Below are 72089 nucleotides of genomic sequence, written 5' to 3'. Positions count from 1 at the left end.
ATTCATGAAGCAAACAATTATCCGAATTCGGCATTTTTGTTCGATAAAATACAGGTTAAACTCAAACAACAGTATAATTAGTCATCCAGGGTTGATAAGGAAATAAAACAACAGAAAAAAATGTTCATATATCGATAAAACAATGCAAGAAAACGAACAGTTTTCACACGATATTCCTGTCTCTCATACAGCGGCGTTGACCCCGTGACGTCACAGTTCATCTCGCGCCAAATCGGCTTGATTCAAAACTCGTTCAGGTGTGAAATCGGGTTTTCCCCAAATATCTCGAAAACTACTAACGCGATCGCTGTAAAATTTTCAGGATGATGTTTTTACACATAGATCTCCATTATATCAAAAATTGACCGGCACTGCAGGTACCCTTTAATGCATGAAAAATGTTTGTAATAAAGAATAAAGGAAACTTCAATCAATAAAACATAAAATACATTTATTCTTTTAAAGAATTTCAAGGTATCCGTACTATTTTTCACAGATAGTACTGCCTTACTTCGCATGCACATCGAACACGTGTGTCGTTGATGCAAAATGCAGTTCGTCTGCATCTTTTTTTGAAACCCCCGGCTGCACTACATCCAACAGAGTAAATAATTGAAAGTAATTCCAAGAAAGTAATAATGTAACATCGTTTTCATCGGTTTTACAAAAACGCTCCGTTTATAAAATCCGAGCGATCACTGACATTGCTCGATTTGCCACCGCGTGTGGTTTGCGCATGTGCGATGTAACATACCCAGAAAACGGTCTACAATTATCGAGGATTTTTGAATTATCAGTCTGTCTTGTTTCGTCGTTCTTTGGATACTCCTTGCCAGTGCAGTGGTTGTCATATTATTTTACTTTAAAGCACGTTTCTACACGTCTTTTCGTTCAATGTAACGTGTCCGGGTGTATGAAATACGTTCAAGGGGCATGGTCACGATATTGGTCAAATTCTTTTTTCTGTTTTTATTATTTACAATGCTTGAGGAATGCATTTCCAATGACGAAATTGGAGAGTCAGTAGTGTAGTTATAAGCAAGATGCATGGTTCACAATACAAGGCTCGAGCCCTGTATTTTGTTAGTTCAATATACCGTTAAAAGTTCTTTCTCAAGCTGATTTTTCCATCTTCTTATTCATTTTTAACATGAGTAAAAAGATCTTAACGTTTACCACATTCCTTTTTGGTCTAAAACTGGAGTTTTCACTTCAACATTCAAAATGTAAACAAAAGCTTTGTTTACATAGCAAAGAATTGTAAGCTCTGTAACTCGCTTATTACTCAACAAATGACTTTAATTTTGGTTGCTTATTAAAAATGCCTTACTAAAGCACCGTAAACATTAAAATCGAAAAAATAATTTTTGACCAAAATCGTGACCATGCCCCTTTAATGCATTAAAGCATGAATTGTGCTATCGGCCTTGGGTGTGTGGCGATGAGCAGAACAATAGAAATTGACATTTAATATGGCGGTAGTTACAGATAAAGGGTAAATAATACGTACTTATGAATTCATGTCAGCTTTGAGAAGTACTTTGTCAACAGTTTGTCTTACTGATACCTGTAAAGGTCTCAGAATACGAGAGAGAGAGAGAGAGAGAGAGAACGACTTCTCTACAAAGGTGTTGATTAAGTCAAGTCAAAAACAGTATATTAACAGCTGATCACCTCGCAATTTAACCGCAATACTGCGAAACACGACTGTTTCAATTCATTGAAAAATCATTAATTCTTTTTAATTAAAAAACCCAGACGGAGCTTTTGCCTATATTAGACCTTCCACCCACTGAAACAGGAGACCATAAACCATATCAACGCAGCACGCAGTCATCTTTGTTTGTCTCTCTCCAATGTGCCTTACATAATAATGAACTTCGTCTTTCTTCAAACGGTCTTCATCTTACTAAAGCCACAAAACTCGGTGATAAACACCTTTGTTCAAATTGTAATTGTTAGAAGGATTTATCTTGAAAGGAGAATGTTAGATTATTTCAGACTTTATTTGAAAAGAATCTCAAATGACCTGGTAATTTGTGATTATTATAAAATTATTATGTATTCCGGTTTTTTTTCTTCAAAGATATCCAAATGATATTTATTTATATTTTTTTTATCGATATTCCCTTAATCATATATGACATCATAACTTATTTTGCTATTACTGTTTAATGATTGGCAAGTATTAGTCTTCCAAAAACATTAATTAAGATTAATAAATCCTAGACTACCTCCTTATTATTTCTTTCCTTTAGAGTTTCACTAGGAAAAAATCCAGATATTTTTTAAATGGACCGATCTATTCTTTTAGCTACTTTATTTTGGCACGGTTGACCAAATTCTGGTCTTTTGATAATAAATAAAGACAAGACAGGTCCCTAAAATCTCGACTAAAATCAAAACAAAATTCAAACTAAAAGCGTTATGGATATGATTGTTTTAACTTAGACATATCACCAAATAACGAGGATGGGTGAAAAGTTCTATATAACAAATATCTATTCTAAAGATCTACAATGCTACAATGAATTGTGAAATGTATTTTACTTTTTAATTTATTAAACTTTCTTTAAACGTTGTCCCTTTTGAACTTGCCCCACTTTTATTACTAGACAGTTTGTTAACGCAAGTCTTCTCAAGACAGCGCTGATTTTTTTCTAAACTCTATTGTTAATAAGCAAATATGTTGATGCGCCTTATACAAAGTTTAAATAATTTTAGCCGCACTTTCACTGTCGTTGGAGATAAATTGTATGCATAATTATATCCATAACTATCTTCTTGTTAAATAATGAATTTTTTGCGCATGGGGCTAGGGGGTTTTAATGGGGAAGGGGGAAGGCTGAAAAACAGCTTTTTAGTGAACATTGTTTTAAGTTAACTTGTGACACTCCTGTAAGACACATTGGTAACCTAATGCCATTGGTCTTAAATGGTCTGTAAAAATCTTGTATCTGTAATTTCAAAACTAAGAGGTAAATTGTCGTTTGTTTTCTATTATAAGAAATCTACTTTAATTTCCTGTGAATTGTAGTCTTTTGTGAATTTTGAATGAAACAAACTGAATATACAAAAGATTGACCAATAAAGGCCTTCATGCCTCTTTTTACAAAAAATTTACAAGTTTTTGCCCGTTGAGCTAGCGTATATATAATCCGAAACTTTTCTGACTCTTGCCGCCTCTACCCAAATTTATGAACTGGTTTTTGCAAAAGTCAAACAAAAACTAAAGCGGGTTAACTTGTCAGAGAAGTATCAGCTTAGGGTTAAGTATTAAAATTAAGGCCTAAAATACAACCAGGCAACACTTTGACAGGTTTCCAAGAACTATGGTAAAAGTCAAGGCCTGTGGGCCGAAAACAATTGTTTCAATGCATATTTTTATTTAATATCGATTTTCTAGATGCAATGCCGATTTCGTTTAATTATTTGTTGACTTGGATGCACACCTTGCATTAATCTTATAAGATGCAGCACTGTCAAATTATGTGAAAACAAAGAGAATGAGAACTTTGTCATGTAAAAATGACGATAATAAACTGTCAACCATCTCAAAAATCCATAAAACGAAATACAAATTCAAAGCAGACTCAGCAACACGGACTTCTTAAAAGATAGAGGTAGGATCAGGTGCCATGGAGGAGTGAGCATCCTCTGCTGACCGATCACACCCGCCTTGTGCTCTTTGTCGTAATCAGGGAAAAAATGGAAAAGTCCGTAGAAAATAAGGTGATTTATTATGGCCTAACAATTAGTAAGAAAAACGTCAGTCAGCATGCGACCCAGTGGAAGATTGTACATGCCGACAAGGTCGTTGTATCGACCGTAGAACTTACGAAAAGATGACTTCAAACGAGAATGTTGATAGTCCTGTTTTATCAACTTGTTTGTCAGTGGCATGCCGCGCCTTAGAAACTGCTCATACGAAGAGCACGCCCTTGCGTATCGAATGAACTGAGAGACAAAAGAAAAGAGCGCCTTCATATGCAGGTGATGAAGGTATATTGCTACACTGTACATAAGTAAGAAAAGTTGACTTTGGCAAAATTGTGGTCATCGCGTTTATCATAAAGTTTTGTTTTTAGATTACCATCAATGTCCATTTCCAGTAAAATATCCAAATATGAAACAGATGACGCAGACTCAGTGGTATCTTCTATTTCAAGTTCTCTGGGATATATCGAGTCGACGTTAGTATGGAAATAACAATTGTTAATTGATCATACTTCGTCAATATACTTGAATGTTGAGTTGAAGGCCACAGCGAGTGATTTTATTTTTTCCACGTACAAGTTTTTGAATAAATTCTGCTTCAGAAGAATACAAAAATAGGTCTGTTAACAATGGGGCACCATTGGTACCCATGGGGATTCCAACAGATTGTTTGAAGACTTGATTTCCAAAAACTACATAGATGTTGTCTATCAGAAACACAAGAATCTTTTTAATGTCAACTTTAGAGTACTTGTGTGTGCAATCAGAATGGTTTTTACGAAATATTTTTGTAGATTTCCAATGATAAGGTATGCATTTTACGACTGCTATATATCTCATATAATTCTTTCAACTTTCATTATATCAGTGACTATAGTGAATATATCAGTGAATATGTGTTAATAATGCTTTTGGGGTTTTAAAAAAAATGCACTAAAATTTCTTATAAAAACTTTGTAAACAAAAATTTCATTTTTCATTACATATAAATACACGACTTTAAAACCATACGTATTTTTAAAACGTATATACATGATATAAAGATTATATTTAGATATTGACAACGTCGTAATTTTTGTAGGTTGAATTACAAAATCTCCTTTAATCTGATAAGATCATAAACATCAGTTAGCTGATGCTTTAAAAAATAAAAAGATTTTTTTTGAAGATGCACGATACGTCTGATAAAATGTCTCACGGCGGTCTTCTAGACGTCTTCAATTAATTAGTGAACACTTGGCTACGAGGTAAACGTCGCTAAAACCTAATGGGGACCCGATACTTTAGAAGAGTAGGTTTACGTCAATTGACGTTATCGGAATCTTTTTTATGTATTAGGGCATTAAGAGTTTTTTCATCTGGACGGACCGAACTGTTTTGAAACTTTAGATTTTCTTTAATGTTTTTTCTAAGAAGGGTGGGCGACCTTTTATTAGAGAAAATACATTTCAGTTATCTTTAAAGATTTCTTCATGTCTTCTGTAATGGTCATTTTAAGAGCATGTCTACGAGAAAACCATGCAAAAGGTGGTGGGAGCAAGGTTCTCTGATCAACATCATATTTTGTGTGTAACAGTGTGCATCTATATGAAATAATTTGCCACAAAAATTTTTTCAATGTGGTCAGTCTAAACTTGGTTCTGCAGCACTGTTACTAAAAATAGCATTTGGACCCTTTTAAGAATAACATTTTGCATAATTCACCAAATTATTGTTAAGAATTCTGAGTTTAGTTTAAATATAAATTCAAAAAGTCGTTTAGATTTAACACTAACAAGATACACTTGTGCAAATCATTTTGTGAGAATTCCCAAATATTCTTTTTGTTAAGTGCAGAGAGGTCACGAATCTGACATGTTTCCAACTTTTTGTAAAATTGTAAAAATATACATTTTTTAAATGCTTAAAAGTCAGAAAGTCGCACTTTAAATTCACTAAATCTGTTTCTAGTTATAAAAGGACATTTATCTTTACAATATATCAAAAATCTGCCTTTGGACTCTCAATAACATTGCAAATATATTGTCTTAAAGTTGGACATTTTTCTACTTTTAAAATGCTTCAGAATTTGTAGTTTAGCGTTAGCTTTACATTGTCACATGTATAATATGGGGGAAAACCCGACATATTCGCGAGCCAAACAATATTTTACTGAACTGAAGGTTGCTTCAACACATATCAGGGTTTTTTTTAATCAATCCTATTAAAACACAAGAAATCACGGGAAAATGGGAATTTGAATATACATGTACAGGTAGGCTGAAGTGGACTTAACTATTTTTTAAAAATCTTATATATCTCACTATTAATGAAAGAAAAAGTAAGCTATCTTACATACCCCCCCCCCACCTCATTATTTGCCAGTGCTACACATTAAGACAGGCAAAGTACCCATTAGACACACGAATGAATAATTACACGGGCAAAACTATAAAATTCAAAGTACTGAAGTACCTAAAGCCGGGCTGTTTTGGTGTGTAATTTTACACATTGTTAATTACAGATTGACAATCTCTCTCTCTCTCTCTCTCTCTCTCTCTCTCTCTCTCTCTCTCTCTGTGCTAATTCGATAAACATAGTGATATATGCATTGATCTTTTCATTTTTTTATACCTGAACAAGTGATCTTTTAATTCAGGAAGAAGGACCAAATTTCAAAGCCCCCCCCCCCCCCCAAAAAAAAAAAAACCAAACCAAAAAAAAAAACAAAAAAAACAACCCCCCCCCCCCCCCCCAAAAAAAAAAAACAAGCAAACAAACAAAAACAGAACAAAACAAACCAAAAAGATCACCTCCATGGAAAATAAATGATTAAACATATATTTGTTGAATTTAACAGACGATTTTTTAAAATGTGGACGTGGTGTGGATCCCATTGCCAATGAATGTCCATTACATTAAATGATCATAGAATAAGGTAGGTTTGGTAATTATTTTTGTCCGGCAGTATAAAGGATTGAACTTTCATTGTTTGAGGGGTGGAGGGACCCAATATCAAGCATAAAAATTGTTAATAAAAATATAATACATCATAAATTACGCTTAAGATTTGTTAATATCAGCATTATATCAGCGGAATATAATATAGAGACACATTTTATTAGCATATCATGTTTTCAACTTTTTAAATCACAAGACAATAAGAGATTGTAAAAATTGTGACTGCTTCATAATTCTGGGACCAGGTCTTTTTATAATGGGTTATGATAAAATAACATCCCAAATAACAATCCCACAAAAACAAGTTGTGATATCTTTATTAATATTTGGGACAACTTTTTAATAGTTTTTGTTTATATTCATATGCGGTTTTCGCAGGTTGAGATCCCCGGGAGAAAGGGTAAACTAACACCTCCTTTTTTTCTTTACGACTATATCTTAATTTTAAGAAAAGGTACAAACTTTAATTTTTTCCAAGAGGAGATAAACTGCTAATATAGAGGTAGGGACTAGAGCTCTTTATTTATTTTAGATGTACTTACTGTGTTACATTCTCAAGAACTAAAAAAAAACCCTGGCCCCCTCTCCGTTATTTCATGATTCCACGAATGTAACAACTTAGAAAATAGTCTTATTCATAAAAAAAAAATATGTAAGAAGAAGGATTGAAGAAATGAACTAAAGCTTACATTATAAATTCTTCCATCGGGCGGATCAAAACTTGCAATGATACTGCGTATAGGTATAATTATATTTAATAAAATTGATTTAATTATGTTTTTTAAAATTTAAATGCGAATAACATTAAAAAGGTGTGCAATTACTCACTTTTTCAATTATCTGTTTGCTTAAGAAATTCAAACATTCAAAAGTAATGCTTTAGGAGTCTAACCTTAATATCAGGTTGGTTTATAGATGGCCAGTGAAATATACACGTACAGAAATGTGATGTCTACTGCAACAGCCTCCGATGACAACGATTAAAAATTGCACGAGGCATTCCTAGTGAATTCTGAATGATTTCAACATAGACAGAATAATCTTACCGTGACCAGGCTATACTCAGGTCATCTGTCATTTTAACGATATATCATTCTATCTAATTTCAACATACCCCATTATAAATTAAATCTTTGTAAGAAATCAGTTCTCATTTTTGTGGATTTTTCGAGTAAAATATGATAATCTGTGAATGAGATTATCTTGGAAAATTTCCCATTCAACCCTGTTAATTGCACTTCTATCACAGGTTTGTATATTTTGATTAAAAATCGTCCAAATGTGCTGCTTAAATATATTGGGACATAAAATAGCAGTTTAACTTGTTACAAGTCTCCATCAAACTTAAATATGTGATATAGTGAATAACACTAACAAGATGGGGTAATTATTGTGCAATTAAAATCATTCAATATCATAATATATATTAACAACACTCACAGCATCTCTCAATACTTTGCCTGAACTTGAACTTGTATAGCTTTGTCAATATTCTGACTAGTTTACCTTCTCTACAGAAGAGCGCAACAGGGGAGACAATTCTAACAGAATATTGACTTCAGTGGGTTAAAATCGCTTGTAAAATAAAATTTTTAAAACCAACAAATTTTCATTTTATTTGAAAATGGGCTGTTTTTGTTAATTTATTACTTTTTAGTCCTTGAGAGTCCAAAGATGGATTTTAAATATTCGTAACAATGCGTCAGACAGTTTCTTATAAACTCAAAATTTCAAAAAATAATGCGCCACTTTCTGAGAAATTCTATCTGAAAAATTGACAAAAATGTATAATTATCATTTCTTGGCATCCTGCCAACAATATCACCCTTGGGACTTCATGGTGTAAATAGAAATATGAAAAAGAAAATATGCAACGATTAAAGGTTTGAACTTCCTCTTTAAGAATATAGTCTTATTTTTTTCAAACATTGTGTATACATTTTGTAATTAATTACTTTGACAACTTACCTGGATTTTAGAGGCTTATTAACCAGATGCAAAACTGGCCGTTACTATGAATAGAAACATCCAGTACAAAAACAAACATCATATATCTGACTCTAGATGGGTATCCTTAAAATATCTATGTATCATTCTTGAGACTTGCTGCCACAGCTTTTTTCCATATTTGCATGGTTTTCTCCTAGACATGCTCTTAATGAAATCTATAGATTTATGATTTAAATTTGATATGATTACTTGCAAAGTATAAAATGACAACGAAATCAAAAGAAGATACAAATGAAAACGCTCCAGTCATTTATAAGTAGTTTGAACTTTCTTTTGATCATTTGATTACTTGAATTAATATTCTTCAATCGGATTAAATTTCCGAACGTTAACACTTTATCCATCAATCGTTTTTTGTGGATTATTTTTTTTTTTGTTTTTTTTTGGGGGGGGGGGGGGGTCTTTTTAACCACATTTTTATATTAATAAAGAGATATTATTATTATTAATATTTCCTGAGTTACAACTGAAGAGTAGTTATATAATAGTAACTTTAGTGTAGGAGGTGTGCGTATTAAAAGTTTAGGCATTTATACATCAGGGTATGGGACAGAATAATCTCTTTGTTGGACAGGTGGGTTTTCTCCGGGCACTCCAACTTCCTCTTGGGCTAACATCCGTGCCATTTAGAGGTATCAATATAGTTTGTTAATTATTGTGAAATAAAGAAAAGACAGTGGTTTTTTTAATTGTTAAAGTAAACAAAACGGTGCATGCAGTACAGAAAAGTATGGATTCTTGTGATCTGAAAGCAGTCACTTTCAATATTTTACTTTGTCATTCAAACTTTATTTTAATAAAAAAAAAATGATGTAAACTGTTGAAAGCCACGCATCCTTGTTTTAAGTTTGTCGTGTATAGTTTAAATAATTTAACTTTCTTACTTTCTATCGTTTTAAACATTTAATTTTTGGCACAATAATCGCGTTTTTCATTCAAACATCCATTAAAGTGGTAATTTCTTTGATTTACTGCATGATAAGTATAAATCAGTGATGTGCTTTACCAAACTACAGCTTGATGAAAAAAATTCTAATGGCTGTACAATAGAGAGGTGTGTCTTATTATCCCAAGCGGAATGGAATAATCCATTCCCTGACTATATAAAGACTATTCAATAGCTCTCAATAGAAATCAAAACCATCATGGTTTGTTCGTCGTGCAGATCACTCCTTTTTATCATTTAATGACATACGCAGCAGGCGGATAGTAAATTAACGTTGTATTTTTATGATTTTTTATAAACTAAAACCCGCTTATATTTAATCAAATGAAAATGACGAGCCATCAAATAGACTTTGTTTAATTAAAACAAGCAACAATTTAAGTCTGTTGTGAGATATTAACTCTATTTCTAATTAAAACCTGGAAAACTGGAATGTGCCTTCACTATTTTGAGTTTCTTGGACATGGATACTGAATGGAAGATTGGAGAAAGCAACATGTTCAACAATTCAAACTTTACTGATGAACCAGTTGTGTTTGAAAGTATTGTCCCTCCGAGTCTTCAGTATGGGTTTGGGGTCTTTGGCAACTTGATCGCTATCATCCTCCTCTTTCGGTCGTCTGGCCAACACAAATGGAAGCCGTTTTATAGACTAGTCGGAGGTTTAGCTATAACCGACTTCTGTGGAATAGCTTTGGTATATCCCGCAGTAATGATTCGATATATTTCTGGATTTACGTTTGATTTTCCCAAAGAACTATGTGGATTTGTTTCGTTTTGTTTCTCCTTTTCTTTCTTGTCTTCTGCTTTAATCGTCAGTGCTATGTCGTTTGACCGATTCCTGGCGGTCACATGTCCCATCTTATACAGAGAATCTCAGGTTAAGAGGACTAATGTAATTCTGATTGTCATTTGGATTTTTTCAACCTGTATATCATCGCTTAACCTCGTAGGCATTGGCTCTGTAAAAAACTTTTATCCTGGCTCTTGGTGTTTTCTAGACTTTGCAAACAAAGGAAAACTGGAGAGAATTAATACGTACATATATTCTATTACGGGATTTTTCATCTTATCAACCACAGTTTTCCTAAACATAGCTGTTGTCTACTCCGTAAATAGAAAACCAAAGTTTTTAACATCAGACAAAAGGAAAAAAAGAAATGACATCTTTATTATTGTGTTTCTCTTCTCCATAGTGACAGTGTTTTCAATATGTTGGGTTCCATTGATGGTAAGGCCGTGTGTTAAAATATATTTTTTAATGCAAGAATTTATTTAAAAAAGGGGGGGGTCAAAACTATAATTTATTTATATAAATAAAGTTGTTTAAATTATCACATGTATAGTATTGCCGTTTGAAAATAAACTACATAATTAAGCTTAATGCACGTTTGAAGTTAGAGAAATCGTATTTATTCAAGACTGACTTGATGTAGAAGTCTTTTGTATTAAAAAGAAAAAAATCATTATTTTGACGTGACACCATCTATTCCGGTTTGATTTACATAATACAATGTACACAGTGCTGTGAATAAAACGCTAATTTGTGCCTTTCTATTACTCAAGTTATTGACAGAACGAAATTGATAATGTTTAGGTTCACACGTCAATCTAAAGAATAAATACATGTATGCATAAATATATGTATTTTTATTAAATAAATGACAGCTGTTAATCTCCTATCATTAAAGCTGAAATTACCCTCGTGTAAATTTTTATTCCAAGTCAACTTCTTCGCTAACAAAATAAGTATGTCATAATTGTAATCGAGATGTTTGAATAATTTCTATAAAGTCGGAAGTACCATGTCAAAATAACGACGGCAGACATTTTTTACGATACGTGGCATCTACGTGGAGATTCCTCCGATACCAACCTCCGCTTTTAAGATTTCATCGATTCAATTCAATTCAATTTATTTCCCTCAAACCGTCAACGGTACATGAGGTACATATATATAAATATTTACAAATGTAGGTATAGAGTCAGAGGTACATGTACAGTACAAATTAGAGAAACAATATGAGAAAAAAGTCCAAATGTTCAAAGAGGACAGACTGATTCAAAAAATTTAAGTTTTAAAGTAGACGATAATTCACAAAATTTAAAAGTGTTTGGTCTTTCACAAAATCTAGGTTCCAAGTATTTTTGTCTAATACATGAAAGAGCATTAAAGAGGAATGCCTAACCATCTACCTGCAGCTTCTACAGGGAGTCGTTGATTCGACATTCGAAATTTAACAAGTATTTTTCGAAGTTTTAGTGGTAATTTTTCATATCCAAAAGTTAATTTGAAAGTTTTATATATATGACCTTTTGAAAAATTTGCAATACCAGCCGACAATTTCTGGACAAACTGGTCTTTAAGCTATTTCTTGACAGCATTTGTGATCCAATTAACATTTACAATACATTGTTCATTCAAAATGTTTGAAAACCTACACTTATCAAAAATTGAATGTATACAATCAATACATGGGTTCTTAAAAATTTCATTATTACATTGAATCAACAAGTATTTATAAGGTATATAAACAATTTTATTTTCTGGCCCGGTGAACAATTTTGCCCAGTATGAAACCATCCTAGTATAGATATTAACAGACAACGGAAACCTTCCGATTTCTCCGTAAACCATGTATGATGGGGTACAACTTTTTAAATTCACTATATGTTTCAAAAATTTCAAATGAATACATTCTGTATTTTTATGTTTTCAAAGCCCCATACTTCACATCCGTATAAAAATACCGGTATTACTACTTTATCAAAAAGGTCTAACTGACAATCGACAGGTAAATTGAATTGCCTTATTTTCCTGATGACCCCATTAAGGGGTCGAACATGCTTCCTTTGAGGTTGGTTTGTAATTAAATGGAAAGTCAAAGGTAAAAGAATATCTCAAATCGACTTTCAAATTTCCAAGAACTTGTTATTTAGAGCGAATATCATGATTTGTTGATATACTGATGCTATGTTGATAAAACGAACCTGAATAGATGGTGTGATGTCATAGATTAAAGTTCAATGGCAGCTCCCATAGCGGCGGGAAATTTTTATTAAGCGATCTAGTTTCTTGATTTATTCATTGTTCCGGGTTTTTTTTAATGAAAATAAATACGATTTACAATTATAGTAGATGAAAAGTAATTGATTTATAGTACAACAAATTTTTAGTTTCCTTCCCCTTTAAAAAGTTATAGAAAATTAACAACTCGCGTGTTAAAGGTTTATGTAAGTTTGGTTAAATTAATAGATTTTATGCCCTTAAAAGAAAATGGATGGGGCATATAGTGGTACCCTTTTCCGCCATTTACTTTACATTCATTAACCTGGCAATAGTTGCACACATTCAACTAAAATTTACTATGGATACATCGTAGAGATACGCAGGTCAAGTTCGAATTTGTCTAAGTTTGATGATATTTTAGTTACATATACATGTATGATTCTTGGACTTCCAAATATAATAAAGGGGTTGTTTATATATTAAGTTGAAATTGCATTTACAGGTTTAATCAGAAATTACAAATATAAGAAATTTTCAGTTTTTGCTCTCGAACTCTTGAAAGGATGGATATATAAAGTTTAATTTGCATATACAGGTACATGTATTTTACTAGAAAACAGACCAGGTTCGATTTTGTTCCAGGTTCAATGATTTTTGGGAGTTGATTTGAATCAACTCTCCTATGCAGTTACTTTGGCAAACCGAAAGTAAAACAGTGTTTGGGTCTAAGCACAAATCATCACCGCTGACAATAATAGATAAATTCGGTATACTGTATGCTGTACCATTGTTTTTCAAGGAAACGTATTTATAAATACCTTGAAAATAGTCAGATTTTATATAGTACGAACAATTTAATTGTTTTGTTTTTTTGTAATTGTACGTATTCCTACGCCAGAGTTCAATATAGTCTCCTTCAACCAGACGCTCGGCTATATCCGTAAATCTCCGACAAGCAAAGAGTCTCTCTTGGTAGTCGGAGATTAACGGAGACAGCCGAGCGTCTGATTTAACGATACTAGAGTTCAATATTGCTTGGATCCCGACGTGTACAATTTTACAAACATTTCGATGACTGATACACAGTTTGATGGAATTAATTCTATCTTTGAATATTACACAACATGATTCTCGAAATTTATTGTCAAAAAAGTTCGAGAATTTATATTATAAATATGTGCGTAATTCAAATACAGATTATAAACTACTTGCCAGGCAAAATAACATATCGTTGATTTTAAAATTGATAATAATCAATAAAATCAACTCCCGACAGTACTTCAGTACTTTGATTTTGCCTGTTATGTAAAACCTTAATATGACACTTAAATTTTATTTTTCTACTTTTGTTGTTATCGGTGTTTTATTTCACGTTCACAAGCGTCTCAAATCAAAGACTCGTGTCGTGATGTTCGATCCAATCGAGATCCAAACGGTGTTCCATATGGAAAATCTTATCTATTCTTAAGAAAGTTTTACGATCCGTTTTGATTTGTCAATCGTAGTGTTTGTGACAGATTGCATGACATCTGCAAGAGCTAATGCTGTATTTCCACTGTTGCACGTTCTGTTATGAGTATCACGCTTGAAAATTCGTATCGATGGTGGATCTCCTCTCAAATTTTGTAGCAATCTCATTCCCCATTTAAATATGATAACATAAGAACTGGAAATACTTTTCCAGAGCAGAGCCAAGCTAATATGCGATATTTTAAAACTCTTACTAGTACTATTAAGTTCACCACAGAATAATCAGACACCAATCATGGTTTTATTATAGATTGTTTTTAATGAATTCATAATGAAAGGGTATCACTTAAAAGCGTAAAATAGGTATAGAAAATGACCATTTCCATATTGTATAGGCTTTCTTTTACTTCCTTATAATTGCTTTGTCTTTTGAAGGTCCGTATGCTAATTAACGCCAGCGCAAGTGACCCCAAAAATGGACCAGATGAACTCCTAGCAGTGCGCATGACCATAAGCAACGCTATTGTAGACCCTTGGATATATATCATTCTCAGAAAAGAAAATCTAGTGAAAATGTCCAAGTTGTTTCAAAGAGTTCGAAACAGTGACCACCTACCAACTATATTTATCACCAGAGAATCAAAAGCTACAAGAGCATGCGGAGTTTCGAATCCATCCACACCCCCGACATGTTCTACACAGTTATAACATTACTAAATATGTAGAAATTACCTACATCTTGTTTAGCATGATGATGTTTTAACGATGAAATTGATTAATGACGCATTTTGTTCATGTGGACCTCTTTTTCGTGGAAAAGAAACCTTTTTTTAGATTCATATCTGCATCGTATTTATTATATTGCATCATGTGACAACGTTGTAAGACTTAGAAAACCGTGTATATTATTTAAAGAATTTAGCATTACCATTCTGATGCACAAACTCTCTAGTCCGCTTTTGTACATGAATAGAAATCCCAACCAAATCTTTGCGGTTATCTCAAAATATTTCCCGGAAAGTGAGACAAAATTAGTTTTGTTAAATGAACTTTTAAAATAGAATCTTTGATATATCAATCTAAAAGACATTGTTAAGCTGGAAATCTTTCATAACGGAGCTCACTAAGGGTTGCATAATGAAAAGTTGTATCGTTTTTAATAGAAAACTCGTGGGTTCAATTGATTTTCATTCAATCATGAAAAAATATCTAAAACCAGACTGAGATTCTAAGTTCATTAAGCCACATTCGCTATGTTCACGTTTGATATGGTATTTCTTATTACAAATATGAAAAAGTAATTATACATCGTTTTAATGTTTTTTATTCGTCCATATATCCGATATTCTTTTTTATGTCCATGAATTAATAATAAAATTCATATAAACGTGAGTTTATGTTATTTATTTTTATACAACGATGAGTCACAATTTTTTTTAATGATTACTGTCTAAATAATAAGGATGATTAATTTGTCCTTTTATATGGCAATCCTATAACTGTTAGAAAGTAAGATAAAACGAATATTGCAAAGACAACATTTTTCAAAGCTTTGTAAAGCTTTTCGATACCTACATGGCTTACTAAGTTTTTATGCCCCCTCCCCCCCCCCCCTTTCGGTCGGTCGGTCCACCAACTGTTTCCGTTTATTATCTTTGCAGAGGCTGAACATATTTCTACCTGGGGATCAATAACTAATATTGAAGTTAAAATTAATAACTATAATTGATTTAAATTAAACGTTTATACTCCACATCAACCCCCCCCCCCCCCCCCCCCCCCCAAATCAAACGTGGTTCTAAAGATTCAGTCTTCTTACATTCTTATATGTGTACAGTAGAAAAATTTAAATCATTTCTTGATTGCTCTTTTTCTTCCAATGCACATTAACATTTTGGAAATTGCTAAATTTAATTTTTAAGATAAACAAAATGTTATATGCATGTGTATTCGCCTATTTTGGAGCAATTGTGAAGTCTCCTAAACAAAGCAGGGTCATCATTAGGCTAGGAATCACCCACTTGGGTCAAACACTACTGGCGTGCGACCAGTTCTCGCCAAGTACCATTTCTCGCCAATGCATTGTTACGGCGTTTTTTCGCATATAATTATGTGGTGATAAAATGACGTAACAATGCACTGCCGAGAAATGGTACTTGGCGAGAACTGGTCGCACATATGAATTGTATTGTATTGTTTATTAGTCAACAGCTGTACAGCTCATAGACATATACAATTAATATACACATGTTATAATACATATACTGGTCACTTGAAAAAGGCAAGTTTATACATGAAGTTTTCTGATTACAAAAGCATTTTTAATATATTTACCTAAATTGCACAAATCCTTTACATTTTGTGTTTACAATAATAGAATTAATTTAAAGACAGAGGGTTTAATATAATGAAACTTCTTAAGGAATTTTTCTCGTAAGTTACAGTAATAGGGACATTTCAATATAAAATGATCTTCATCTTCTATATCTAAAGTACATAGAGGACATAAACGTCTTTGTAATGGAACATTGTTATATCTGCCAGTTTCGATGGTAAGACAATGGGATGATAATCTTAATTTACATATAAGTTTCTTATATTGTAAAGGAATTCTATTTGTTAGATATGACAAGGTACAATGATCAACTAAATATCTATAGATTGTACATTTGGAAGAGGCATTTATGTCAGATAGTAGAGACTGTTTAAAATTATCAAAAATACGTTGCTTGGCGATCGTTAAATTAATTTCTGGCTTTTCAAAAAATTGGTTTTCCCTTAAGTTCATTAGCCCAATACTTGTTAACATGTTCTTGATCTCTGCAGCCCAGTTTTTACATTTGTTTTTACCTAAAGTTTCATTATACATATTAACATAGCATGAATTCAAAATGAAATTTTTTGATGATAAAAGTTTCATCCAGTATCTTAAAATACGTATTTTTCTGATACACTGCAGAGGCATTCTGCCCAATTCACAATAAATAACTGCATTAGATGTGCCCCTTTTAACATTAAGTATGTTTTTACAATAATTAAGATGAATTTTTTCTATATCTGGGGCAGAATGAAAGCCCCAGACTTCACAACCGTAGTAAGCAATGCTTCCTACATAAGTGTCAAAAAGGGACAAAAGCGTAGTAAAATTAAGACTCATATTACAACATTTCCTTTTCAGTGCAAAAAGCGCCTTCATACATTGTAATTACAATTGTTTTTTGCGTAACATGAAATTTGCCATTGTAATTCAACAAAAGTCCTAGATAACAAAAACTGTTCACTACTTCAATTTGTTCACACTTATAAAACCACACATCTTCTGTTCGCAAAATTCCCCCATTTCTGAATTAGATAGAATACTTTATTATTTCCAGTTCTAGAATTTCAGGATGTCTCCAAGGGGTCCTAACCTACTGTAAAACGATAAATATGGCGCACTACAAATTTTAGCGCCTTTGGTGCAACTGCCTCTGAGCGCTAAAATTAATAGTGCGCCAACAATTTTCCATATGTATTAAATTTCTTCAAGTTGCAAAACAATAACGTCAGTCCGTTTTAAAGGCTATATAGAAGTGTTCATTTAAATATCAGATGCTGTCGGTTCTGTTTGTTTAAACAATTACACAGGTAAACAGTATGGGTTATCGGGTATAAGTGCCTAAACATGGATTAATTAATTCAGTTTTAATTGCTTTTTAATATCTCTCATTAGCACCTCTCCCCATGCCACTTCCATTTAGCGCCTTGAGGTGAAAATGTGATTAAGCGTGGCGATCGTTAACGCTGACAATACATGATTGATCATAATTTTTTTGATCTTTGATTAGTGGATATAAAGATAACAAGCTATTTTTTTTGTTTTTTTAATGTAAAATTACTGTGAAAAAGATTCTCTCATGGTGATCGAAACTCATAGCAAATGTAGCATTCGATTTCACTTTTAGTTTCGGGACTCTTCTAGTGTTATCCAAGTCGACACGTTAAATTCAAAGTCCGATAACTCAAATTTGTTTACCAACAAAAGTTACACGTCATCGCCAATAAATGAAGTTTTCATATCTATCTACTGACGATTAACACAAAAAAAAGTGTATTGTTCTCAACGACAGTTTACCGTTCATGCGAGAAAGAAATCAAAGTCGTTGTGTTCATGTGCTTGAGTGAACACACAACTAAATTTTGGGCGTGATCGTTTATTCTAGATGCATGCGCTAAAATATAATTGCGCTAATGTACTGGCACTTGCGTTTGCGGTAAAATACGTATGCGCCAAATTTTCTCGTTTTACGGTATATCATAATACCATTTGATGCCCAATGGCACAATTCAAAGAGCAAGAATAAATAGGATTTAGGGATGGGGATCTCAAAAGTTATCAAAAAATATAGTGTATCATCATTTCCTATTTCAAAAGGGAGGTGGTTTAAAGACAACACCTGGGGGGTGGGGGTCATGTACTTTACACCATTTGATGCATCATAATGACATTAGAAGATATTTTGCATTTTCCTGTTTCATGGGGTCAGAACAATCCCATAGGGGCATTGTATTTGATGCATTATAATAAATTAAGACAGGAAGACCCCTTTCTACCTATTATATCTATACTTAATATGTTTTACGGTGTGACCGTTGGGGCGAGCGCAGAAGGAGTCACACATCTGTCATTGTTAAATGCAACCCGTGGACTTAACCAAACCAAAAAACTTTGGCTTTGTCTTGAAAACTTTTACCACCGCAAGGAACCGGAAGATATCAAACTTTTATTCCAATGGTCCCTTCCTAGGTTTATACACTTAAACAAAAAATACCACTGAGCATTAATAAAATGTTAAACAGACTTATTAAAATATTTTGATAAACACAAAGCCGGTTTTTTTTAAATTTTTCATCTCTTCTTTACCTTTTAATAATGATCATTAAAATCAATAAATTGTTTGTCTGTGTTATTTCTCATTTTGTTCCTTGTTGTTACCGGTGTTTTAGTTTTCCTCTGTGACATTAATTTTGTTTTTAATCTTTTTAATTTTTGTACGCTATACGTTGTAGACATGTTCCCTCCCCCTTTTTTTAGTGTGTGATATCCAATATTATTGAAAGGTTTGACCACATATGCAACTACATGTATAACAAATACATGTAGATATTTTAACAGTTTAATTTTTTTCTTTTATTTATTCATTACAAAATGACGTGGCTACACGTAGATTTAATAATAATTAGACTTTTCTTTTTTAATAAGTTTTTGTCACCTACCTAACGTTTACAATGATTGGATCAATATGACAATAAATTTAGCATGGAACTTGCATGTGTATTTACTGAGCAAAAAAAATCATTAAAACAAAACTAATCAGCCAAAGAGTCACCGTTAATAGTGAGCGCAGTATCAGTATTAACGGTGACTCCCTACTGTGTACTTCCTACACGTTACATTCAGTACAGATGCTTGATCCACCTCTAAATGTATCGCGGGAATATAATACGCCAGATCACTGAGACGTCATAATTAACTTTTTGCGCCCGACATTTTTCGTAAATTGTCGGACAAATTCGGGGAAGGAAATGACGTCATAGGTACAGTTTTTTACGTAAGCACATGTGTTGTTTTACTTTAATGTTTTGAAAAGGATTCATTATTGTTAAATGAAAATGATGTATGCGATTTACAGGTAAGAATTTTCCTTAGAAACGATTCCTGTTCCGCCAAGTTGCTATGCACCGCAAAGGATCACTGGGATAGTAGAATGTTTTCACGCGGGTCCACAAAATTTTCTTTGAACAATGTGCAGATTTCAACTCGAATTTCCTCCGTTCGTACACGTTGTCTATGGAGCTCGCTACGCGAGCGGCGCTTCGCGCCGCCTCGCTGCGCTCACTATTAATTAAGGTATTTTGCAAATAAACTACAAAATGCCTGTACCAGAGTACTTGATTACACGTTTGGTATTTTAACACATTTGTGATGATGTCCGTAAGGTAATATGTTTTACGGTGCTACCGTTCTGGCGAGCGCAGCAAGAATTATACACATACCTTGCATCATTGTCAACTTATAGTTTTATTTAGGTATCAACGAACGTCAAAGAATTTTTGAGAGAGTATATTGCTCTACAATAAGTATGCCAAAGGTACTAAATTTAATGGTTATGATACATACAGCGCAACCCACTTCCCAGAGAGAGAGAGAGAGAGAGAGAGAGAGAGAGAGAGAGAGAGAGAGAGAGAGAGAGAGAGAGCCCGGTACCTAGCTGTTTGTAGGTGTGTAATTTCCCACTTTTAAGTTTAATGGTCTGACTATATCCCATATCTACATGATTTTTTTAACTGTTTATTTTTTTTATTTTATTCCTTTTTGATTTATTTCAAAATGTCCTATTGTTTATTTCCTCCCTACTCATTCATGCAAAATGGATCGATATGACAGTAAAGTATGGCTCTTGCTAATATATATACATAAAATCTCTATATTAAAAAAAATTAAAAACAAATCATACGTCAATGAGGCAGGTATCGCAGTCTGTACTGAAATAGCTATAGTCTGTCCCAAGATATTTATGCAACACATTTGGACGATTTTTAATAAAAACACACTTACCAATGAAAGAAGTGCAATTGAAATAGTTGAAAGGGATATTTTCCAAGATAATTTCATTGACACATTATCATCTTTCACTCGGAAAAATTCACAGGAACGAAAACAGATTCCTTACGGAGATTTATAATGGGGAATGTTTACATTTTTCTCCATTCGGAATACACTCGGAATACATCGCGCAATTTTTCAACGTTATCATCCGGGCTTGCTGCAATACAAAATCTCCGTAGACAATTCATTTTTTAGCATTGTATTGAAACCTGATAAGCTAACAGGGGCGTTTCGACTGAGAAATCTTGGAAATTTTTCATACTTTTGAATGAACATCGTTTGAACCCTGAGGTATTTATAAATATCAAGCAATTAAGCCAAATGTGAATCCAAAATATCTTGGGACAGAGTATAGTACACGCATTACAGATGTTTGATCCACCTCTAAATTTATCGCGGGAAATATAGCGCGAGTGCACTGTGACGTCATCCATGACTTTGTTCGTCTTTGTTTACGTTTCTCGACTCATTACGGAGGTATGGAAGCATGTAACAAATCTTTTGAGTCTCGCCAAAGCATATGCGGTACTCAAAACGTGTCTTCAAACTTTAAGTCACTGTAAATTACGAGTTAAAAGTCGGCCATTTTTGGCATAGCACCACGGGTGAAAACATTAGAGAGCATTATGGGACGTAGACAAAAAATTTTGTTTGATGAACTGTAGATTTAGCTCGTTCTTTTTCCCGCGCACACTGGTTCTTAGAGCTCGCTTCGCTTGCCGGCGCTGCGCGCCGGCGAGCTGCGCTCGCTATAACTGAATTTTATCTGATAAGTTATTATTGTGAAATTAATCAAAATCAAAAACCTACCTTCATTTTCGATAAACAAACCAGAAATAGCAAAAATGAGTAAGGAGGTTGACACGCTTTGGCGGATCAAAGTCTCGATCAAACTAAATACTTGCAATGAAGTAATATTGGATGATTACGTAAAGAGTGAATATATTTACTGTGAGCCTATAAATTTAGAGAATACATAGAAGTTAACATTTGACGAATGTTGAATATATAAAATGAGTCAATAAAATGAGTCAATTCGTTTCTTTAGTGGGTGATTTTAGTTTTGAAACTCATTCGCTTGCGAAGCATGACCTCTGGTGAGAGAATGGGATAGAACCTTCCAGAACGGGGTAACCAAGAACGCGGATTGACTAATTAACGAAAAGTGTAGGACAAGTTCACCATGCATCCCGGGCAGATACCTTGGATCGATGAATACAAAAAGTTAATAAAATGGAACAATTATTGCGACTTTAGTTTTAATGGAGGGAACATTCTAGAGCGGGGTGCAAAAAAACGGGTTGATTAATTGACATCATGGCGGAAAGTGTAGGGCGAGTGAACCACCGGGCAGATACTTTGAATCTGACAACTTTGGTTTAAAATAATTATATGTATGCAAATGGATACATGTAATAATGCATAACCTAGCGTGTTTTAATTTCATTTTCATACCACGACAGATTGGTTGTAAACCTCAGACATTGATTTGTAAACAATGAACAGATTATTGTATTTTACGTCTATATGGATATCTGATGATGTCATGTTGTAAATTTTGAATTTACTGGGTGGGTGTATTGTCATGTTGTAAATTTTGTATTTACATCCACCCAGTAAATTCAAAATTTACAACAAGACAGATGTATGCATAAAACGGGTACGTTTAATTAGGATGCCCCTCTTCCCCCTCCAGATTGTTTTTATCTAAAATTCTTATTTGGAACATTAATAGAAATTATATTGAAAATTGGCCCAAAGAACCAAATTTAGCGAGAGATACACAAAATACTCATTCACTGGTTTGAAATAATAACATAAGGAAAAATTTGACATAGTATATATAAAAATGAGCAAAAAATAAGATTCAACATTTACATTACATAATACATTAACATGTATTATGCTTACCTATATAAATGGTCAACATCATAATGATAATCCAGTTAGAGCACAATATGAATCCCTTTAGCTGATCATCACAAAATAAACGTTTATGCATGTTAACTATTCCTTATTTTCTGCATATAGAAAACACATACCGGTATGTACACCACGTGAAACGCATCTAACCAAAGAGCTGGGTAAAACTAGTACCCGATAATTTGTAACATGCATGTATTTTTTTACTTTTCAAAACCCCCTGCGCTATTTTATTAGGTAAATAACTATGTAAAGCACAAATTACAGCTTTAAGGTGGTACAGGACACCTGCATTTTGTGATGTATACTCCATTTGAAATAAACAAAGTATAAATACAATATTTTCCCCCAAAATAATGTTATCTAGCAGTGAAGCGCAATGGGTTGAAACGTTTACATGTATGTGAGGGCATTGGGATACGAGGTGTATTTTTGGTAATTTTACTATTGATATAAATGAATTTTGATGGGGGGGGGGAGAGGGGGGTCTGGACCCCTTACTCCAACTCCTTCTCTAAATCCATACGCACGATGATGTACATGTAGGCACACAGAAGCAAATCTAAAGCTGACAACCGCCGAGGGGAGGGGGCATAATTTGTAATAATCATTATACCTTCTATGACATGAAATGTTAAGATTATTGATTAACTTAAAATTCACATGCAAACAGTTCAACCCCAAATTGTACATTAAGTGCCGCTCATGTGTATTTTCATATGGTAAGGGATCACATTCTTTCTGAAAATTATAATTTTTAAATATATTACCAGAACTTGTTTGTATCCTTCATTTTTACATAAATTGGTACAAAACAGTGTTATTTAGGGGCAAACACTTGGTGCGGGTATTACTGTCTAATGACAGCATCTAGTTTTGATTTGAGTTTTAAAAATATTGATTTCCAACCGCGTGTTAATTTCATTAAGTTTTGTACGATGAGTTCTAATTTCTTCGAAATTTAAATTTAAAATTACAGTGAAGTCGCCAATTCCGGGTCGTCTCCAACTCCGGGTCACTCGTGTGTATTTCATGTCACCTTGTTACATTGATCAGGACTAAAGGCCTTTCTGTCTTTGATCATTAAGCGATATTCTAAAATTAAAATTTACAGACCCTCCGAGATCAAGCGCTTTCGAGATGGAGATTTTCTCACATCTTTGACATGCTATTTTCATTATCTACGCTGCAGCGTGGTTGATGTGAAAGTTGTTGGGGGCTTTAATGGATGAAAAATATTGCACATGCATTCAGTTATATGTCAACAATTATTCAGAATGATAACTATAACTGCTCAAATAAATTTACACCAATTAATTAATCAATCTGAAGGAATTTCCCCAATTGCAGGTCACTATACCCAAAACATTTTTCTGCGGATTCACGATTATAACGTGAAAGAGAGAAAAAACGCAGCACTGTTGAGGCTTACTTTGTGGTCGCGCCGACCAGAAAGTACGGGACATGTTAACTATGAAATCAGACAAAACGACAAGTCGTCAAAAATGCTAATAAATAAAGTTATTTCCGATTGTTATAGGTATGAAAAAATTAAACTATAATAAAAATTACCTATACGTGCAACTTTGTAGTGAAATAAGTCCAAAAACGATAAATATAAACAACAGACTGATCGCGGTGCAAGTGTTGATATGACGTCATATTGTAAATTTTGACGCATATTAGACAGGTTGAGATTTCAAACGTGTACGTGAAGTAGGGGAATCACCTAAATTCTTCGCGTATTTTGTCGTCAGCTTTTGTGACGACATGGTTTCTACACGTTCTCTAAACTTGTAGAGTGTCGTCTACACGTAAGTACAAACGTGTAGCTTTTTACAACAAATAAAATCTTGGTGATAAGTGAATGTGTTCTTGTGATACATTATATAGATTTTTAAACTTTATTTGCATGAAATTTGATAAGAAATTTACCAGTTATTTGGAATTAACTAAATAAAATTCATATCACAAAACTGTGTCGATTTACGTACACGTTTACATCCTACATGTTAAGATTTCTCAACTGATAAATTACAAAAACGTGTACGTGTACGTGTAGATTTAACACACGTAAGCGTACTCGTACACGTTTTAAATCTCAACCTCTCTATTACATGTATGTGTAAAGAGAGGCGGATCAATTAATTTTTTAACATGAGAAAATGCATCTTATAAATGATCGGAGCATAATCATAAAACATTTATACCATTAAATTTTATCTACTATGCTTGTTTTGATTCAGCATGTAATTATTATTTAGAGCGTGTATTGTTTCTTTTCTAGAGTGTTTCATATACAAGTTCGATGCGTGTGTTTGACATCGGGAAGCCAATCTAAATCCGCTTTTTACAAGGGCATACACTTAACAGATCATTTCGATCTTTTGGATATGAATTAAGGCGATGTAAAATTTATTGAAAAGTGCTGCTGCTTCAATGAAATCTACAGAATGAATTAATAAATACGTAAAATATTAAGCGAAGGTCATATGAATTCCAACCGGATCTCATTTCTTTGATATTTATTCTAATAAAAGATGAACTCTATTCAAAGCAGCAGCACTTTACAGAATCTACCAGAAAAGTAGAACTTAATTATCATTTAAAATCTTAATTCAAATAAGGGCATGCCCTTGTAGTAATGAAATTTGTTCAACACATATCAAGTGATTATAAATTCTGGGGACCACACTTAGTGTCATACAAAGTAGCACTTACTGTACTGTTTCATTGAATATCACTTTTATATCATGAGAAAATAACTTTCAATATACATATAGTTACATAAAGTTTAAATAGAACAGATTTGTAAAATATCAAAAAAACAGTCTGACGTAACCCGGAATTGGCGACTTCACTGTAGTATAAATGCCAACAGGAAGTTCGTTACAAACACCGTGTGTACATGCGGTTCAACAAGTATGATCATAACAATCAAGTACGTTGAACAAGATATCTGTGAGCCAATGCTCACTAGTGATACCCCTGCTTTGATGTGAATATGCAAAATAAGCAAAGTCGACATTTAACAGAAAGTTTGCGACCTATTAGTACAAAAATATATCCCACAATCTGGCATGTCTAAACAAATAATGTGTTAAATTTCAAGCATCTGCGATAAATAGTTGCTGAGAAATCTTTGACGAAATTTTTTTTGAAAATTTTGGCTAAAAATAAACAAAGTCCTATTTAACAGAAAGTTGATGGTCAATTGGTACAAAAATATATCCCACGATATGGCATGCCTAAACAAGTAGTGTGTTAAATTTCAAGCATATGCGATAAATAGTTGCTGAGAAAACTTTGACGAAAACTTTTTTGAAAATTTTGGCTAAAAAAAAAACAAAGTCATTTAACAGGATGTTAACGTCTGATTAATAAAAACTATATCTCACGATATGGCATACCTAAACAAATGGTGTGTTAAAATTTCAAGCATCTGCAATAAATAGTTACTGAGATAAATGCCACAGAGAACTTTGAACGCTAACGCCCGTTTCTCGCCCACATTTTACACCCGAATATTTCGGAATTTCTCTCAGATATTCAAAAACAAATTTATCTACTAAAAGTATGATCAAATCCTACCTGATTTATGTAAAAATATTAATTTTTAAACAAAAGTTTTGGTTACCGGGGGTCTAAAATAAATTTCATTGAAATCGGTCTCTACACGTGAGGAAAATATTATTTAGCGGCCGTTATGTGCATAAAAACTTAATAATCACATGTTTGTGTTAGATATTACAGTAAAATTTCGTTTTAATTCATATCTGTTAATTATTTTTCAAAATTTTACAATGCAAAAATCTTTTTTGGAATGTATTTCGGTCTGTAGACATATGTTCCCCCTCGTGAAACAACAAAACCTTTGGTATAAATATGCTAAATAACAATATATAAAATCCCTCAAAAGGAATGTTTGTTTCACGGGGGGGGGGGGGGGGGGGGGGTCCGTTTCCCGTTTTTTTTTCTATTATGAATTGAGCTAGCTATTTTGACCCAAAATACAAAGTTATCTCTCTTTGATTGACCAACTCATCTATATCTAATGAAAATATACATAAATGTTTACATTATTATAAAAGAATAACTTTAATTGGACAATTTTCAAAAAATGACTTTGAGTTAGGCGGCTAGACAATGCTATCGTTCGCAGTCCTTTTTGTTACGGACAGACAGACAGAAGGACAGACAGAGAGACACACAAGGGTAAAACAGTATACCCCCTTCTCCTTCGGAGCGGGGGTATAATTAAAACTGTTTCTGATGTATAGTTTAATCTGATAACTAATTATGAATAATTTTCTTTACACTTGATTCAACCTGAGCTCGCACAGGTTGATAGATGTAGATAAACAGAATGAGAAAAAGGAGAAATTCTTTTTAAAAAATCTACCACCCTTCTCTTCAAAAGACTTTCAAATTCGAAGATAATGGAAGAGAGTGTCCCTCCTCCGTCTTTGCCACCACCCCTGCCCCCCCCCCCCCCCCCACACACACACACACACTTTCTGCACAAAACATTTGTTCCGTAATTTTGATATATCAGTATAAGTTTTTGGTAGGGGGACGGGATAGTAACCAATGAAGAAAATTGTTTCTTAAGCTTAAATCGGTTACTAATTAATTTGTCCTTTATTCAATAGTTTTTTCGTATTAACTTTATTGTTTAAATTGCATAAACAATATACGTTTGGTTAGTTGGATAAATGGCCTTTAACGCAAATGACCACTGTTCTTTTTCATTACAATGAACTGATTGGAGTACTTTTTACTTGTAGCAACAGTCATGCTCAAAGTGAGGCACAATTATTGAAAAGTGTGTGTTTGTAGATATGCTTATATAAGAAAAAATTTGGTCGACAACAGTATTTATATTTAGTTAAAAGAGATTTTAAAAATCATGTTTATTTCTTATAGGCACTTTAAAACAACGAAGAATTGACTTAAATTGTCAAATGATGCAATAATTGAATAGTAAACAACCATCTGAGAAACCATTTCGATTTGAATGAATCGATCTAGGTTTTGTAAAGGTATAAGCGTATATTTCTTAAAATTGAAGCCGACATGAATTCATATGTATGCATTATTTCCCTTTTATCTCCGACTACCGCCACATTAGTTGTCGATTTCTATTGTTCTGCTCATCGCTACACATCCCCTATATAAGGCCGACATCCCCTATATAACAGGCCGATAGCACAATTCATGCTTTCCTGCATTCAAGTATTTCATACTTCCGAACACGTTAACTTGGACGAAAATAGGTGTAGAAACGCGTATTGAACAAAATTAATATGACAACCACTGCACTGGCAAGGAGTATCCAAAAACGATGAAACAAGACAGACGGATAATTCAAAAATCCTCGATAATTGTAGACCGTTTTCCTGTTAATGTTATAACATCGAACATGCGCAAACCACACACTGTGGCAGATCGAGCAATGTCAAAAATCGCATGGATTTTTAGAAACGGAACGTTTTTGTAGAAAACTATGTTACTTTCTTGGACTTATTATAATTTATCTACTGTGTTGGATGTAGTGACGCCGGGGTTTTCTTAATGACGCAGATATTATGCTGTGTGAATGTGTGACGGGGGTCCTCCCTGTCACCGGCACTGATTGATAACTATTGTTTATATTTACAAGTTTATTTACATATTTACAACAAACACGAATTACAGAATATGTAGGAAACACAGGTTATATCACAAATGCGTCCTCACTCTTTAACATCCAAACTCATTCTATCCTGTCTCCCACGTGTTCCCTGGGTATGGCCATACCAAATCTCTCACTCCTCAGACTCACCCATAACTCAATCAACTGCTCACTTTCATCTCTCAGAACTTTATCATGCACAATAAACAAATGACAACTACAGATATTAACTCAGAAATTATAGACTCATGTTCGCTCTCTCTCACTTGCCTAACGAGCTAAAATGATACTCTTGGGAAACAGGGCTACAACGCCTGCGTCGCGCACCTGCAACCTTATCAAACCTTTCATATGACATTTTTCATCCGACACTTATTAAAGATAATTAACCCAAGGGGATGGCCCTGTAACATACCTCCCCTCCTAAGTGTGGCGTCCCGACACACTATGATAATTAGCCGACAGACTTTCATTATACATGTAACTAAATAAAATAATTGCATTACACATACGTAGCACAAACAATAATACAATACTATTTACGTGCACTTTACAACTTTCCTTTTTTTTTTTTTAAATATATATCTTTAATTTTTTTTTCGTCATTTTTTTAATGTCAGTTTTCTCCTGCTACATATATACACGCGTTTATTTCTTATATATATACACACGTTTATTTCTTGGATTTAATAAAGTCTTCTATGATTTTAAAATTCCCAATTTCTTTTTCGTTGACCCACTGGGTTTTGCCGTTTTTAAATTGGACTAAGTAAAATTTCTCTAATCGCATGGAGTCGTTTCTTTGTCTCATTAGATCCAGAATTTTTACTATTTCTTGATCATCACCGGTTTCTAACTGTGACGGCGTTTGATCGGGGTCATCATTGTGGTCGTCCGGGCGATCGTTCGGATTGACGTAACTTTTCATCCTGTTTATATGCGACGTTAAAGTCTTTGATTTGTTGTCTGGGTCTTGAAGTTTGTACGTCATATTGGACAATTTCGCTAGAACTTTGTATGGTCCGTGCCAGTGATGTGTTTATTTCGCGGACAGTCCTGGTTTGGTTACAGGAGTGTATAACCAGATTTTGTCCCCTTCGGTGTAATGGGTTTCTTTAGAGGCATCGTCGTAATGTTCTTTTTGCTTTTGTTGGTTCTTTTGTAAGTTTTCATTTACTAGGGTATATGCCTCTTGAAGACGGACTTTGGCTTCTTCCTTATAGTCGTCTGCTATGGCATAGGAGAATGTCGGCGGGCAAAGTGCAGCTTCAATAGGTAAAACAGCATCTCGTAGGTGCATAAGGTAAAATGGTGATTCTTTTGTAGACTCGTGGATGGCGGTCCTATATGCAAACAGGATGTACGGTATGAACGTGTCCCAGTCACGTTGATGACCTGACGCATACATTGACAACATCGTTGTGAGGGTGCCGTTAAAGCGTTCAACCAAGCCGTTGGTTTCTGGGTGATAAGCAGTAGTAAATGTTTTCTTGGTGTTTGTCAATTTGCAGATTTCCTTCATCAGGTTTGACCTGAAGTTTTTACCATTATCTGATAGTAGCTCACGAGGTGCTCCATGACGACACACTATTTCCTCCACAAAAAGTCGCGCAGTAGTTTCTGCGTCTGCATTGTTTACTGCGAAGACCTCGGGCCACCGGGTTAAGTAGTCACTAAACACAATAATATACTTATTTGACTTGTAAGTCGGTGGAAATGGCCCAAGGACATCTACAGCTACTCTGTCAAATGGTCCATTAACGGTTGGTAGCGGGTTCAGTGGAAACTTTGGCCTGTTCTTTGGTGACTTCTTGGTCGCACAATCTACACATGATTTACACCAGAATTCTATGTCCGAGTACATTCCCTTCCAATAGAATCTTTCTTGAACTTTATCATAGGTTTTCTGGAATGAAAGGTGACCTGCTGTTAAATCGTCATGACAAGCATACATCACTTCATCAATAAGGCTCCTTGGAATGGCAATTTGGCGTCTAATTGCTTGGCGTCGTCTGTGAGATCCGGGCTGCCAAAGATGGTACAGCAGACCATCATGTCCAAGTTCATAATCACCAGATAAGATAACTGTTTCACGAGCTTTCGAAGACAGTTCAGGTAATTCCCCTAGCTCTAAGTATTGGATGATAGCTGCAAGAGAAGGGTCGTTTTTCTGACAGTCGCGAATGTCCTGATACGACCTCTTTGGTATGATATCTGTTTCAGCTTTAGCACAGGTGGTCGCCACTGAAGGTTCTGCAGGAATTCGAGATAAAGCATCTGCGTTTTGATGAGCTTTTCCTGGACGGTGTTTAATGGTTATGTCATACTCTTGAAGAGTTAATGACCAGCGTGCGAGACGACCAGCGGGATTCTTGATGTCCATAAGCCACCGTAATGGATTATGGTCAGTAATCACAGTGAATTTACGGCCAAATAGATAGTGTCTAAAGTATTTCACACCCCACACAATCGCAAGCGCCTCCTTTTCGATTACTGCATAATTCTGCTCGTTTGGTTTTAAGCTCTTACTTGCGTAGGCTATAGTCCTCTCGCCATCGGGTCCATCTTGCGCTAGCACTGCACCAATACCGGTGTCGCACGCATCAGTGTACAGAACAAACGGAAGCGAGAAATCTGGGTATCTTAATATAGGATAGCTGGTCAAGGCCTCCTTGAATGTTTTGAAGGCACTTTCACAGTTACTATCCCATTTAAATTCAACTCCTTTTCTTAAAAGTTTGTGTAAGGGCGCAGCCTTACTAGCAAAGTCTTTTACAAACTTCCGGTAGTAAGAAATAAGCCCAAGGAAGCTTCTGAGTTCACTAACATTTGAAGGCTCGGGAAAGTTGTGAATTGATTTTGCCTTGTCCGTGTCCGGCGATATTCCCGTTGCTGAGATCTTATGTCCAAGGAACGCAACTTCGGTTTTCCCGAATGAGCATTTCTGGGCTTTAAGCTTTAACCCCGAGTCCTCAAATCTCCTTAGCACTTCCTCGAGTCTTTTGACGTGGTCACTGATGGTTTCAGAGAAAACGATTACATCGTCTATGTACACAAGGCACGTGTTCCACAGTAATCCTGAAAGCACAGAGTCCATAAGTCTCTGGAAAGAAGGAGCACTGTTGCACAGTCCGAATGGCATATAATTATATTCGTAATGCCCTCCGAAAAAGGAAAACGCAGTCTTTTCTTTGTCGCTCTCCTTAATTGGAACTTGGTGGTATCCTTGACACAAATCTAAGACACTGAAGTACTTAGAATTGTTAAGCGCATCTAACATATCGTCTATCCTCGGAAGAGGGTATACATCCTTTTTGGTGACTTCATTTAGTTTACGAAAGTCGATGCACATGCGAACTTTGCCATCTTTCTTCGGCACTAGGACGATTGGAGCTGAATACGGGCTCTTGGACGGTCGTACGATTCCGTTAGCACACATTGTTTCTATCTGAGACTCCAGTAATTTTCGCTGGCTGTGGGGAATTCTGTACGGCCGCAAGTGGATGGGTTTGCTGTCCCTCGTATCTATCGAATGGTCAACTAAATTGGTCCTGCCTAATTCGTTGTCATTAAATGTAAAAACTTTTCGGAACTTATTTAACACCTTCATAATTGACTCACGCTCCGTTTGATCTAAATTTTCTGTTACATAGAGATCGTTAACTGTTATATCTTTCTCGCCAGGCTTCACACACTCACTGACTTCAATTCCGTTTAAACTTTCACCCTGATATGCACCTTCCAAACTCTCACTGACTAGATTCGCATAGGGACTGAATGAGACGCGCTCACCATTTATATATAAAGAATCATTTGCAACATCAATGTAACATGCACAATCTTTAAGAATATCTAGTCCTAAAATACAGTTATATGGGAAATTTCTAGCAACAAATGCATTGTAAACAATGTCAGTCTTTTCGCCAATTCTAATTCGAAAGTCACATTTTCCAATTATATCGACTCGGTTGCCCGTAGCCGATGTAATGCTCACCCCTCCAGCCGGCGCCATGGTACCCTGGTCTGCGAATTCTTCACTCACAATTGTGACACTGGATCCGGTGTCGATCAACATTGAAGCACTTTTATCATTCACATCTCCTAAAATTTTGGCGGTACAAAATTTAGGATTCAACTGACATGATACAATATTTTCACATACATATTTCACAATTATATTATTTTCACTATTCCCGGAGGAATCGAATTCTTTCACTTCGCGCAACCGGCTCTCTTTCGGAGGATGTTTAACTTCCGCTAATCCTTTACCTCCACATAAAGGGGCGGACTTTAGTTTCCCGAATTGGTGGTTCTTTGCTCTTTACATCGAACTGCGATATGTCCTACCCGTTGACAGTTGTTGCAGATTGGCCTTCCATCCGTTGTCCTAATGTTCCGGTCAGACCTGGGCTGCAGTCCACGGCCTCTTCCTCGCCAGGATCCTCGGACGTTCTGTCCCCGGGTATTTGAGGTATATTGTCGCTGGGAAGTAATGCGCCCTATCTCGGTAGCCATCACTGATACCTGGGCTGAGAGGTCTGCGATGGATTTTTCCAGCTCCTCTGTTCTCTTAGGTTCGTGTGACATAGCTGCCACTCTTGTCCTCGAGTTGTCCACAAGAGAGTTGTTACATTCCTCTCTTTTCGCATGACGAAAAGCTTCCTCAAAAGTCTTTGGGTTTGAAAGTAGAACAAACCTTTTTATTTCAGGTCTTAACCCTTGAATGAAATGTTCTTTGGTAAGAGTTTCTTTTTGTCGTCTTGGCATGTCCATGTACGCACGTGTGGCTAGCTTCGTTATATTTGCGGCATAGTCGTCAACAGTTTGGATCTCTGCTTGTCTGTATCCAAAGAGGTTTGAGTAATACAATGACTGTAGCTCTTTTGGGATGAACCTTTCCCGGAGAGAGTCACAAACAGAGCGATAATCATCTTTTAAAGCATCATCTAACGATTCGTAATAATCTGCTGCCTGGTCTCGGAGGAACGCCGGTATTGTGACACACTTCCTGCCATCACTCCAGAAATTTGCTCTGGCGATCCGGTCAAAGTCTTTAATCCAAGAATCAACATCTTCGTCTAACTTTCCGTAAAATGGAACGGGCCTAACTAGAGTCGATGACTTCGGCTCTGGTGTAACTTCATTCACAATTATTTCTTCGACAGGCTCTTGCCTATTTTTCTTTGGCATTTTGTTCCTTTGTCCTTTAGTGATCCTACCGCTGCCACCATAATATGTGACGGGGGTCCTCCCTGTCACCGGCACTGATTGATAACTATTGTTTATATTTACAAGTTTATTTACATATTTACAACAAACACGAATTACAGAATATGTAGGAAACACAGGTTATATCACAAATGCGTCCTCACTCTTTAACATCCAAACTCATTCTATCCTGTCTCCCACGTGTTCCCTGGGTATGGCCATACCAAATCTCTCACTCCTCAGACTCACCCATAACTCAATCAACTGCTCACTTTCATCTCTCAGAACTTTATCATGCACAATAAACAAATGACAACTACAGATATTAACTCAGAAATTATAGACTCATGTTCGCTCTCTCTCACTTGCCTAACGAGCTAAAATGATACTCTTGGGAAACAGGGCTACAACGCCTGCGTCGCGCACCTGCAACCTTATCAAACCTTTCATATGACATTTTTCATCCGACACTTATTAAAGATAATTAACCCAAGGGGATGGCCCTGTAACAAATGACACACGTGTTCGATGTGCATGCAAAGTAAGGCAGCACTTTCTGTGGAAAATAATACGGATACCTTGGAAATTCTTTCAAAGAATAAATATATTTGTATTTCTCTTCATTCCCTATAACAAACATTTTACTACAATAGATTTATTAACTGTGCTTTTTTTTTAACAATACCAATAAAAAAATATTTTTCTAACTAATGTGAACTAATAAGAATCATGGGTTTCAGAAGGTGTTTTTTTTTTACCCTACCTGAGCTGAGCTGAAAGCTCAAGTGAGCTTTTCTGATCACATTTTGTCTGTCGTCCGTCTGTCTGTAAACTTTTAACATTTTCAACATCTTCTCCAGAACCACAAGGCTAATTTCAATCAAACTTAGCACAAAGCACCTTTAGGCAAAAGGGATTCAAAGTTGTGAAAATTAAGTACCACGCCTTTTTACTATGGGAGAAAATAAATAAATATTGAACATTTTTGAGAATTTTTCAAAAATCTTCTTCTCAAGAACTATTTGGCCAGGAAAGTTGAAACTAATGGAAAAGCACCCTCAAGTAGTGTAGATTCCAAGTTGTGTAAAACATTACCGCCAGGGGTAGAATGGGGCCACAATGGGGGAGGGGGGTAAAAATTTTTCATAGGAATATATAGAGTTAATCTTTAATCAAAGCACTGATAGTACTGAAAAGCGCTAACCTAGCTTGGTTCTAAAGAAAATCTACTTTGTGCAAGCTTAGTTTGAAAAAATCGATTTGATTTTTCAACAATTCAGTTTCTTTATAGCACTTTATTTCCTCATCACTGCGTGGATGTACGTAAGCCCGTCGCATTAGATTCACAATAGTCCGTACATTAGATTTACAATACCCCGTGCAAAGATGTGCGTTAACCCCTGAAACTGGTTCCCTAACCAGTTTAAATTATGTATATTTCTGCTCATAGGGGGCGGTTATTTGATGCACCGGAAGTAGAGGTCTAACGACAATAAAGCGCTGAGCTATGCTTAGCGCTTTAAAAATCTTCTTCTCAGAGACCAATCAGCCAAGAAAGCTAAAACTTGTGTGGAAGCAATGTCAGATAGTGAAGATTCCAGTTCGTTCAAATCATGATCCCCGGGGTAGGATAGGGTCATAACGGGGAGGGGGTAATTTTTACATTTAAATATATAGAGAAAATTCTGAAAATCTTTCTGAAAACACAATTTATCTATAGAAAAGCTGTAACCTTAGTGAAAGCAACTTCAGATAGTGTAGATTCAAATTCGTTAAAATTAAAATCTTGAGAAGTAGGATGGGGCCACGTTGGGGAACCAGTTGTACAAAGAAAATCATTTAAATTTTCACAAAAACTGAAATGTTATCACATATGTTTTATATGCAAACATTTTGACATATTGCTGATTCTTTAAAATTGTGTAGACTTTGGCCCCTGGACGATTCTTTGGCCTTACAAGGGGTTTAGAGTTTGATGAAGGTCTATATTCCGTATAAAAAACAGTTGTTTAGGATCTTTTTGAGAACTGCAATGTTCAACATGTGAAATGATCATTTTGTTAGTAAAGGGACTTGCCTATAAACATAAGAATAACCGAAAGGGAGGGGTGGATTTTTATTTATAGAAGGATCTACATATACTATTTTGTCCAGATATTTTGTATTATGACTCTATCAAACTGATTTTATCATGCCTTTCGTTGCTCAGGTGAGCGATGTGGTCCAAGTGCATCTTGTTTAAGTGTTAATTCTATAAATAGATATGTGTCAAATAATCACTAGAACCAGATTTTCTGCGTTACTCTTATTATACATATATTAGTTTTTCCGACGTCACTTAATATCTACATTGTACAAGGGCAGTCCCAATATAGCGAAGACAAGTGACTTTATTCCGTTAATTGAAGATACAGGAAGATAAAACTTGTGCCACTTAAATTTATATTTTGATATCAAATATTATTAGAGATTAAATAAGCAAAATACTTAAACGGGTAGTAGCTACGATTTTGGAATATTTTTAAAAGTTTTTATTCAGCGAAATAATACCTTAGAATGATAAATTTTGTAACAAAATACAATTTCTGTTATGTCCCAATCGATAGTTTTGACGAACTTGGTCAGTATAGGCAAGTGACTTGAATTTTTGTCTGGTAGACAAAAATTGAATTAAAGTCCGTTCGTATTCATATGACCTTTTGTGAACTCATTCGACAGCCTCAATAACGCATGCGTAGATTGCTTTATATAGCAGAAGACATGGCCGACACGGGTATGTCAACTCGCGGACGAAAACGTGTTCTCACAGATTCAGTCAGAAAACGAAATCGGCAAAACATTCAGGCGTCTTATAATAAGGCGCGAGTAAATATCGGCGTCCAGTTTGAACGTTGGAAGGGGTTGAAAGACACTCTGAAGCTCGAGAGCCATGCAGATGTCGCGAAAGTTTTACTGGACAAGTGAGTATTAAATTTTGAGTAAAGTGTGATAATTCACGATATTATACAGATTATTTCATTAACAAATTTTAATCTAGGCAGAGAAAAACATGCATGCAATCTATGATGTCTTAATTCCTTTCCGAAGCATCTCTATCGATAATGTTAGTTATGGGGTACCCCAAGGGGTAGATGTCATACCGAAAAAACATTGTAATGATAGAATTGAATTGGACTTTGAAAAACGATATCGCAGTTGTTTTGTCATCGATTTATATTGCACACTAGTTATGCTTTATGTTTATTATATAGGTATGAACTGTATAGAAAAGACTGCTTCGGTTCTCCCAAAGGATCTACAGTCGAGCCCATGAGTCCAGCGGGTGCACCTATTACCTCTACCCCAGGACCATCGTCTTTTCCATACAAGTGTGATGTGTCAAGAATTACTTCTTCAGAGGCGGAAATAACTGAGTATATATTTATTCTGCAAATTTCTCAAAGTTTTTATGTAAACATTTTGATATGCAATGTCTCATTGATATGTTGTGTAGCAGAGAAACTACAAAACATACATAGTAAAAATACCTGATGTCTTACCTTACATTATGTGGAAGACAACAGACGATATATATATAAAAACATTTTCACTACAGATATTCCATAAATGCATGAACTAAGTAATATAATATTTCTGCAGCCAGATAGCTAGAGTCTGGGTAAGGATTTCAGTCCTTTTCCCTCTCAAATATAAGTTTTTCCAATTGAACCATTATTTATCCATGATCCACCCCCACCCACCCCTAAAAAAATTAATATAAAGAGCAAAAGAAATGAATACTAAATAATAATACAGTGCACAAATTCTTGCAAGCGCATTTTTTCTTCATTTTTGTATATAATTTTATGACTGTTAATAATGATGTAAAAATGCATTGGCAAGGCGGATTGGTCCCTGGTGAGAATTGGTCATATGCCAGTATCGTTTGTCAAAGTACACAATGATACTATTAGTTATCCAGGTCTTATCAAGAATGGACGGGGATATACCCTGGCTTGTGTTCGCAGGACGAAGGGTGTATGGAATACAACCCAAGGGTAAATCCCCGTACACCCTTGATTGGACCTGAATAACGAATTTATTTCCTGTTATACAAATTTTGAAATTATAAATAGTTTTACTAGTGCTTTGCAACTTGGAAATCAATTAATATTAATTGAAATTGTGCTGAAAATCATTTATTCTTACCAATAGAATGTTAAGATATATTAGGTATTTTGACAAATTATTTATTCATTTACATCATTGCATGTTACATTATTTTGCACAAAGATCTATAATAGGTGCACTTGATTAAAGCAAGAATTGCATTGTGACGTCACATTTTATTTACACCCGCGGCTTCAGCAGGTGCTCGGAAATTTACACCTAGCTTGTTAACCAATCATTTCTCGCATTACAAACGACATAGGAAATAATAGTTTTTTCAACTGACCAAGCAGAGAAATCCTTAAAAGTCTGTGAATTCAGACTTTTTTATGCTGTGTGGTAATTAAAAAAGAATGCCTTCTATATTTCAGTAAGTCAGATGTATACATGTCTGGAATAGAAGAAATGAAAAAAAGCTGTCGATGTCCCATTGTGAAGGAGTCAAACAGTTTCATAAACCCTTTTGAGTTAGTCATATTGTTTTTGTTTTTTTTTTTGTTTTTTTTTTACACAGTAAATAATAAATTAATCTGATATCAGAAATTCAAAGAACTATATTTTATAATGCCTATGCATATAAAAATAATACATTTTTAGTAATTTGGTTTTATTCCCATATAGTTTGACCATTGATGTGACTGAGGTGGAAATGACAGATGATGATGTAGAGGATGATGATTATGAACCAAGTTTTAACATCACTCTAAGGTACATAATATGAATTTTTACTCCATATGTGGGTGATACAATCCCATAAAGTTTGTAGCCAAAAAAGAAAATAAATTACTCTCATTTTCAATTTAGCAAGTAGTTATTTACTACTTGAGATATAAGGGTCTGGTGTTTATAAGTAGTGAAGAGATGTAAACTAAGATTTCTCTGCTTACAGGTGATTGGCAAGGTGGGGGGGGGGGGGAGTTGAAGGGTCAATAAGGGGCCAAAATAGTTTTGTAAAATATAATAATTGTAGATACAAATTATATTTCAAAACAATGCATTTTCTTATCAAATAGAGAAGGACTTGACACCACTGCTGCTACTGATGATGATGAAGATGACGAATGCATAAGTGATGAGGAAATCGAGACTACAGAAGTTGATTTTAGTCAAAGTCCTGGTTGTCAATGCATCAAAACCAATGAAGAGATACAAGGCTTTATGAATGATCAACCTTTCTTGATATATTACAACCAGCTGCTGAATTTAGCTACAGCAAACATACAGAAAACTTGTTCGCATAAAGGCTGTGGACTAGGAGTAGAAATAAAGAAAGAAGTTGTTGCATCAGCCCTTTACCTGAAATGGGTAATGTGTTTATTCATAAATATAAAATTGCACATCATTTTTTAGTCATCACTTCTTGTCCTGAGATATATAAGATTTCATGATTAGTATTTGTGTATAAAATATTGTATCTCATTATCCCCATTTGTATTTGCTATTTACTTAATACAATTGTCTATTTTTGTTTATCAGATTTGTCCAGATGGTCACACGCTTTATAGATGGTGCTCCCAGCCAATCTTGAATAGAGGTGTACACATTGGTGACTTGATGCTGACTGCAAGCACTGTCCTCTCAGGAAGTAATTTCCAAAAGATATCGATGTTTGCTAAATTTTTACATCTTCCTATTCATAGCAAAAGCACCTTCTATAAAATGCAGCGCCAGTATGTTGTCCCATCTGTCGATGAACACTGGATAAACCACCAAAATGCAGTACTGGAGGAGTTCAGAGGAGTTGATTTGGTTGTTCTTGGTAAATACAAATATTGCTTCTATGCATTTGTAAACTATCAGTATTTCTGTCCTGACAAGATTGAGATTGGACAAATATTGGATAGTGAAGATGCAACAGTCCAACAATTTTTGTGTTGGATTGTTAGCTGGTTGATTGCAACAGTTGTTTTATTGGACTTTTGTTGGTTAGAACTAAATATAATACCTGTAAGGGTATAACATTAGACATTGATGTAGTTCTAACTTAAACAATAATGTTTTCTTAAAATTGAAAGGGATGGAAGAATGGACAGTCCGGGACATTCCGCGCAGTATTGCTCTTATACCTTCATGGAGTATACTACCAAGATCCTATGCATCATCACCTTAGACAAAAGGTTTACAGAAAAGAAAAGTACAATCTTGGAAAAGGCGTGCTTTATAAAGGGACTTGGGTTTCTTATAGAGAAGGGGATGAAAATTATAGAAGTTGTGACTGATGCACATGTGCAGATTTCATCACTAATGAGTGCGTATAAACTGTAATAAGTTTTTTTGTTAGTACATGTAATATACATGTACCTTTGTATTTGTTACATAGCCAGGTGAATATTTTTCATGTTTTTACATACTAAAAATTTCAATGATAAATGAAATCTGATATTTTTTAATAGAGAAAAACTATCCAGACATCAAGCATTCATTTGGGACCAAGAACTTGGGGAAAAAAATCATCATCAAGGTAAGCATGATATACTGTGTTGGCATGTGCTTGTTCCATTCGTAACACTGAAGACTACAGTGAAGAACTTTGCATGAATTAGTTATATCAATTTCATTGACATTGCGATGCTTTCATGTTTACTAAGGCAGGTCAAGAAAAGAAGAATAAAGGTTTGCTGGACTGGACCAAAGATGCGGTTAACCATTACTGGTATACAGCACAAACTTGTACTACAAAAGAAGACTTTGTTGTAAGTTAAAAATGTCATAAAAACCCTTTTCTAGTAATTTAAAGTTAGAAGACAAATTAAGATGGTAAATTTTTTTCAGGGCATGTGGATTGGTGTATTACATCATGTAGTAAATGTACACAGTTGGATATTGCCATACAGTTCCAGTAATAAGTGTGAACATGGTCCATTGACATCTGCTAGAGAGAAGGGATGGCTAGAAAAAGATTCCCCAGCTCATGTTTCCTTAAGGAGTATTGTTCTGGACAAAAGATTATTGAACAACATCCCATATTATCTGAACTGCAGGTTCATATCATTTGTCAATTCTTAGTTTAAAGTATTTCTAACAGTATCACAAATAAAAATATATTTTTGTATAGATATACATTCTAAAGTTATTCTAGAACAATTATTGAGGAGTTTTTATGATGCTAATCCTAGTTTCAACCATGTTTTATTTTAGAAAATATTATTTTTTACAATTGAAAATCTTTTATTACTTCAGAAGTACAGCAGAGTTGGAAAACTTCCAGAACCTCATTTTGATGTACGCATCGAAGCGACATTCATACACGCCACCTGCTTACCGATGTCGAAATCTCTTGGCTGCATTGGACCATAATGGTCACATTGATAGAGAAGTTATGACAAACAAAGATGGATCTATCAGGTTATAACAAGTTTTGTCAACTTAAGCAAGGAAATGTTGATTTTGATGACATTTTATCTCATAGTGCAAGGAACATAGTACTACTTTGAACTTAGAATACAAAAACTTGTAGGCAAACAAATTAAAGAACGAGTTCTCTTGACTTAACTTGCATTGTTCAAGGAAATTTTCCTTAAAATGGAGAGGAAACTTCATGTGCTTGTATAATACAATGCATTTAAAAACCATTTCATGTAATGAGGAGGTATGCTTTGCATAGTGGATCATTTGTTTATTGTATTGAATAGAAATTCATTAAGTAATATTCTCTCTTATTTAAGGTACCAGAGAGTTTTTCAGAAGAAAAGTAGTAGATGGTCAGTCACAACATGTAAAGAACCAAAACAGTATTCATATGTGCCTGAGATGATGCGGAAGATTATCCTTAAACGCCTGGATGATGCCATTGGTATGAACCAGAAGATGGTTCTAGAGCAGGATGACCCCAGGAGAGTTTCATCTCACCTTGCACCAATCCCCCCACCACCTACTCAACAGATTGTTCATGAACAGCGATCACGATTTAGAACAAGTGTTGACATGGACAAAACTATTGATTACTGGGTAGAATGAACTCATTGTGGACTACTCTGTTCCTGTTATCTTTATGATAGACATACATTTTACATGTCTATGATTAGCTATGAGGCGTGCTTTCATGTACTTAAATTGATATTCAATTGATAGTCATGTTATTTATCATTGGATTTTTAAGAGGTTTTCTATACTTCTTGATCACAAAGCTCTTCATAAGGGAAGGTGATTTTAAGTGGAACTTTCCAATTTCATGAGTGTGCTTTATTTTTTTATCTAGATGCACGTTTACATAAAGTGTACATGTAGTTTTTTCAAAGAATAAAAGCTTGAGATCTAGCAATTTTTCTGCTTTTACATTTGCATGTAATTTTGAATTAAATTAGATATGTGTTCCATGTGAACAGTTTTTATGATATACATGTAGGTGTTTGCTCAACATAAAAGAAACTTGAAATTTGAACATTAGTGCTGTTTATTAATATACATGTATATTATCCCAGACGGCCACCCACAAATCCCCTATATTGTCCAAAACTGTCAGGATAAGTATCTCTTATCCTCCAGGTGCAGCAGCTTGGAATGACACGGCGGTTTCCTGCTCCCAAATGCCCATGCTGCCAGAGGATAAACTGCCGGTATCCTGCGTGGCGATTGCTCCGGTTAAAGTTGTCGTCCTCACCAGCAGCAAGGACATCCTGTCTGTTTAAAGAGATGAAAATAAATTGAAATGGCATTTCAGTGATAAGGCGGACACAACATTAAAAATTAAAGTCATGGGAGTAAACAATACAAATTGATCTAGAATAATATTTTAAAAAAACTTCCTTACCTGTACCGACGAGCTACCATCAAAACTAATGGGTCTAGAACTATCAGGTCAAAGTCCTGAAATTATAGGTATTTACATTAATATTATAATACATTTCTATTAAATGTTTTAATATTAAAATTAGTTATATGTGCGTCATATAGAACTACTTACTGGCAAAGTAGAGAGGCAGTTGGAAGGTGTTTGCCTGCAGCACACCCTCTCCTCCTCGGTGGGCATCTCCCGACACTTGCTGCACACACACCAATTGGGGGAATTGCTTCCGGGCAGTGGATGATATCCACCTTGAGCGGCTTCAGCTTGAGATGCCCGATCGACGATGTCGAGAATTAGTGATGGGTCTCTCTCACAGACGCTCATCACTAATTCTCTCAATGCATCCTCCGTCATCTCGGCAACACGATTCTAAATATTTTAATGAAAATACGAAATCAATTATACAAGAAAATACGACACATACAAGAAAATGAAGAGTGTTACAAGATATCATAGTATACCCTTAGTTGAAGATTTCGGTCTATTACACGCTGTCTGAGCGTCTCGTGTCTGTTTGGCCCCCTGCATATTCCTCTAGATCTAGCACCCCGTCTCCGAGCTGGACCCTGCCCTCTTGCTCTACCTCTAGCCCTGGCTCTCCCTCTGGCTCTGCCCCTGCTTGGTCTCTCGGGGCTAGAGGAAGACTCTCTATCAGACATAGAACTTCTTGAAACCTGTATAAGTTGCATTTAGAGTATGTATAAATTTGTCTATGGGATGGTAAGTGGAGGGCACTAGGGTGGAGGTAATCATAATATACAAGTAAGCCTAATATACATATGTGCGTAGCTTATCCTCTTATATAGAATATATTTTTTTAAATGTTCAAAATATTGTCAAATGGAATTGCATATTTATAAGGAGTAAAATCTTTTATTTATTATTGATATGTAAATTCTATAACATATAACACAGGCACATGAATTTTGTTTATAAAAAGTGATTCAATATGGCCCAAAAAATCCAACCCCTTTATAAATGTATATATAAAGTACTAGGAGTAGGATTTTTTCATCATACTTTATCAATAGAAGGGGTAGAATTTTTCGATCTTTGGTTTTATTGAGCGATTTGTTGGTAAATAAAAATAAAATAAAACCAGGAGTCTGTGATAACAAACATTACGTCAAAACGTCAGTTGTGAACTGGTGATATGGAGACACTACACCTCGATTCTGATGCTAATCAAATTTTCATAACCTATTTTTCCGTATATAATAATATAGTTTGTAAGTATGAAACGATCACAATTTATGATGATGATTTATATTATATAACGTAATTGAAATAAAAGTAATAATACCCCTTGGGGTACCCCATTCATGTTTCTACGTACACAACATCGAAAGGAAACAAATTTCACTAATTTTTACGGTTTATTAAATAGAAATGGATGAAATAATACTTTAAAGAATGAATAGGCTTGCAATACACCTTCCACTGAATATAAATAATTTTATTTTCACATAAAATCATTGTCATGTGCTTACCTCGTCATCCATTACGCTGCATCCGGGTATGTGAAAATCAGCTTCGGTAGACGTCGGAAAACTTCCGATGCATAATTAATACGGTGAGTTCGGACGAATTTGATCAATTAATTAATGATTAGGAGGCTTTTAATAAACACAGTGATGCATTGTTTGAGTATTTGATGTATATATATTGGTTTTTAGTTACTTTCAGCAGTATGAAAATATATCAAAATCGTAGCTACTATCCCTTTAATGCGGCACAATGTCAAAAACGTAAAGTTATATATTAAGCCATCATGATATTAAAAAATTGTTAGGTAGCAAGGGACAATATTTTTTGTAAAATTGAGAGTTTCTGTACTTGAAGGCTTATGAGTGTTGCTAAAATTCATGAAATGATCTTTAATGATTATCATTAGTTAGATGGGTGTCTCTTATTGAAATTGATATGCAATATGTAGGACCAATATGTTAGGTACATGAGAATCAGAAGTAAAATGCGAAACCTGCGGCTATGACTAATGTGTTGAATTTACACAGTGAAATTGGAAGTTACAGACGGGAGGTAGAATAAGACGAAAAGTAGGTGGATGGGACATATACACCGGTAAATTTCTGACATGTGGTGGTGCAACAAGCACGCGGTAAGGAAGGTCAACCCGTTGGAGGGAATTAGCTGGGGAAGGTCTAAAAAGCTGAAAAATCATGAAAAATTAGCAAAATATGAAAGGGCCAAAATCTCATAAAAACCAGTATGAAGAGAATTTTACAGGTTTTGACTTGTAATTTTCTTCAGATATTAGTGATTCGCCTTATAAAAAGTGAATTAAAGGTATTTGTGCTGAATGGGAACGGGGGAATTTCTAGTAACAGAGTTCCAAAGAAACTCATCCCCTGGCTACAATGAATTGTATAAAAAAAACTGTCTCGTGCCACCTTCAAATATTGGAAGAAAACGATATTCTAAACATAAAAAATTAGAGAAAAGTGTGCATAGGAATATCCATTGTAGTTTAAATATGAATTTTAATCTAGTAATATAACCTGATAGACATTGTATTTATTCATCATTTTATTGTAGAACTGACGATTAATATCTTTTATAACTAATAGATTTACTACCAAACAAGTAACTACATCTGTGTGTTATCAAGTATGACACCAGAGCTTCCCAAATTCACAGTAGTGATGTTCAAATGCAATGGGTGCTGAATACTGGAAAACCCTATTATTAACAAATTTCAGTGAAAAAATCGGGATGTTGTAACTAAAATAGATCTACGTTTATAAAACTTACTTCCCATTTGGCGTTTATTCAGTATCTCTCGTATTGTTGTATTGAACTGTTTATTATATACAAAGGTGGTACTATTCCGGAATTTAAGATTCTTCAACATGGACAGTGAATTAGAAATTGGGGTTACAAACACTTTTAATAATTCCAACTCTACTGATGAAACAGTGGTGTTTGAAAGCATTGTCCCTCCTAGCCTTCAGTATTTGTTTGGTGTGTCTGGAAACTTGATCGCCATGATTCTCCTCTATCGGTCGTCCGGTCGACACAAATGGAAGCCGTTTTATAGACTAGTTGGAGCTCTAGCCATCACCGACTTCTGTGGAATAGCTCTGGTATATCCTGCAGTAATGGTTCGATACATTTCTGGATTCACATACGACTTCCCAAAAGAACTTTGTGGATTTGTCTCGTTTTGGTTTTCTTTCTCTTTTCTGTCATCTGCTTTTATCGTCAGTGCTATGTCGTTTGACCGATTCCTGGCAGTCACTTTTCCGATATTTTACAGAAAGTCTCAAGTCAAAAGAACGAATATAATTCTGGTTATCATTTGGATTTTCGTAGCTTGTATATCATCTCTTAATTTAGTAGGTGTTGGCTCTGTGAAAAACTTTTATCCGGGCTCTTGGTGTTTTCTAGACTTTGCAAACAAAGGAACACTGGAGCGAATAAACACGTACATATATTCCATCACTGGATTACTTGTTCTATCAACCACTGTCGTTTTTAACATAGCAGTTGTCTATGCCGTAAAAAGAAAACCAAAGCGTTCAGCATCGGACATAAAGAGAAAGAGAAACGAGATTTTCATCATTGTTTTCCTTTTCTCCATAGTGACGCTCTTCTCAATATGCTGGGTTCCGTTAATGGTATGTATAGGTAATTGATAGTTTACACGATTAAGTCTTTAATAAGATATAAACTTTAAAAGATTCGTCCTGATTATTATACGTTCTAAATAATGAGTGCTACAATGTATGTCTAGAATGAGTAAGATAAATTTTAAGGTAGATGTTATAATAACTTTTAGTTCAATATATTCTTTTTCATAACCGATAGATTTAACAAAACATATTCAAAGTATTTTCATATAGTTTCCAGGGCTGTAACAAGTAGCTTTCAAATTATTAAAAGATTTTTATACTTATTTTGTATAGCCGATATGCAGAGTCTATCATTAACTGTCTCTAGTTTTCTCGTGGTACGGGTTATAAGACTTGCAATACTTAAATTTCGAAGAACATACTTAAGAAGTAATTCGCTGCTTCATTTAAGAAGTATATCATTGAAGCTTAATGAACAACAATCAATTACGCTACTTTGCTATACTTAAAGTTCTTTAGTTTTAGTTTTTGCTTGATTTTTCAGTACTGTTTTTATTTGTTTCCTAAGGCTCTCGTTCTAAAACTTTATACAAGTGCTGAAATTTCCTTGATCTATAGATTTGCACATTGATGAAGCAAGTTCCGCTTTAAAATCGCTTCATCTTGAACTTAAAGGATTTCAGATGTACATTATAGGTTTTGTTTCCTTGATAAAGAACAACACACTTATATGTACATTACTCAACGCACCTGCATACATGTAATTATATTTCTAATTATAGAAATCTAATAATAGAACTTGTTCAAAATTCAGAGGAGACTTTGACAGATATCGCACATTTACCACGCCAAAATTACGTGCTATAGTTAATAATAGCTGCATATCTACTACTATGGGTTGACATATGACAGGCAACTAGAATTGTCCATCAGAGCAGACTACATATCGCTATATTCTTCGAACAGCTGATTGTAAACAAATTGTAGGATTAGCATTATCTTCTTTAAATTTTGACATTCATTCACCATGTATGTCGTTTTTTTTACATGCTGACTAAATTAAAAGAATCTTATTATTCAGTCGTACATGTTTGAGCCACTAGTACGGATAAAAAACAATGATATTGCCGAAAAAGCGACGATGAAGTCGGCAATGACATTCAAATTGATCGACGTGTAAACATTGTAAACACAACTTAGTAAGGATTGTAGCTCAAATAAATCTGTTAAAGGTGTTTATTTAATAAAATCTACAACAGTCTTGTTTTTTGGCGTTCCTTACGACTCATTATGTTCATCATTGTAAAACTGTGGTGCACAAGAAGTTTGTCAGTTTCTTCGGCAGTAACTGATCACAACTCTCTAACGTTGTTAACTCTATATTACACTGGATTATGAAAGCAGGCAAGAACGTTTTCCATAATTATTGTTTATTTCTGTAAGATCCCATCTCCGTATTTTTTTTTATCCATTTACTTATAAATGTATATCAACAAACTTTGTCTATTTCTCGCGTAACAATCAATATCGACAACTCGATCCATGACTTCTCCCACAAAAAATAAAACTCACAGAAATCTCACCTACCGTACTAAAATTATGATTTCTGCAGAGGTGAGCTACATGTATGAATGAAGAAATCATGTTTACAAAACCGATGCATACATGAACGTATAGTTTAACAATAAGAAAAAGAAAACAGCTAATGAAGCGAGGCGGTATCCAAAATGGCGTCCCCTCTCGTTAATTTTCTCCAATGAACTTGCGTTTTGTACACAGGCCCCTGTGCATAAACTTCTATTTTTTTCTTTTTGAGAAATTAATACGATTTATTTATGAAACTATAATTACAAAAATGTACCATATAATTAATAACATATGAATTGAATGTTTATTTATAAATCCTCTCGTCGACAGATAGACCCATATTTGTCACAAGATTTCCGCATACTTTCGTAAGGGAAACTTAAAAAAACATTACAGTCCAAATCCCCATTTTCGGTGGCTAAATCACCCATAGGAGACACAGAACACCATCATGTCCCGTTATGGGCAATTTGATAGGTGATAATTAGTGTAATTGTCGTTTAAATCTAATCCAATTACAAAGATGGCTAACAGCATCTTCTCGCTCGAGGTCGCATATGACGTCACACATCATGGCGGGTAGATCGAGAGAGAAAATATGCATATCGCGAAATTTGAATTTCATCGCTTTCAAACTCACGAATTAGGCAGAATATTTTATGAAAACGTTAATAAACTTCATTTTTAATGAGTATAGAATGATTTTATTTAAAAAAATTCCGAAAGTTGAAAAACATGTGATATGTCCTTTAAGCTACGTTTCATAATGTATACGGATCATTTATGTATTTATGTATGCTAATATAAAAATAAATGTCACCAAATGAATCAAAATTATTATACTTTAAAGCATATGTGTTGAGTTTCTGCTAAGAATAGAAAAAATTTTATAACCACGTAAATGTAACTCCACGCCCCCTTCCCCAATTTATACACCACAAAGCTTGGGGATTGGGATAAAATAGATATTATGAATTCAAAGTGGTTTTAATAAATAATATTGTAATTTGTCTTTGGATCTGATAAATTTACAAGTATTTTCCTAAATAATGCATTTCTCCCGATAACAAGTCATGTCGCGAGGGGATGCGCCGCTAAGCGGTGTCCTTGTTATCGACTAGTTCAGTTTTTTGTTTATTAATAGAATTATAAGTATTTTTTAACATCACTCTGATGTATAGAAATTATTTATTTTGGTGTAACAATTTACTAGGCCTATAAAAATTAACACATGCTAAATGAAATTTGCATAGTGCACTGAGGAAAACATTAAGTCATCTGTTAACGAGGAGGTGGGTGTCAACTTCATTAAGGTACAGACAAAATGGTTGTTGACCAGTTAATTGCATAAAACATTCAACAAACTTTCAGGTATAAAATTGTTCGACAATAGACACATGTCCATAAATACACATTTTGATATGATATATAACTTGTCTTGTTTTGTTTTTATTTTCAAAGGTCCGAATGCTAATAAACGCCAGCTCAAGTGACCCAAAGAATGGACCTGAAGAACTCTTAGCAGTGCGTATGACCATAAGCAACGCCATTGTAGACCCTTGGATATATATCATCTTGCGAAAAGAAAATCTTATAAAAATCTCAAAGCTAGTTCAACGGGTTCGCAAAAGTGGGCGTCTGCCAACTTTGTGTTCGACAAAGGAATCTCCTGGAGTATGCGAAGTTTCAACTATATCAACATCTCGGACAGGTTCCACTCAGCTATGAAATTAATAACCATGTTTGTGGTGATTGCCGAATACGTTTTTATTTAGCTAGGATTGAACATCTTGTTTTTGACTTGTATATTGATTCATGTATAATCTGTGTGTTCCCCTTTATGTGTATAAATGTAAAAATGCGCCATTTCCTACATACAATTAACGAGTTGATGTCGGATGTTATTGTCTGTTTGTTGAAAGTTAATTTATAAGGTTTTAGTAACTTTTCATTAAAGCAGGTTCAAGTCCCCACCCCCTTGGAAATATGTTTAAAATACCCTCATCTCACCCGGCAAACATAAATGTCTTTCGGACCGTGATCCCTCTCCCACCCCGAAAATAAGTTGGATCCACGCATTTCATTTACTCAATAACATATTTATTTTAATTGATTTGAGAACAAAAAACATAAATATCCGAAGTTATTACAACAAGTGATTGAGCTACTAGTCATTCAAATATATTGAATTTTCAATCCTTTCATCAAATGAGAATGCAGATATGTTGATTCCGATCCCGATCGAAAATAAATTGATAAAATATGTTTAAATAGATCGATTGGTAGTCCGGTTGTCAATATCTGTACACGATAAGTTATTCTCGACCAAGATTTGAAAGCTTTAATAAATTTTGAAGCACACATTTTATTTATTGTTCATACATATTAGCCATTCAACAAATTCGAAACAAACCAAATAGATAAGACAAATATTAAATACTTTTCACAATCAGATGTCTCACTTTTGAACAAATTTTAAAGGACACGATGTTATATTAGTTGAATATGCATGTCAAATATAAATAGTTAAACAATATGTTCAAATTATGATATCATCACAAAATATTGAAAGGCTGCGATATTTCAAGTCCCTCTTTTCATGTTATGGACATTTTTCGATGTGTCTTCTTGATTACTCTATGCATCAATTTAAATCCATTGCAGCTTAATTTCTTTAATAAATGATCTTCATCGCAATATTATGTTGTCTGTTTTTTTTCATTACATATAAACTAGGAGTCATTATATTGTAATTTGAGGCAACCAACACAAAGCGTATCAAAATAACGATGTGTCTCGTTTATCGGTAAAAAAGGGTGCAAAACAATTTTTGTATTTAATGTTCATACTGACATCTGTAAGTAATTTTTCTAGGTATTTTTTTTTAAACGAATTTACTTTTTTTTTTTAAATCTTTTAAAATGCAAATCAATTGTAAACAAGACCAGTTGTTACAAGTTTCGAGTCATAGAGTACATGTACAGTTTGAATTCTAAGCACTTTGATAACCAAGCCTCTGCCATAATAAGGATGACAAGAATCCATTCCGAGGTCCAGCGTTCTCTACCTTAGTTGAGTTTATTTTGTTTGGGTTTTTGTTATACACGCATTGTGTCTACACGGAAGTTCGTTTTGTAAAATTCTGCAGGGCCCTTTTAAACCATTATGTACATTATATTATGCAACGTTAGTAAAGTGTATGTCGTTAAAGAAACATCAACGATGCTTTTGTTTTCTAAGACCTGCATATACTAGAAATATAATAACATTAGCTTTCAGTGCCCGACCGTGGAAGTCACATTAAGGAGGAAATGTGACGCATACTCTGCTCAAGAATTGGCAAATTGCCTGTCGAATGGATGACTACACTATTGACTTTAACTCATACTATAAAAGGCATCATAAAGATTCAAACTTTACCGAATTCAAATATAATTATATCATCATTGGTTGAAGTCCATCAACTAATATAATCAAAGTACTGAAGTACTGAAAGCCGGGCTCTTTTGATGTGTCTTTATGCATTTCTTTCATTTAGCAGCTCTAATATTTGAGATTTTAAGGTTTTATTTAATAACCTATTCATTTAAAACATCAAATGAAATACCCCCACCCCAGGTTTACGCCAGGGTTATGAGTAATGCAGCAGTAAGTCACCATCTGGGCTAAGTTCTGCAACAGGAATGATACTTTCTTCAATTTTGTTTTAAACCACACAACCAATATTGATGTTTAAAGGTACATTTTTCATGCTTTGATCTACTATTATTCAAAATAATGTTATTTTGGATATTATTGAATACACTTCTTGCTAACATGTTCAGTTTTTTTTCTTCAGATGATCAGTTAGAGAATCTGGACAAAACAGAGATCTTGATTTTCTGAGTTGTCCATAGTTCTTTTTTTACTATATAAGCCTGTATGGTGAACTCTATTTTTCTACCATCTTTAATTCTTAACCACCCCACTACCGGTACTCTAAAAAGTTTTAATGTCTGCAAAAATCAATTCATCATAAAACGGAAAACAGGTTAACGAGTCTCAAAGTAGAGCAGCTCGATTTTCTAGCCATTTGGTAAAGATTGGACACTATGAAAAACCCAACACAAGTAGATTTTTTCAGTAAAGTAAAAATGAAATAACATTTTAGCCACTGGAGATTAGAATGATACCTTATTTAACAGTTTATCTCATCGGGTAAGAATTTTATGAAGTTTTAAAATAGAATCAGAATTTAAGGATCACCCTGTATTTACTAACAATGAAGAAACGGAAAATAAACACGCATTGTCAAATGCAGCCATTCAGTAACCAATCTACCAAAACTGAAAATCGTCCTGGTCAGACTACGATAATGCAGCTATTGAGTATGGATTAGATATCGATGATGTATCCCTCTTTCTGGGAGCAAGAACTGGGTTCTTTTCTACAAATGACGCAGGGTGGCACACACCATCCTTTTTCCACCTTTGCGTACACCCTTAAGTAGAGGAATGTAAATATATAGGTATTTATACATATACGTATTAAATAATGTACATATTTTCATAATAAATGTTGATACATGTACATGTACTTCATTTATTCCGTAAAAAATGTAGTATAAATAAAGCATTCACTGATTTACTACCTTTATCGGATGATTTACAAAGTTTCCTTTCTTTTTGTCTGAGGGAGCATCGTGTTTATTTCAAAAACCTGACATGGACATTAAAAGTATGTAAGTAAAAAATTTATTCAACCTTCAAATTCGGAAGTCCTCCCACTCTTTGATGACATATTTATCCTAAACTTATGTATATTTGATAGGTACTTCGATTCTCTCTTGAAGGACGAATTGGTGTTCGATTGGAAGAGTCTGCTGGTGAAGAAGGTATATATATATATATATATATATATATATATATATATATATATATATATATATATATATATATACACACACACACACACACACACACACACACATTTTGCGAAACATTTCTTTTTTCATTATGATTCGATTTCTAACTATGGTATTGTAAACAATGCTTTCATGTAAATTCTTAAAATGTGGTAGACCTTATGTAGGGGTAGAGTTTATCAATGTCTTGTCCGTACCCCAGTCCATTAACAATCAGTACACACTGCCAAGGTGCTGCTTCTCTCGAATGCGCAGTGGTGTCATTAGCTGTTATGTTTCTTGGAAATTCAAAGTCGTCCGAAATAACTATGCAACAATTTGAGGTGCCTCCATCGCTTAGACAGTTCGAAAAACCTCCATCTCTCAGGCTGTCTATATCTGATTGGGACTCTGAATCAGAGTTTCTTAGATGTTTGAAACTAAACGTTAAATTAATTATGCTATTTTTATTTTACAAATACTTCAATTTTATTTCACCATTTGGTTTATATTGATTTTTTTCCATTATAACTTACCTGGTTTAATATCCAGCCCTGGTATGTCGTAGGCTTGTCTAAGGGATACACAGACTTTACGAGGTCAAGGAATGACATACATGTCCGATATGACAACTGACCTGCACATAATCTCTACCAGGTGTCCCTTAAACTGGTGGTTCTCGGTTCCAGACATCCTCTTGAAATGGTTCTTGATACGTTTCTATGCTCCTATGCACTTCCACCTCCTTCGTGTAAATGTATGTCTTCTTGAAAGTATACTTGTGTGTTACTATGAAAAAAGTGTACTGTATTAATTCTTAAAACTCATATTTTCTGTACTTTTAAAGTTATCATACAGTCATGACATTGTTTCTTACTTTAAATTTCAATGCTTTTAACATGTCCTGTTTGTTCAAAGTTTCATTTAATTTGTGTACTAAGATAAGCTTTTTAATATTAACATTGCAATGCATTCTGAACCACTCGTTTACTTTATCATCTCTGAGCATCATCAAAGAGAAGAAATTCCAAGGGTTGTTAAAATCTCGGGCTGTCATCTCTATCAAATTATGACATTTCCTGTCTTTGAAAATTCCGCCGCTCTTTCTTGAGCCATCCATGGTTTGGAGTTCAGGAACTGATATTGGCTCGTTTCAACATTTTAAACCATAGTTTGTATTTCTACCACTTTCGAATAGTCTGAAAATTTAAAACATACTGTACTATTCCCAATTAATTTTACATTAATTTAATTTCACGCTTTGCTATAAATCGTTATTTTACCTGAACAAGGCTGAAATATGGTTCTGAGCAGCGTTGTCCCGGGCTAAATGCACTGTTTGAACCAACTACGGATTTACTCCATTGATGTACACAAATGTTGCAACCAATACCCTTTGAAAGTCTTTCAAATTATGTGTCCAAAAAGGCGTCTAATGATGAGTGGCCATAATTAAGATGGACTAACAATGTATTTAATTCACGTCCATCGCTTAAACATATCTTTGTTTTTCCTGCATACCCTCTGCTGTGTTTTATAACATTGAATGCCATTCACGAAAGTGACAGTTTTTACCTTAATTGACAACATTTCACATGCCAATTTTGCGGTAGTTTTGAGTGCATTTTAATAATTTGCGTCAATATTTAGTCATGTTATTTGCTTCGCTTTTGAATAAAAAGCTATCTTTATTAAATTGTTTTACAATGTATTTACCCCCCCCCCCCCCAAAAAAAAAAAAATACGAACCCCATTTTTATATTTCTCTCCTAAAGTTGTACCACTTAAGGAAGTAAAATGATTTGAATTGACGTGTTGATAATGAGAAACAATTAAAACAATTACAGAAACTCGGATGAGATACACTTAAAGAAACATAGATCAAACATGTTTGGCATGCAGCCAATGATGTTACAACTAATGATAAATTTACTGTTAACGTTTTTATTTGTCCTATTTTAATTACTTCCCATTTTTTCAGTGTTATATCTATAACGAATTTCTCGTGAAATGGTATTGACGTATATCTGCCATGGATATTGAGTATATCAAAATTACAAATAATTTTAACAATTCCAACTCTACTGCATGTTGAGCCAGTAGTGTCTGAAAGCATTGTCCCTCCAAGTCTTCAGTATTTTTTTGGTGTGTCTGGAAACTTGAGCGCTATGATTATCCTCTGTCGGTCGTCTGGTCAACACAAATGGAAGCCTTTTTATAGACTATTTGGAGGTTTAGCCATAACCGACATCTCTGGGATAGCTCTGGTATATCCCGCAGTAATGGCGCGATACATTTCAAAATTTACGTTTGATTTTCCTAAAGAACTATGCGGTTTTATTTCGTTTTTGTTCTCCTTCTCTTTCTTGTCTTCTGCTTTAATCGTCAGTGCTATGTCGTTTGACCGATTCCTGGCAGTTTTTTTTTCCAGTATCATATCATACAGGAAGTCTCCAGTCAAAAGGACAAATATAATTCTGGTTGGTATTTGGATATTTTCAGCCTGGATATCATCTCATAATTTAGTAGGTGTTGGCTCTGTTAAAAAGTGAATTAAAGGTATTTGTGCTGAATGGGAACTGAGGGAATTCTAGTAACAGAGTTCCAAAGAAACGCATCCCCTGGCTACAATGAATTGTATAAAAAAAAAACCTGCCCCGTGCCACCTTCAAATATTGGAAGAAAACGATATTCTAAACATAAAAAAATTAGAGAAAAGTGTGTTAAGGAATATCCATTGTAGTTTAAATATTAATTTTAATCTAGTAATATAATCTGATAGACATTGTATTTATTCATCATTTTATTGTAGAACTTTTACAAATAATAGATTTACTACCAAACAAGTAACTACATCTGTTTTTTTTATCAAGTATGACACCAGAGCTTCCTTAAGTTTACAGTAGTGATGTTCAAATGTAATGGGTGCTGAATACCGCAAAACCCCTATTATTAACGAATTTCAGGGACAAAATCGGGATGTTGTAACTAAAATATATCTATGTTTATAAAACTTACTTCCCATTTGGAATTTATTCAGTATCTCTCGTATTGTTGTATTGAACTGTTTATTATATACAAAGGTGGTACTATTCCGGAATTTAAGATTTTTCAACATGGACAGTGAATTAGAAATTGGGGTTACAAACACTTTTAATAATTCCAACTCTACTGATGAAACAGTGGTGTCTGAAAGCATTGTCCCTCCTAGCCTTCAGTATTTGTTTGGTGTGTCTGGAAACTTGATCGCCATGATTCTCCTCTATCGGTCGTCCGGTCGACACAAATGGAAGCCGTTTTATAGACTAGTTGGAGCTCTAGCCATCACCGACTTCTGTGGAATAGCTCTGGTATATCCTGCAGTAATGGTTCGATACATTTCTGGATTCACATACGACTTCCCAAAAGAACTTTGTGGATTTGTCTCGTTTTGGTTTTCTTTCTCTTTTCTGTCATCTGCTTTTATCGTCAGTGCTATGTCGTTTGACCGATTCCTGGCAGTCACTTTTCCGATATTTTACAGAAAGTCTCAAGTCAAAAGAACGAATATAATTCTGGTTATCATTTGGATTTTCGTAGCTTGTATATCATCTCTTAATTTAGTAGGTGTTGGCTCTGTGAAAAACTTTTATCCGGGCTCTTGGTGTTTTCTAGACTTTGCAAACAAAGGAACACTGGAGCGAATAAACACGTACATATATTCCATCACTGGATTACTTGTTCTATCAACCACTGTCGTTTTTAACATAGCAGTTGTCTATGCCGTAAAAAGAAAACCAAAGCGTTCAGCATCGGACATAAAGAGAAAGAGAAACGAGATTTTCATCATTGTTTTCCTTTTCTCCATAGTGACGCTCTTCTCAATATGCTGGGTTCCGTTAATGGTATGTATAGGTAATTGATAGTTTACGCGATTAAGTCTTTAATAAGATATAAACTTTAAAAGATTCGTCCTGATTATTATACGTTCTAAATAATGAGTGCTACAATGTATGTCTAGAATGAGTAAGATAAATTTTAAGGTAGATGTTATAATAACTTTTAGTTCAATATATTCTTTTTCATAACAGATAGATTTAACAAAACATATTCAAAGTATTTTCATATAGTTTCCAGGGCTGTAACAAGTAGCTTTCAAATTATTAAAAGATTTTTATACTTATTTTGTATAGCCGATATGCAGAGTCTATCATTAACTGTCTCTAGTTTTCTCGTGGTACGGGTTATAAGACTTGCAATACTTAAATTTCGAAGAACATACTTAAGAAGTAATTCGCTGCTTCATTTAAGAAGTATATCATTGAAGCTTAATGAACAACAATCAATTACGCTACTTTGCTATAATTAAAGGATAGTTCTTTAGTTTTAGTTTTTGCTTGATTTTTCAGTACTGTTTTTATTTGTTTCCTAAGGCTCTCGTTCTAAAACTTTATACAAGTGCTGAAATTTCCTTGATCTATAGATTTGCACATTGATGAAGCAAGTTCCGCTTTAAAATTGCTTCATCTTGAACTTAAAGGATTTCAGATGTACATTATAGGTTTTGTTTCCTTGATAAAGAACAACACACTTATATGTACATTACTCAACGCACCTGCATACATGTAATTATATTTCTAATTATAGAAATCTAATAATAGAACTTGTTCAAAATTCAGAGGAGACTTTGACAGATATCGCACATTTACCACGCCAAAATTATGTGCTATAGTTAATAATAGCTGCATATCTACTACTATGGGTTGACATATGACAGGCAACTAGAATTGTCCATCAGAGCAGACTACATACGTTTCATAATGTATACGGATCATTTATGTATTTATGTATGCTAATATAAAAATAAATGTCACCAAATGAATCAAAATTATTATACTTTAAAGCATATGTGTTGAGTTTCTGCTAAGAATAGAAAAAATTTTATAACCACGTAAATGTAACTCCACGCCCCCTTCCCCAATTTATACACCACAAAGCTTGGGGATTGGGATAAAATAGATATTATGAATTCAAAGTGGTTTTAATAAATGATATTGTAATTTGTCTTTGGATCTGATAAATTTACAAGTATTTTCCTAAATAATGCATTTCTCCCGATAACAAGTCATGTCGCGAGGGGATGCGCCGCTAAGCGGTGTCCTTGTTATCGACTAGTTCAGTTTTTTGTTTATTAATAGAATTATAAGTATTTTTTAACATCACTCTGATGTATAGAAATTATTTATTTTGGTGTAACAATTTACTAGGCCTATAAAAATTAACACATGCTAAATGAAATTTGCATAGTGCACTGAGGAAAACATTAAGTCATCTGTTAACGAGGAGGTGGGTGTCAACTTCATTAAGGTACAGACAAAATGGTTGTTGACCAGTTAATTGCATAAAACATTCAACAAACTTTCAGGTATAAAATTGTTCGACAATAGACACATGTCCATAAATACACATTTTGATATGATATATAACTTGTCTTGTTTTGTTTTTATTTTCAAAGGTCCGAATGCTAATAAACGCCAGCTCAAGTGACCCAAAGAATGGACCTGAAGAACTCTTAGCAGTGCGTATGACCATAAGCAACGCCATTGTAGACCCTTGGATATATGTCGAAAATCTTATAAAAATCTCAAAGCTAGTTCAACGGGTTCGCAAAAGTGGGCGTCTGCCAACTTTGTGTTCGACAAAGGAATCTCCTGGAGTATGCGAAGTTTCAACTATATCAACATCTCGGACAGGTTCCACTCAGCTATGAAATTAATAACCATGTTTGTGGTGATTGCCGAATACGTTTTTATTTAGCTAGGATTGAACATCTTGTTTTTGACTTGTGTATTGATTCATGTATAATCTGTGTGTTCCCCTTTATGTGTATAAATGTAAAAATGCGCCATTTCCTACATACAATTAACGAGTTGATGTCGGATGTTATTGTCTGTTTGTTGAAAGTTAATTTATAAGGTTTTAGTAACTTTTCATTAAAGCAGGTCCAAGTCCCCACCCCCTTGGAAATATGTTTAAAATACCCTCATCTCACCCGGCAAACATAAATGTCTTTCGGACCGTGATCCCTCTCCCACCCCGAAAATAAGTTGGATCCACGCATTTCATTTACTCAATAACATATTTATTTTAATTGATTTGAGAACAAAAAACATAAATATCCGAAGTTATTACAACAAGTGATTGAGCTACTAGTCATTCAAATATATTGAATTTTCAATCCTTTCATCAAATGAGAATGCAGATATGTTGATTCCGATCCCGATCGAAAATAAATTGATAAAATATGTTTAAATAGATCGATTGGTAGTCCGGTTGTTAATATCTGTACACGATAAGTTATTCTCGACCAAGATTTGAAAGCTTTAATGAATTTTGAAGCACACATTTTATTTATTGTTCATACATATTAGCCATTCAACAAATTCGAAACAAACCAAATAGATAAGACAAATATTAAATACTTTTCACAATCAGATGTCTCACTTTTGAACAAATTTTAAAGGACACGATGTTATATTAGTTGAATATGCATGTCAAATATAAATAGTTAAACAATATGTTCAAACTATGATATCATCACAAAATATTGAAAGGCTGCGATATTTCAAGTCCCTCTTTTCATGTTATGGACATTTTTCGATGTGTCTTCTTGATTACTCTATGCATCAATTTAAATCCATTGCAGCTTAATTTCTTTAATAAATGATCTTCATCGCAATATTATGTTGTCGGTTTTTTTTCATTACATATAAACTAGGAGTCATTATATTGTAATTTGAGGCAACCAACACAAAGCGTATCAAAATAACGATGTGTCTCGTTTATCGGTAAAAAAGGGTGCAAAACATTTTTTGTATTTAATGTTCATACTGACATCTGTAAGTAATTTTTCTAGGTATTTTTTTTAAACGAATTTACTTTTTTTTTAAATCTTTTGAAATGCAAATCAATTGTAAACAAGACCAGTTGTTACAAGTTTCGAGTCATAGAGTACATGTACAGTTTGAATTCTAAGCACTTTGATAACCAAGCCTCTGCCATAATAAGGATGACAAGAATCCATTCCGAGGTCCAGCGTTCTCTACCTTAGTTGAGTTTATTTTGTTTGGGTTTTTGTTATACACGCATTGTGTCTACACGGAAGTTCGTTTTGTAAAATTCTGCAGGGCCCTTTTAAACCATTATGTACATTATATTATGCAACGTTAGTAAAGTGTATGTCGTTAAAGAAACATCAACGATGCTTTTGTTTTCTAAGACCTGCATATACTAGAAATATAATAACATTAGCTTTCAGTGCCCGACCGTGGAAGTCACATTAAGGAGGAAATGTGACGCATACTCTGCTCAAGAATTGGCAAATTGCCTGTCGAATGGATGACTACACTATTGACTTTAACTCATACTATAAAAGGCATCATAAAGATTCAAACTTTACCGAATTCAAATATAATTATATCATCATTGGTTGAAGTCCATCAACTAATATAATCAAATTACTGAAGTACTGAAAGCCGGGCTCTTTTGATGTGTCTTTATGCATATTGTGTAGTAAAGACTGAAAATTCTCTCTCTCTCTCTCTCTCTCTCTCTCTCTCTCTCTCTCTCTCTCTCTCTCTCTCTCTCTCTCTCTCTCTCTCTCTCTCATGCCTTTTATATCGGCAAAGCATCAGAGAGCGACCAAATTTTTAAGCAGCTATAAACAAAAATATGTCTGTCTAATAGAAAAAAATTCAACAGTTGCTGCCTTGAATTTTGCAACAAGCGTATTAAATTCAATCCCCATTTCTTCAATGCGCAGCAAAGTAGTTTATGAAAATCCACGCGCATTGTATGTGTCCAAAATGCATAGTCTTGTTTTTAAAATACATAATTAATAAGAAAACTTAAAAGACAGACAATTCTCTCAAAATTGAAAATAAAACAAACAAAAAAGCCCAACACTTTTGACAAAACGTGGCCCTTTGTGTAACTATTTGGTATAGCGGAAGCTTTAACTTTGACGCTGTTCGGTTTTTTTGTTTACTTTTGAAGTAGTGCTATTTATATTAACATTGGCGATTTGCCTGCCTACAGCCAGGACTCTGCTCTCAGCAGAGCCCAGCTAATAAAAATATATCTTAAATACATATAGTAAACGACGTACTTATTTTACAGTGTTTCTTTTCATTTCATTGATGGATGTGAATTCTGACCGATAAAGATATAATTTTGAAATTTTATGATTAATGGACGGCTAGGCAGTTCGTTAATGATATTATTATATCCTTTATGATCAGGATTCTGACCACTGATAAAAATTTATATCGTTAGCAGATATTATTATACCTGTACTTTTTTCATTATTTAAGAGTAAATCAATATCGTTTACCAATTCCGGTGAAATTTACCGTAAGCAAACTTCTTCCCTGTAAAACAAAACTATCACCTGCTAAAAGATGGGTCAGTTCAATAAACAGATACACATCCATTCAGAAAACTTGTTAATATTTTTAAATCTAAGGAAAAGATCCAAGACATTACGAATATAATCATGAATATTAAATTTGATTTTTTTTAATAACAATATTCTACTTCTTCGTGAGAGAAAATGAGGAGCAAAGTAGGAATATTGTATTCATCTCTGACAAATCGTGATTCGTAAAGGAATAATGTATAAAAAAAATTGAAATTAAAAGATTGAAACATTCTATCAAAAAAGAGGAATGTATTTTTTAAACCTTTTCAATGTTAAGATAGATACAGGGGGTCCATAATATCGGAGACTGTTTTTAATTCCCATTACAGCTTAAAAGAATAAATTTAAATTTAGTGAAACATATCGTATGAATACACAAGAGGTACAGTTTTACACTATGTAGGTTACATTGTAAGTGCCCATTGCATACTTTACATAGCAGAGCTGGAAAATTAAATATAAATATCAAAGTAGCAAAATAACGTCTTATGGTTTACTTTTTCAGGTACAAAAGTATAGTGTTTATGACAAATTGTCATCGCACCCTGTTTTACACTTCTGTTTGGATCCTCTCCTCATTTCTTTCATTTAGCAGCTCTAATATTTGAGAGTTTAAGGTTTTATTTAATAACCTATTCATTTAAAAACATCAAATGAAATACCCCCACCCCAGGTTTACGCCAGGGTTATGAGTAATGCAGCAGTAAGTCACCATCTGGGCTAAGTTCTGCAACAGGAATGATACTTTCTTCAATTTTGTTTTAAACCACACAACCAATATTGATGTTTAAAGGTACATTTTTCATGCTTTGATCTACTATTATTCAAAATTATGTTATTTTGGATATTATTGAATACACTTCTTGCTAACATGTTCAGTTTTTTCTTCAGATGATCAGTTAGAGAATCTGGACAAAACAGAGATCTTGATTTTCTGAGTTGTCCATAGTTCTTCTTTTACTATATAAGCCTGTATGGTGAACTCTATTTTTCTACCATCTTTAATTCTTAACCACCCCACTACCGGTACTCTAAAAAGTTTTAATGTCTGCAAAAATCAGTTCATCATAAAACGGAAAACAGGTTAACGAGTCTCAAAGTAGAGCAGCTCGATTTTCTAGCCATTTGGTAAAGATTGGACACTATGAAAAACCCAACACAAGTAGATTTTTTCAGTAAAGTAAAAATGAAATAACATTTTAGCCACTGGAGATTAGAATGATACCTTATTTAACAGTTTATCTCATCGGGTAAGAGTTTTATGAAGTTTTAAAATAGAATCAGAATTTAAGGATCACCCTGTATTTACTAACAATGAAGAAACGGAAAATAAACACGCATTGTCAAATGCAGCCATTCAGTAACCAATCTACCAAAACTGAAAATCGTCCTGGTCAGACTACGATAATGCAGCTATTGAGTATGGATTAGATATCGATGATGTATCCCTCTTTCTGGGAGCAAGAACTGGGTTCTTTTCTACAAATGACGCAGGGTGGCACACACCATCCTTTTTCCACCTTTGCGTACACCCTTAAGTAGAGGAATGTAAATATATAGGTATTTATACATATACATATTAAATAATGTACATATTTTCATAATAAATGTTGATACATGTACATGTACTTCATTTATTCCGTAAAAAATGTAGTATAAATAAAGCATTCACTGATTTACTACCTTTATCGGATGATTTACAAAGTTTCCTTTTTTTTGTCTGAGGGAGCATCGTGTTTATTTCAAAAACCTGACATGGACATTTAAAGTATGTAAGTAAAAAATTTATTCAACCTTCAAATTCGGAAGTCCTCCCACTCTTTGATGACATATTTATCCTAAACTTATGTATATTTGATAGGTACTTCGATTCTCTCTTGAAGGACGAATTGGTGTTCGATTGGAAGAGTCTGCTGGTGAAGAAGGTATATATATATATATATATATATATATATATATATATATATATATATATATATATATATACACACACACACACACACACACACATACACACACACACATTTTGCGAAACATTTCTTTTTTCATTATGATTCGATTTCTAACTATGGTATTGTAAACAATGCTTTCATGTAAATTCTTAAAATGTGGTAGACCTTATGTAGGGGTAGAGTTTATCAATGTCTTGTCCGTACCCCAGTCCATTAACAATCAGTACACACTGCCAAGGTGCTGCTTCTCTCGAATGCGCAGTGGTGTCATTAGCTGTTATGTTTCTTGGAAATTCAAAGTCGTCCGAAATAACTATGCAACAATTTGAGGTGCCTCCATCGCTTAGACAGTTCGAAAAACCTCCATCTCTCAGGCTGTCTATATCTGATTGGGACTCTGAATCAGAGTTTCTTAGATGTTTGAAACTAAACGTTAAATTAATTATGCTATTTTTATTTTACAAATACTTCAATTTTATTTCACCATTTGGTTTATATTGATTTTTTTCCATTATAACTTACCTGGTTTAATATCCAGCCCTGGTATGTCGCAGGCTTGTGTAAGGGATACACAGACTTTACGAGGTCAAGGAATGACATACATGTCCGATATGACAACTGACCTGCACATAATCTCTACCAGGTGTCCCTTAAACTGGTGGTTCTCGGTTCCAGACATCCTCTTGAAATGGTTCTTGATACGTTTCTATGCTCCTATGCACTTCCACCTCCTTCGTGTAAATGTATGTCTTCTTGAAAGTATACTTGTGTGTTACTATGAAAAAAGTGTACTGTATTAATTCTTAAAACTCATATTTTCTGTACTTTTAAAGTTATCATACAGTCATGACATTGTTTCTTACTTTAAATTTCAATGCTTTTAACATGTCCTGTTTGTTCAAAGTTTCATTTAATTTGTGTACTAAGATAAGCTTTTTAATATTAACATTGCAATGCATTCTGAACCACTCGTTTACTTTATCATCTCTGAGCATCATCAAAGAGAAGAAATTCCAAGGGTTGTTAAAATCTCGGGCTGTCATCTCTATCAAATTATGACATTTCCTGTCTTTGAAAATTCCGCCGCTCTTTCTTGAGCCATCCATGGTTTGGAGTTCAGGAACTGATATTGGCTCGTTTCAACATTTTAAACCATAGTTTGTATTTCTACCACTTTCGAATAGTCTGAAAATTTAAAACATGCTGTACTATTCCCAATTAATTTTACATTAATTTAATTTCACGCTTTGCTATAAATCGTTATTTTACCTGAACAAGGCTGAAATATGGTTCTGAGCAGCGTTGTCCCGGGCTAAATGCACTGTTTGAACCAACTACGGATTTACTCCATTGATGTACACAAATGTTGCAACCAATACCCTTTGAAAGTCTTTCAAATTATGTGTCCAAAAAGGCGTCTAATGATGAGTGGCCATAATTAAGATGGACCAACAATGTATTTAATTCACGTCCATCGCTTAAACATATCTTTGTTTTTCCTGCATACCCTCTGCTGTGTTTTATAACATTGAATGCCATTCACGAAAGTGACAGTTTTTACCTTAATTGACAACATTTCACATGCCAATTTTGCGGTAGTTTTGAGTGCATTTTAATAATTTGCGTCAATATTTAGTCATGTTATTTGCTTCGCTTTTGAATAAAAAGCTATCTTTATTAAATTGTTTTATAATGTATTTACCCCCCCCCCCAAAAAAAAATACGAACCCCATTTTTATATTTCTCTCCTAAAGTTGTACCACTTAAGGAAATAAAATGATTTGAATTGACGTGTTGATAATGAGAAACAATTAAAACAATGACAGAAACTCGGATGAGATACACTTAAAGAAACATAGATCAAACATGTTTGGCATGCAGCCAATGATGTTAAAACTATTGATAAATTTACTATTAACGTTTTTATTTTCCTATTTTAATTACTTCCCATTTTTTCAGTGTTATATCTATAACGAATTTCACGTGAAGTGGTATTGACGTATATCTGCCATGGATATTGAGTATATCAACATTACAAATAATTTTAACAATTCCAACTCTACTGCATAACCGACTTCTCTGGGATAGCTCTGGTATATCCCGCAGTAATGGCGCGATACATTTCAAAATTTACGTTTGATTTTCCTTAAGAACTATGCGGCCTTATTTCGTTTTTGTTCTCCTTCTCTTTCTTGTCTTCTGCTTTAATCGTCAGTGCTATGTCGTTTGACCGATTCCTGGCAGTCTTTTTTCCAGTATCATACAGGAAGTCTCCAGTCAAAAGGACAAATATAATTCTGGTTGGTATTTGGATATTTTCAGCCTCTATATCATCTCATAATTTAGTAGGTGTTGGCTCTGTTAAAAACTGAATTAAAGGTATTTGTGCTGAATGTGAACTGAGGAAATTCTAGTAACAGAGTTCCAAAGAAACGCATCCCCTGGCTACAATGAATTGTATAAAAAAACAACTGTCCCATGCCACCTTCAAATATTGGAAGAAAACGATATTCTAAACATAGCAAAATTAGAGAAAAGCGTGCTAAGGAATATCCATTGTAGTTTAAATGTTAATTTTAATCTAGTAATATAACCTGATAGACATTGTATTTATTCATCATTTTATTGTAGAACTGACGATTAATATCTTTTACAAATAATAGATTTACTACCAAACAAGTAACTACATCTGTTTGTTATCAAGTATGACACCAGAGCTTCCCTAAGTTCACAGTAGTGATGTTCAAATGTAATGGGTGCTGAATACCGGAAACCTCTATTATTAACGAATTTCAGGGGGAAAATCGGGATGTTGTAACTAAAATAGATCTATATCTATAAAACTTACTTCCCATTTAGTATTTATTTAGTATCTCTCGTATTATTGTATTGAACTGTTTATTATATACTAAGGTGGTACTATTCCGGAATTTAAGATTCTTCAACATGGACAGTGAATTAGAAATCGGGGTTACAAACACTTTTAATAATTCCAACTCTACTGATGAAACAGTGGTGTCTGAAAGCATTGTCCCTCCTAGCCTTCAGTATTTGTTTGGTGTGTCTGGAAACTTGATCGCCATGATTCTCCTCTATCGGTCGTCCGGTCGACACAAATGGAAACCGTTTTATAGACTAGTTGGAGCTCTAGCCATCACCGACTTCTGTGGAATAGCTCTGGTATATCCTGCAGTAATGGTTCGATACATTTCTGGATTCACATACGACTTCCCAAAAGAATTATGTGGATTTGTCTCGTTTTGGTTTTCTTTCTCTTTCCTGTCTTCTGCTTTTATCGTCAGTGCTATGTCGTTTGACCGATTCCTGGCAGTCACTTTTCCGATATTTTACAGAAAGTCTCAAGTCAAAAGAACGAATATAATTCTGGTTCTCATTTGGATTTTCGTAGCTTGTATATCATCTCTTAATTTAGTAGGTATTGGCTCTGTTAAAAACTTTTATCCGGGCTCTTGGTGTTTTCTAGACTTTGCAAACAAAGGAACACTGGAGCGAATAAACACGTACATATATTCCATCACTGGATTACTTGTTCTATCAACCACTGTCGTTTTTAACATAGCAGTTGTCTACGCCTTAAAAAGAAAACCAAAGCGTTCAACATCGGACATCAAGAGAAAGAGAAATGAGATTTTTATCATGGTTTTCCTTTTCTCAATAGTGACGCTTTTTTCAATATGCTGGGCTCCATTAATGGTAAATAAATTAAAATAATTTTAGTTTTTTAATGCAATCAAGTCTTTTATCAATTCTTAGTTTGAATGATTTACTTTTATAATATACTTTTCGAAATAATAAGTGTAAAGTGCATGGTTTATATTTGATAAATATTCATATCATAATAACGTTTTGTTCAAAATATTTTGGTATGTTTGTAATCAATATATTAAAGGGGGCGTGCGGCCATCTTGTACATTTGAGGATAAATCTTCAAAATAATTCTGCAGCTGCGCAGTTCGACAACTGTTCTGAGTGATTAAAAAGGCATTGTCCTGTTCTTGTATGCATACATCTTAAACAAAATGACATGTAGGACTTTATATTTATTGCTTTTATATCTTCTGGCAACATTTTTGGCCAGTTTCGTGCAGAAACAAGCCAGTTCAAGAAATGTTTACATTCTTATCCTCAAATGTACAAGATGGTTGCACATTCCCCTTAATCAAACATCTTCAGTGTATTTTCATATAGTTTTCTGGGATTGTGTCAGGTAGTTTTTTAATCATTTAAAAGTTGTTTCATGCCAATTTTGTATAGCCGATATGAAGGATATATTATTAGTTGTCTTTAGTTTTCCCGAGGTACAGAAAGGGGGATTTGCAGTATTTCAAGGTTAAAAAAATCAAACATACATTAGAAATAATTTGCTGCTTCATGATTCAAGTATCCTATTTTATTTTATTTTGCTATCATTCATTTAAAGTTCTACAGCTCTTAGCTTTTGCTGATTTTTTTCACATTTTACTATATTTGTTCCCTAAGGTTCTCGATTGAAAGATATATTATAATAATTTCTGAAATTTGCTTTGATTCATAGATTTGCACTTTGCAATTACTAATTCCTCTTTAATATCGCTTAATCTTAAGATTTGAATCCTGGATTTTAAGATGCATTTAATGTTTTGTTTCCTTTATAAGGAGACTTACTCAACACACTTATGTGTGCATATTTGCGATTATATCTCTATATAATTTCTCTGATCCAAAGATAAATATTCATTAGGCTTTAGGCTAGTCCTTTGTTTTATTGAATTGATATAAAGCTTACGATAAATTCATTTTTAAAAACTGTACTCTGAACTCTAGAAAAATATCTTTTAGTGTGAAAAAAAGCACAACACACCAAGGCAAAAACATTACAATGTGGTAAATGTCAATTTCGTTATGATAAAGTCAAAATGGTTGTTGATCATTTAATTAAACTTTAAACTTCAACAAAGGTATTTATAGAATAGCTCGACAATAGATCATTTGCTTAATAATCAAGAAAAATACAGGAGGTTGTAACAACTTTTGTTATTAAGTTTTTATATGTGTGCTCTCTGTGTTAATAAAATTCATTATTTAATATTGCTAAATGTTTGGTTCATATTATTTCTAGACTAATACATGTCCATAAATACATTTTATATATACATGTACATGTATACTTGCATTGTTGTACTTATATTCTTAAAGGTCCGAATGCTAATTAACGCCAGCTCAAGTGACCCAAAGAATGGACCAGAAGAACTCTTAGCAGTGCGTATGACCATAAGCAACGCTATTGTAGACCCTTGGATCTATATCATTTTGAGAAAAGAAAATCTTTTAAATATTTCTAAGTTAGTTCAACGAGTTCGCAAAAGTGGGTATCTACCAACAGTATGTTTTACCAGGGAATCTACGGGAGTATGCGAAGTTTCAACTATATCATCATCTCGGACATGTTAGACCCATTTATGAAATTGATATACATGTTTTTTTCGAATGAGGGATGCATTTTATTTTAGATTTATCATATCGTTTTTTTATGTTTATAAAACGTATTCTTGATATGTACATAAAATTCATTTTAAATATACATAAAATTTTGTATTTTATTTTATATGTCTTGATGAGGACTTAATTTCTTTCATAATCATTTATACTTTGAAATGGATACAAACTTGACGAATGTTGTATGGTGTGGTTTAACCGTTCAGTTTACTCTGTTATGGATCGTATTGCGTAATCTTTCATCAACAAATTGCAGCATTTCTTACATAATCATAATTTCTTTTTAATCATCATATTTAAGTCAGAATCAAAATGATTGGGTTTTTTTGCTTTTTTGTTTTTGATAGTTACAGCATAAGGTTTAAAATCATTCTTTGAAAATTTGGTTGAAAGTGGTTCAAAAAGTCAAATGTCCAATTTAATTACATTCATACTAATTTCCTATATATCCCTTATAAAACCTGAAGATTTTTATGATGTGATGTAAGATAATATATACCCTTTTTTCATGGTAATTATGTGCTTTTGTTTCGTTTTTTAGCTCACCTGAACCGAAGGTTCAAGTGAGCTTTTCTGATCACCCGTTGTCCGTCGTCCGTCCGTCCGTCCGTCCGTCCGTCTGTCTGTCCGTCCGTCTGTAAACTTTTCACATTTTTAACTTCTTCTCAAAAACCACTGGGCCAAATTTAACCAAATTTGGTACAAAGCATCCTTATGGAAAGGGGGTTATAAATTGTTAAAATAAAGGGCACAGCCCTTTTCAAAAGGGAGATAATTGCGAAACAGTAAGTTTAGGGTGCATGTCTTTAAAAATGTTGTTCTCAAGAACCACAGCACCAGAAATGCCAATATTTACACAAAACCTTGTATATATAGTGAAGATTCTAAATTGTAAAAATCGTGACCCTCGGACCAAAACTGGGGCCCCAGGCGGGGTTCAAAGTTTAACATAGAAATACATAGGAAAATGTTTAAAAAATCTTCTTCTCAAGAACCACTGCACCAGAAATGCCAATATTTACACAAAAGCTTTCATATATAGTGAAGATTCTAAATTGTAAAAATGGTGACCCTCGGACCAAAACTGGGGCCCCAGGCGGGGTTCAAAGTTTAACATAGAACAACATATGGAAAATTTTTTAAAAATCTTCTTCTCAAGAACCACTGCACCAGAAATGCCAATATTTACACAAAAGCTTGTATACATAGTGAAGATTCTAAATTGTAAAAATCGTGACCCTCGGACCAAAACTGGGGCCCCAGGCGGGGTTCAAAGTTAAACATAGAAATACATAGGAAAATGTTTAAAAATCTTCTTCTCAAGAACCACTGCACCAGAAATGCCAATATTTACACAAAAGCTTGTATATATAGTGAAGTTTTTAAACTGTAAAAATCGTGCCCCTCGGACCAAGACTGGGGCCCCAGGCGGGGTTCAAAGTTTAACATAGAAATACCTTAGGAAAATGTTTAAAAAATGTTGTTCTCAAGAACCACTGCACCAGAAATGCCAATATTTACACAAAAGCTTGTATGTATAATGAAGATTCTAAATTGTAGAAATCGTGACCCTCGGACCAAGACTGGGGCCCCAGGCGGGGTTCAAAGTTTAACATAGAACTACATATGAAAAATGTTTAAAAATTTTCTTCTCAAGAACCACTTCACCAAAAATGCCAATACATACACAAAAGGTTGTATACATAGTGAAGATTGTAAAAATCGTGACCCCCGAACAAAAAGTGGGGCCCCAGTAGGGGTTTAGATTTTAACATATGTAGGAAAATGTTTTAAAATCTTCTTCTCAAGAACTATAGTGCAACTGTTTGGGATATTACTATGCATACATGTACATCCTAAAATAATGTAGATTCAAAAAATTGTAACTCCCGGACAATTGATGGGCACCAAGAGGGGTTCAAAATTTAAACATTTTAAAAAACATAAAGGAAAAGTTTAAAAATTTTCTTCTCATGAACTACAATGTTTTAGTTTGTGGAATTTCTATGCATGCATCCGTTGCTTATGTAGATTCCTAATTGGTAAAATTGTGACCCCCGGACCAATACTGGGGCCCCAAGATGGGGTCAAAATTTATTAAAGAAATATAAAGGTAACATGTTAAAAAATCTTCTTCTCGAGAACTACAATGCTTCAATTTGTGAAATTACTATCATGCATACAACCTTGTATAATGAAGGTTCGACAGTTTTAAAATAGTGACCCCTGGACTAATACTAGAGACCCAAGATGGGTTTAAAGTTAAATGTAGAAGTACCGGTATATATGGAAAATGTTTAAAAATCTTCTTTTCGAGAACTACAATGCATCAATTTGTCAGATTACTACGTCAGCACCCTCAAATAGTGTAGATTCGAAATTATAAAAGCCGTGATCTCAATCTAATACTGGGGCCCCAAGAGGTGTTCAAAGTTTAGCATAGAAATATAGAGGGAAAATGTTGAAAAATCTTTTTCTAGGGAACTATAATGCTTCAGCTTGTGAGATAACTAGGCAAGCATCCTTAAATAATGTAGATTCCAAATAATTAAAACTTTAGCACTGGACTAATAATGTGGCCCCAAGAGGGGTTCAAAGTTTAACATAGAAGGATATATTGAAAATGTTTTTAAAAAGTTTTTCTCGAGAACTATAATGCTACAGTTTGTGAGATTACTATGCAAGGATCCTCAAATTGTGTAAACTCTAATGTAGTGGAACCAAGAGTTATCTTTCTTGTGTTCTGTACAGTCTGAGAGTTATTCCTCTTGAAGTGGAACTCTGCTATGTTCAGTTTTTCAGGTTGTGTACGTGCGGTCCCACCGCAGTGCTTCACATTTTCATTCCTATGTTACTATTTATGTTGTTCAAGCCAACCATAAACCTTGGACCATAACTGGGTCCCCAGAAAGGGGTTCAATGTTTAAAATAGAAAAAGCGTATGCCACGAAATGTAATGTTACAAGGAACTGCTGTTCAGGTGAGCGATGTGGCCCATGGGCCTCTTGTTTTTTTTTGGAACAGGCGCTATATCTCTTTAAATAAGTTTGCAATATAAATATTATTTACAAGCATACGTCTTACAACTGAACATATTTATGTGGATATTCACTTAAAATTGAATCTACGTGCAAAATTTGAATGCTCAATAAACTATGTTTGAAAATTTATAACAAAATATCAAAATTTAAACTTACAGAAAGATAAAACACAAACAGTAAGGCCCCATTTGTTATACATTGAAATGGATACAAACTTGACGAATGTTGTATGGTGTGGTTTTACCATTCAGTTTACTTTCTTGCGTGCATAGAGTTATGGATCGTATTGCGTAATCTTTTATCAATAAATTGCATCATTTTTGTCACATACATGTAAATTATGCATTTGCATCATTTTTTCAAATCCATGTAAATATCCTAAATAGACCTCAATTTCAAGAAAATGTGTGAGCAAAGCAGTGTCAACGACTGTTAGGTGTTAAGATTGTTGACACTGATTAGCTTTCAGGGATCAATTAACACACACTGATAACTTAATCATTAATCGTAGCGCCAAATCCAGTCCAATACCTGACATTATAGACCACCTTCGTCTTATATCTTACTTCAAACATTGTGTCACAAATCAGTATCTACC

The 72089-nt window shown here is 34.1% G+C and overlaps 7 protein-coding genes across 8 annotated transcripts; 6 read left to right on the top strand and 1 right to left on the bottom strand.

Annotated features, from left to right (window-relative positions):
• The first annotated feature begins 10076 nt into the window (after window positions 1-10076).
• On the top strand, window positions 10077-15450 carry LOC128186698 (prostaglandin E2 receptor EP4 subtype-like). Its single transcript, XM_052856538.1, has 2 exons — window positions 10077-10493; window positions 14529-15450. The coding sequence occupies exons 1-2, from the start codon at window positions 10077-10079 to the stop codon at window positions 14799-14801; spliced, it is 690 nt and encodes a 229-aa protein (XP_052712498.1). The 3' UTR covers window positions 14802-15450.
• Window positions 15451-36104: 20654 nt separating this feature from the next.
• Window positions 36105-39655, top strand: LOC128186695 (uncharacterized). The gene is made up of 6 exons (XM_052856536.1): window positions 36105-36507; window positions 36799-36960; window positions 38068-38163; window positions 38318-38404; window positions 38710-39001; window positions 39173-39655. The coding sequence occupies exons 1-6, from the start codon at window positions 36278-36280 to the stop codon at window positions 39653-39655; spliced, it is 1350 nt and encodes a 449-aa protein (XP_052712496.1). The 5' UTR covers window positions 36105-36277.
• Window positions 39656-39721: 66 nt separating this feature from the next.
• On the top strand, window positions 39722-41844 carry LOC128190753 (uncharacterized). Its single transcript, XM_052862931.1, has 6 exons — window positions 39722-39944; window positions 40090-40157; window positions 40285-40389; window positions 40469-40677; window positions 40877-41041; window positions 41362-41844. Exons 1-6 carry the CDS (start codon window positions 39722-39724, stop codon window positions 41651-41653), a joined length of 1062 nt encoding a protein of 353 aa, XP_052718891.1. The 3' UTR covers window positions 41654-41844.
• Window positions 41845-41993: 149 nt separating this feature from the next.
• LOC128190754 (uncharacterized) lies at window positions 41994-44168 on the bottom strand. 2 transcript variants are annotated; one of them, XM_052862933.1, is made up of 5 exons: window positions 43973-44168; window positions 42944-43156; window positions 42600-42851; window positions 42447-42502; window positions 41994-42316 (listed from the first exon to the last, which is right to left on the bottom strand). In XM_052862933.1, exons 1-5 carry the CDS (start codon window positions 43982-43984, stop codon window positions 42109-42111), a joined length of 741 nt encoding a protein of 246 aa, XP_052718893.1. In that variant the 5' UTR covers window positions 43985-44168; the 3' UTR covers window positions 41994-42108. The 2 variants fall into 2 exon arrangements, with proteins under 2 accessions (XP_052718893.1, XP_052718892.1); XM_052862932.1 differs by having other exon boundaries at window positions 42944-44168.
• Window positions 44169-45212: 1044 nt separating this feature from the next.
• Window positions 45213-50377, top strand: LOC128189300 (prostaglandin E2 receptor EP4 subtype-like). Its single transcript, XM_052860852.1, has 2 exons — window positions 45213-46120; window positions 49124-50377. The coding sequence occupies exons 1-2, from the start codon at window positions 45353-45355 to the stop codon at window positions 49388-49390; spliced, it is 1035 nt and encodes a 344-aa protein (XP_052716812.1). The 5' UTR covers window positions 45213-45352; the 3' UTR covers window positions 49391-50377.
• Window positions 50378-55489: 5112 nt separating this feature from the next.
• On the top strand, window positions 55490-59154 carry LOC128189649 (prostaglandin E2 receptor EP4 subtype-like). Its single transcript, XM_052861335.1, has 2 exons — window positions 55490-56428; window positions 58039-59154. The coding sequence occupies exons 1-2, from the start codon at window positions 55661-55663 to the stop codon at window positions 58291-58293; spliced, it is 1023 nt and encodes a 340-aa protein (XP_052717295.1). The 5' UTR covers window positions 55490-55660; the 3' UTR covers window positions 58294-59154.
• Window positions 59155-65843: 6689 nt separating this feature from the next.
• Window positions 65844-68983, top strand: LOC128190157 (prostaglandin E2 receptor EP4 subtype-like). Its single transcript, XM_052862073.1, has 2 exons — window positions 65844-66668; window positions 68151-68983. The coding sequence occupies exons 1-2, from the start codon at window positions 65901-65903 to the stop codon at window positions 68403-68405; spliced, it is 1023 nt and encodes a 340-aa protein (XP_052718033.1). The 5' UTR covers window positions 65844-65900; the 3' UTR covers window positions 68406-68983.
• Window positions 68984-72089: the final 3106 nt, after the last annotated feature.

This window comes from Crassostrea angulata, chromosome 6 (genome assembly GCF_025612915.1).
Source record: "Crassostrea angulata isolate pt1a10 chromosome 6, ASM2561291v2, whole genome shotgun sequence".
NCBI lineage: Eukaryota > Metazoa > Mollusca > Bivalvia > Ostreida > Ostreidae > Magallana > Magallana angulata.
This window is presented reverse-complemented; position numbering and strand designations above follow the sequence as displayed.

Coding starts and splice junctions, on each gene's coding strand:
- LOC128190753 (XM_052862931.1), top strand. CDS start 39,722: ATGGACAGTCCGGGACATTCCGCGCAGTATTGCTCTTATACCTTCATG. Junction 40,158..40,284: donor GGAAAAAAATCATCATCAAG/GTAAGCATGATA, acceptor ATGTTTACTAAG/GCAGGTCAAGAAAAGAAGAA. Junction 40,390..40,468: donor CTACAAAAGAAGACTTTGTT/GTAAGTTAAAAA, acceptor AATTTTTTTCAG/GGCATGTGGATTGGTGTATT.
- LOC128190754 (XM_052862932.1), bottom strand. CDS start 43,171: ATGCAACTTATACAGGTTTCAAGAAGTTCTATGTCTGATAGAGAGTCT. Junction 42,503..42,599: donor ACTGCCTCTCTACTTTGCCA/GTAAGTAGTTCT, acceptor CTATAATTTCAG/GACTTTGACCTGATAGTTCT. Junction 42,317..42,446: donor ATGGTAGCTCGTCGGTACAG/GTAAGGAAGTTT, acceptor CTCTTTAAACAG/ACAGGATGTCCTTGCTGCTG.
- LOC128189649 (XM_052861335.1), top strand. CDS start 55,661: ATGGACAGTGAATTAGAAATTGGGGTTACAAACACTTTTAATAATTCC. Junction 56,429..58,038: donor TATGCTGGGTTCCGTTAATG/GTATGTATAGGT, acceptor TTATTTTCAAAG/GTCCGAATGCTAATAAACGC.
- LOC128189300 (XM_052860852.1), top strand. CDS start 45,353: ATGGACAGTGAATTAGAAATTGGGGTTACAAACACTTTTAATAATTCC. Junction 46,121..49,123: donor TATGCTGGGTTCCGTTAATG/GTATGTATAGGT, acceptor TTATTTTCAAAG/GTCCGAATGCTAATAAACGC.
- LOC128190157 (XM_052862073.1), top strand. CDS start 65,901: ATGGACAGTGAATTAGAAATCGGGGTTACAAACACTTTTAATAATTCC. Junction 66,669..68,150: donor TATGCTGGGCTCCATTAATG/GTAAATAAATTA, acceptor ATATTCTTAAAG/GTCCGAATGCTAATTAACGC.
- LOC128186695 (XM_052856536.1), top strand. CDS start 36,278: ATGCGTAGATTGCTTTATATAGCAGAAGACATGGCCGACACGGGTATG. Junction 38,164..38,317: donor AGTTTCATAAACCCTTTTGA/GTTAGTCATATT, acceptor ATTCCCATATAG/TTTGACCATTGATGTGACTG. Junction 38,405..38,709: donor AGTTTTAACATCACTCTAAG/GTACATAATATG, acceptor CTTATCAAATAG/AGAAGGACTTGACACCACTG.
- LOC128186698 (XM_052856538.1), top strand. CDS start 10,077: ATGGATACTGAATGGAAGATTGGAGAAAGCAACATGTTCAACAATTCA. Junction 10,494..14,528: donor TCTTATACAGAGAATCTCAG/GTTAAGAGGACT, acceptor TGTCTTTTGAAG/GTCCGTATGCTAATTAACGC.